Here is a 72,089-nt window from a genome sequence, read left to right on the forward strand (position 1 = left end):
CTGTGTAGGAGGCTGGCCTGGTTTGTAGTGGGTACGCATGGTACATATACCTTCTAACAGGTCCAGTTATCCCTTATTAGTGTAGTGAATGCAGTAAGTATCTAGAAACCAGGATCTCTAGAGGTAGCTGTGGATGAGCAGCCAGGTCTAGGAGGCATGCAAAGCTCATGCAATATCACTGTAGTCACACAGTACTCACACACATGAAAGAAAGTACTCAGTGTTACAAAAATAAAGGCACTTTATTTTGGTGACACACATGCCAGAAATACCATATAGACTATACTCCCTTAGGAGGTAAGTAGTACACGGAGGATATACACTAGTTTGCAAAACAGGTGTAAAAACAGTTAGAAAACAGTGCAAGTAGTGAAAATCACAATTGTTAGAAATGGGCCTGGGGAACACAAACCATATACTAAGAAAGTGGAATGCGAATATTGATTTACAACCTAGGCAAGTGTAGTCTGTAGAGGGGAGCTGGGAGTACTAGAAAACCCAAAAGGTAAGTACTAGAACCCGCTAAAGTGCCTAAGAAAGCAGGAATAAAACACTGTAACCTTCCCAGAACACACAGAAACAAGAAAGAAGATTATGCAAGAACCAGATGAGACTGCAAGACACCAACAGTGGATTTCTGGACCTGTGGAAGAAGGGAACCAAGTCCAAGAAGCATAGAAGAGTCCAAGGAGAACAGGAGCCCCTGCTAACCTGGATGAAGTTGCAAAAGAAGTACCATTGGTGAAGAAAAACAGTTGGGTTCCTGGTTGGCGTAAGTGATGTCCCACGCCTGATGGAGGATTGCAGTCTGGGTTGGGTCGCTGGAATCCGCCAACAAGCCTTGGTACATGCAAAGCTCGCACTTAGCATAAAATGGTGCTGCTAGGGAACAGGAAGGACCAGGTGGACTCTACCCCAAGGGGAGAGTCGAAGGGGGCTCTCAGCAACTCAGAGAGCCCACAGAAGACCAGACAGCAAGCACAGGAGTCCCACAGCACAAAGGAAAGTGCAAAAGAGGCCCACGTAACACTACAACAAAGGCTCCCACTCAGGAAGCTGTGCATCACAGGATGGAGTGCTGGGGACCTGAGCTGCAAGATGCACACAGAACTTCATGGAAGGATACCAACAAGCATTGGCAACCACAAAACATGCGGTGCATGGGGGTACTGTCTTGTGTGGGGAGGCAAAATCTTATCTCCATCAACTTTGGACGTCAGGACCATTGGGACTACTTCAGTCCACCACCTGTGATGCAGGATCCATGCAGCTCAGAAGGAGCAGTGCTCCACACAGCCAGTTGTTGTTGCAGTAGGTGCCTACTGAAGCAGGGGAGTGACTCCTTCACCCCAAGGGAGACTCCTTTACTCTTCTGGTGCAGGCTGAAGATGGACTGTCCTCAGACGATGCACAACCGGGAAACAGTTGCAGTTGCTGGCAGGAGCTGAAGATTCAATGTTGCAGAAGGCGTCTTCCTTCTTTGTGGCAGTATGTAGATCTCCTGGAGGGTCTAGATGCAGTCTCTTCGGTGAGAAGTTGAAGTGGAGGATGCAGAGGATTCCTGATGGGATCTTGCAATCTAAATCTGAAGAACCACCCAAAGGAGAGACCCTAAATAGCCCTGAAAGGGAGATTGGTCAGCTAACCAGGTAAGCACCTATTGGGGGAGGGCTCTGACATCACTTGCTAGCACTGGCCACTCAGATGCCCCCTGAGTTCCCTGCCAACTTAGAACCTAAGATGGCAAAACCCAGGGATGCACTGGAGGAGCTCTGGGCACCCCCCCAGGGGTGGTGATGGACAGGGGAGTGGTCACTCCCCTTTCCTTTGCCCAGTTTCATGCCAGAGCAGGGACTGGGGGTCCCTGAACCGGTGTAGATTGGATTATGCATGGAGGGCACCAAATGTGCCCTTCAAAGCATTTCCAGTTACTGTAACACCTGTTTCCAAAGGGAGAATATGTAACACCCCATTCCCAAAGGAAATCCTTTGTTCTGCCTTCCTGGGCTTGAGCTTTTCAAGCAAAAGGAGGGCAGAAACCTGGCTGTGAGATGGCAGCAGCTAGGGCTGCCTGGAAAACATCAGATGGCAGTACTGGGGGTCCTCTAAAGAGCCCCCAGAGTGCATGGGGTTATACAACCAATGCTTGCAAAAGCATGGAGGTATGATTCCTACATGTTTGATACCAAACATGCCTATGTTTGAAGTTACCATTATGTAGCTGGAAAGGGTAATGGTGTCTCCGCACTCACAAAGTCTGGGAAAATAGTCCTGCACCCTGCCCTCAGGGCTGGAGGGCCTGCTATAGGGGTGACTTATAAGTGACCTAGTGCAGTGTAAATGGCAGTGAAACAGTGCATGCACCTTTTCACACAGGCTGCAATGGCAGTCCTACAGAAGCCTTTGCATGGGCTCCCTATGGGTGGCAGAATATATGCTTCAGCCCATAGGGATCCCCTGGAACCCCAATGCCCTGGGTACCTAGGTACCGTATGCTAGGGACTTACAAGGGGCACCACTATGCCAATTGTGGGTAAAATACTGTGTTAACAGTATCCTATAACCAATTTCAGAAGGAGAGAGCACAACTACTGGGGTCCTGATTAGCAGGACCCCAGTAGACACAGTCAAGCACACTGACATCAGGCAGAAAATTGGGGTAGCCATGGCAAGAAAGAAGGTACTTTCCTACAGCATGTGCTCGGTCTGAACCTGGAAATGAGTTCTAAACAAGTAGGGTCTTAGCTTCTTCAGCACCCAGACCACAGCAATACCTTCAGGCTCTATTGCACTCCACCTGCATTCCCTGGGTAGTAACCTTCTGCTACTGAAGGCTAAAGGCCCTCTTCATTATGCTGTGAGAGTACTGTTCCTGTACCATGCTCTGAGGCATCTTTTTGCACAACAAACTCATTGGAGTAGTCAGGTGCCTTCAGCACAGGTGCTGTGCACATGGCAGCCTTCAGGGCATTAAAAGCAGTCTGGCAAGCCTCTGTCCATATCACCTTCTTTGGTTGCTTCTTGGAAGTCAACTCATTCAAGGGGGCAACAATGGTGCCATATCCCTTGACAAACCTCCTGTAATAGCCTGTGAGGCCTAAAAAGGCCCTCACATCAGCCTGGGTCTTGGGAGGCTCCCAAGCCAGAATGGTGTCAATTATTGGCTGTAGGGGTGCCACCTGGCCACTCCCTTCCTGGTGTTAAAAATACACCACTGAACCCTGCACTATTTCACACTGTCACGCCTTAATTGTAAGGCCTGCCTTTTGCAGGGCCTCCAACACTCTGCAGAGGTGCTGCACGTGCTCCTCCCAAGTGGAACTAAACACTGCAATGTCATGTAGTTATGGTGTGCTGAAGTCATCCAGCCCAGTCAACAACTGTTTGACCAACCTCTAGAATATGGCAGGAGCATGTTTCATCCCAAATGGCATCACTTAAACTGGAAGTGTCCATCTGGGGTAGAAAATGCTGACCTCTCCTTGGCCCCCTCAGTTAGGGCGATCTGCCAATACCCAGACGTCAAATCAAATGTGCTGAGGTATTGGGCAGCTGACAACCGATCGATGAACTCATCAGCTCGGGGGATGGGATGCACGTCAGTTTTAGTGACTGCATTGAGACCCATGGTAGTCCACTGAGAACTGGAGTTCTGGGGTGGTACCAGGAGCAGCAACCGTTGGGACCAAGACCACAGGGCTGTCCCAAGGACTGCTAGAAAACTCAATCACCCCTTGGGCTAACAACTTAGACACCTCATCTTTGATGCTAGCCCTGACCTTATCAGTCACCCTGTAAACCTTCTGTTTAATGGGGGGACTGTCCCCAGTGTCCACATCATGGTACACAATTGTGTGACCCCTGGGATCAGGGAGAACAGGGAGGCAAACTGACCCAATACCTAGCAATAGTCAGTCTGTTGTTCTGAGGTTGGGGAGGGGGAGAAGTTCACTCCCTCCACAAACCCATCTTTCTCTATAGCAGACAGGAGGTCAGGAAGAGGCTCACTCTCTTCCTCCACCTGATCATCTGTTGCTAGGAGCATGAATAATTCAGTCCGCTCAAAGTGTGGTTTGAGACGGTTCACATGAAGGACCCGTAAGGGGTTCCTGGGAGTCCCCAAGTCAACCAGGCAGGTGACTTCGCTCTTGCGCTCCATAACCTCAAATAGCCCAGTCCACTTTTCCTGGAGCACCTGGACTCCACTGGTGCCATTACCCACACTTTTTGCCCAGGCTGAAACTCAACCAGAGTGCAATTCTGGTCATACCACCATTTCATGTCTGCCTGGCTTGCTTCCAGGTTCTCTTGTGCGAGAGCTGTGAAGTGACCAGTCTGGTTTCTGAAGGCCAGCTTGTAGGTAAATACATCCTGGGGAGGTTTACTGGGGGCTTTCTCTAACCCTCCTTCACCAGATTCAAAGTTCCCCTAACAGGTGTGGTCATATAGTAACTCAAAATGACTAAATCCAAGCCCTTTTTGAGGCACCCCACTGTAGGCAAAGAGCCCTGACAGGCCCATGATCATGCCTTTTAAGGTGAGGTTGGATCTTTCAACCAGACCATTGCTTTGGGGGTGGGGAGGAGTGGTAAATGTAAATGTAAATGGGGAACTTATATGTTACCCCACACTCCTGTCACAGATACTTTATATACGTAGATATGAAGTTGGTACCCCTATCAAATACCACTTCCTTGGGAAACCCCATGCAGGTAAAAACCCCATCAATTCACGACTCACCACAGGGGAAGTGATTGCCCTCAGATGGATGGCTTCTGGGTACCGGGTGGCATGGTCCCCCATTACCAGGATGAACCTGTTGCCAATGGCTGCCTTGAGATCCAGAGGCCCCACAATGTCAAAACCAACCCTTTCAAAGGGGGTACTATCCACTGGAAAAGGTTGGAAGGGAGCCTTACATTTCCCCCCACTCTTGCCACTTGCCTGACAAGTCTGGCAAGACCTGCAATGAGCATCTGAGTGCCTGCATATTAGGGGCCAGTAAAAGTGGGTGACAAGACATTCAAAGGTCTTGTCCTGCCCCAAATGTCCAGCTAAAGGCCCATCATGAGCCAGACCCAGTAGGAAGGCTCTAAAGCAATGGGGTACCACAAGCACATGGGCTGACCCAGGCTCAGCAACTTTAGGCTCACTATACAAGAGGCCATCCTCCCAATTAATCAGGTGACATCATGGCTACTTGTCAGCTACCTGGTCTGCAGCCTGCTGCTACAAACCCACTAGAGTAAGGCATGTTTTCTGTGCCTCACAGAATGCCTCCCTGGTGAGTCCCCCCCGTTGCCACTGTGACAGCTCAGGCACCTCCCCCAGCTCAGCTACCTGTTCCCCTGTAGGCTCCGGGGTGTCACCCTCACGCTCTGCCTCCTCCTGGACCATGGGAACTTCTGGGGCTAGTTTCCCACACCCCCTGTTCTTCCTCTTTTTGGCAGTCCGCTGGACCACTGTTTCAAGCTCCAGGGTCTCCTGACCCCCCTGACGGGCTGCCATTGACCTGGTGGATACGCATGCCCACCCAGGCAGACCCAACATCTCCAAGTGTGACCTGTGTTCCATCTCCTTTCGAGGGGAATCCTCCAGGTCATTGTCTAGCAAACAATCCACAGGCATGGTTGGACTCACAGCTACCTTAAAGGAACCTGAGACCTCCCCCATTCAAAGGGAACCTGTGCCACTCTGCACAGGTGCTCTGAGTTGTACACTGCAACTACTTGGTGAAGTACACGGGTATCTATCTGCTCTTCAGACACCAGGTGACTCCTCACTGTCGTCAGACTGGCTCCTGTGTCTGTCAGAGCCTCTACCCTCTGTCTATTAATGGTCACCTACTGCCTGTACTTTTTAGTGTTCTCAGGCACTAGGGTTCTCTGGCCCATCTTACTGTCCTCTAGTGAGAAAAGGGTCATCTCAGCTTGCTCCCACCCACATGGAACCAACTCCTCCCCTAGTGCCACACAAGCCAAAACCTGGGACTGAGCACCAGTGGGTGCTGGTGTACTCCTGTGGCATTCAGGGTCCCCCATCACATAACCCGGCTGGTCACATGCATAACACTTATGTGGGGGACCCCCTTCCACAGGTTTCCCTTTGGAGAACCATGACTTCTTTTCAGTGGGAGCTATGAATCCTTATCCTGGGAACTAGGTTGGGGCCATATAGAGAACTCCCCCTGTTTACACTTACCCCCCATTTCTTCTGAGAGGAACCCTGCCCACCCTTGGCGTGGTCTCCCCCATACCTCTTCTGGACCCTGGTGCTCTCCCAGTGGTACGGTTCCTGCGCAAGCTTCCTGGGGTCAGTCAGCTTGCTGTCGATTAGGTGCTTGTATAAACTTTACTCCCAAGCAATTAAATTGCAAAACCCTCCTATGTTGTCACCTTACTGCCCTTCACCCAACCATCAACACATTCCAACCATGTTTGGGATTCCTTCCTCTTATAGGACCTCATTTTGTCCTTATACTGCTCTGGGGTGAGACCATACATTGTAGTAGGGTATCCTTCATGATAGAGTAGGTGAGCCCCTGTGGATCCCCTAAGGATGTCAGAGTATCCCACTCCTCTACCTCAAAATCCTTCCACAGACCCACCCCCCAATGAGCTTCAAGGGACCAGCTTCATATGAAGAGCAGACTCCTATCCCTTGAACCACAAGAATATGTCATCCTCCCTTTTGTAATCCTTTACAAGGTCTATAGGAATGTGCACCCTCATCTCAGGCTGCACTGTGATACTGCTGACACCATGCCTACTGGACTGACTCCTGTGATCCAGCTCCCTCAAGCTGAGCTCATGAGCCAGCAGTATGTTCTTCTCCTCTATGGCCATTCTCCTTTCTTCCATCTCCCTTTACCTCCTAAACATTACCCACTACAGCTGGTGAGCCCTCTCTAACTGTATGTCCTGCAACTCTTCAGGAGTCAGACCTTTGGATGACACACCTGCCCTGGAGCCTCTCTTCCTGGACATAGCAGGCCCGCCCACTATACCATTGTGTATGGATTGCACCTCCTCCCCATCATCCTCCACTCCCCCTCTGTGTGCCCCTCAGTGGGCCTGGCTGTCACCCAGGCCCTTAGTGCCTTCTGCAGCTCCTCCTTCCTGGTGGAGCCCTTAATGGGACAGGCAAGATTTTAGCAGAACTGCCTCAACTGAGCAACTGTGTAGCTCTCCAGTTTCCCTAAGTAAAAAGCAGCTCCAGCTGATGCATCTCCAGATTGAGACATGATGAAGAATCAACAAAGTGCAAGTTCCAAGGCAGAAAAAAAGAGCTCCCAATGCAGCTCAAAAAGTCAACCAAGGATCAGCAAAAATATGGAAGTAGGAAAAACAATCCAAAAGAGAAAAAGCAAAAACAAGCTGTATGTGGTCACGTACTAGTCTGCACTGAAAACAGTAGTGTACACTTAGGGGGTCATTCTGACCCTGGCGGTCATGGACCGCTAGGGCCAACGACCGCGGAAGCACTGCCAACAGGCTGGCGGTGCTTCCGGGGGCATTCTGACCGCGGCGGTAAAGCCGCGGTCAGAAAAGGGAAGCCGGCGGTTTCCCGCCGGCTTCCCGCTGCCCCAGGGAATCCTCCACGGCGGCGCTGCTTGCCATGGGGATTCCGACCCCCATCCCGCCAGCCTGGTTCTGGCGGTTTTCACCGCCAGAACCTGGCTGGCGGGAACGGGTGTCGTGGGGCCCCTGGGGGCCCCTGCAGTGCCCATGCCATTGGCATGGGCAGTGCAGGGGCCCCCTAACAGGGCCCCACATAGATTTTCAGTGTCTGCATGGCAGACACTGAAAATCGCGACGGGTGCAACTGCACCCGTCGTACCCCTTCCACTCCGCCGGCTCCATTCGGAGCCGGCATCCTCGTGGAAGGGGGTCTTAAAGACCCCCTTAATCTCTGTATGTGAAGTACAAATACAAGTCCAATCCTCAACGCTAATCACCAATAATAGAAATAGGGTCTTTTGTTGGAAATCAGGTTACCCCCTGTTCAAGCAAGGACCCTCACTCTAGTCAGGGTAAAGGAGGATCACCCTTAGTTAACCCCTGCTCACCCCCTTGGTAGCTTGGCACGAGCAGGCAGGCTTAACTTGAGAGGCAATTTGTATTTGTATTTGTACCAACACACACAGTAATTCAGAGAAAACACTACAAAATGACACAACACAGGTTTAGAAAAATAGGTAATATTTATCTAAACAAAACAAGACCAAAACCAAAAAAATCCAACATACACAATTCAAGTTATGAAATTTCTTAATCTTTGGAAAGCAATGAGAATGCTGTTGTTCCACAAAGTACCTGGTTAGCATAAAAAATAATGCCACACAGGCGAGCGTGCATCAGAAAATTCAGCGATGTGTTGATCCCTTACTCACAAGTGAGGCCTTCTCAGGTTGTGTCGGTGATGCATAATTTTTCTCCCACAAGAGAGCAACGCTTCGATTTCCGGACGGGGCACCTCGGATCCATGCAGAGTCGGGTTGACTGTGATGCCCAGAGATGTTGCGTGGAAAATCCGGTCGCATGGTATCAGGGAACCGCGCTGCGTGAGGTTTGCTTCATTCTCAGCCTGCTTTAGCAAGTGTTGCACGTCATTTTTCCAGCCATGTTGCATTGATCTTCCAGCCGCGATGCAGGTGGAGCGTTTACTTCAGCCGCAAAGCCGGTGGTCTGTCGTTTATCAGCCGCATCACGGAAGGTGCGTTGGAAACTTCCCCGTGTCATGGTCTGTCAGTGAATTTTCAGTTCTTGTCTGCCAACTTCACCTTTCAAGTGCCCAGGAACTGGATAGGGCACCACTTGGCGGGGCAGGAGTCTTAGCAGAAAGTCCAGGTGATGGCAGGGGAAGCCTTTGGTGGCCCTGAGACTTCAACATCAGGAGGCAAGCTCTGTTCAAGCCCTTGGAGATTCTTCTCAAGCAGGAATGCACAACAAAGTCAAGTCTTTGTCCCCTTTCACAGGCAGAAGCAGCCACTGCAGGATAGCCCAACAAAGAACACTCACGGGCAGGGGCAGCGTTTCTCCTCAGCTCGTCAGCTCCTCTCCGTGGCAGAGGTTCCTCTTGATTCCATAAGTGATCCCGTTTTCAGGGGTTTTGGGTGCTCTTTCATACCCCTTTCTGCCTTTAAAGTAGAAGTCTCTGTTGTTTTCAAGATCCTTCCTTGCCCAGGCCAGGTCCCAGACACACACAAGGGGGTTGGAGATTGCATTGTGTGAGGATAGCCCTTTCAGGTGTAAGTGACTACTCGTCCCCCCCTCCCAGCACAAATGGCTCATCAGGATATGCAGGCTACACCCCAACTCCCTTTAGTGTCACTGTCTAGAGAAAGGTGCAAACAGCCCAACTGTCAAACTGACCCATACAGGGAATCCACAAACAGGCAAAGTCACAGAATGGTTTAAGCAAGAAAATACCTACTTTCTAAAAGTGGCATTTTCAAACACACAATCTAAAAACCAACTTCACTAAAAGATGCATTTTTAAATTGTGAGCTCAGAGACCCTTAAGTTCATATTTCTATCTGCTCCTAAAGGGAATCTACACGTTTAAAGGCAGCCCCCATGTTAACCTATGAGAGAGACAGGCCTTGCAACAGTAAAAACCGAATTTGGCAGTATTTTACTGTTAGGACATGTAAAACACATAAGTACATGTCCCACCTTTTATATACACTGCACCCTGCCCATGGGGCTACCTAGGGCCTACTTTAGGGGTGCCTTCCATGCATACAACGGGAAGGTTTAGACTTGGCAAGTGGGTACACTTACCAAGTCAAACTGGCATTTTAAAACTGCACACACAGACACTGCAGTGGCAGGTCTGAGCCATGTTTTCAGGGATACTAATGTGGGTGGCACAACCAGTGCTGCAGACCCACTAGTAGTATTTGATTTACAGGCCCTGGGCACCTCTGGTGCTCTGTACTAGGGACTTATTAGTAAATCAAATATGCCAATCATGGAAGGTCAACTACACATTCATTTTACATAGGAGCACTTGCATTTTAGCACTGGATAGCAGTGGTAAAGTGCCCAGAGTAACAGAAACAGCGAAAACAGCCTAGCATACATCAACAACCTGGGAAACAGAGGCAAAAAGTTAGGGGAGACCAGGCCAAGGATGCCAAGTCTAACGCGCATGTTGCATGCTTAAGGCGATACCCGATGCCTCACTGGTCAGTAAGTCCACTGGATTCGTCTACAGCTGGATCCAGATTTGTTTAAAGGCAATACATGTAACTGTCCGATTAATGAAAAGAGAGAGACTTTGCAGAAGTTACACCTCTACTGCTATAATGAAGTGTTTAGTGTTATAATGAAGTGCTTGGTGCTCGTAGTGTTCATACAGTGATCAATAAAATAATACTGTGTGTTAAAACACTGCGGCATCAGACCAGATGAATAATCAATGTCAGTGCACAAAGGTCAGTGAGTTACTAAATCTAAATGGGTTGGACTCCAGATGCTGTGTGCGTAAGCAGATTTTGGATCCTAACAGAATAATGCTGAACCAATGAATATACTGCACGTGTAGCATTTGAGAACCACGTTCATAAGGAATAGCGTATTTAAGGAGAAGTGATCTAGAAGATGAATAGCCAAAGTTATTACCACCCGTATTGTATTTCTCAAGTATTTAATGACATTCAAATTCCAATGTTTATTACTGATCAATTCAGCATTAGGTATTCATGTTCTAGGCATCCTTTATTTGCCATTTTATATAGCGAAACACTGCCAACACTGGTACCCGAACTAAAATTGGCATCTCTGGCATTTAGGCCACATCTCCTTTCATTGTATTACTCTGCACCTTTTAGTATCGAATCTTCCAAGAAGGTATTGGGCTTTTTTCTGTGATGCACCACAAATTTATTTGGTTTAGGCGGGTTTTAGGAGAGATATGAGTGGAAGCTCTGGGATCGCTCTCCCTCCTGTCTTGTAGAAAGGCAACCACAAAATTCGGCGGGGGGGGGAGGGGAGTGGCGAAAGTGGGATTTAAAGGATGGTTATTTCTATTCGCCTGTGCTTTTAAACATACTCTCTCGGTAATCAATAAGAAACGTTAACCAGGATATTTACAACCATTGGGTACAAAACAAGAGCAGACATTACATGGAACTTTAAAGTATTTGAAGTGACATCGTGACAGCCTCATTGAGGCAAGTCAATGAATTGCGGTCGCTTTGTTCTCTTGAGAAGGGGACAGGTAACCTATATTTCTATGCTTCTTTTTATGTCTGGATATAGAATAAGATGTTTCTTCAATAAACCATAGTCCTATTCTTTTGGCCTTCCCCCACATTTTCATTGTGAAAGTTAGCTCGACACTTTTGCGAGAGCCTGACATTTAGAAAACTAAGCAAAATATTTGCAGCAACGCTTAGTTTTCAAATCATACTTTATACTTATGGCATCAGCTGTTCTTTGAAAGACGTTAAGTACCTGAATGATACTTCTTGTAATGCAATCTATTATTGCTATTTTGAACACTGAAGCGACATTATATTTGAGTAGAAAAGGTAATCTTTTAGTGAACAGAAGGAAAAAGCAGACATTTGTTTTATCTTTCAATTCTTTTCTTTTGGTTCCCTTTTAATAAAAACATTTCCACAGTTAAAGGAAAAAATGCAGCTTCTACTATATTTTTAGAATAAGATGTGAGTTTCAGAACAGACAATTCTATAGGGACGGCTGGGAATTTTAAGTACTCCAGTAAAGCAAGAGCAAATTAATTGGCAAGTCTGACAAACCCCAAATGTAACGTGATCTGTCAAGGCACATAGGACATTTTGGAGGGGTAAATTGGTGGAAGTCTATCATGGAAAGTTTGAGGTTGTGCTGTTTCCTGAACGTGTTCAATGAGGTATAATTTTTCTAATTGTGTGTATGTTAGAAAAGGGGTATCTAGTTGGCAGAGGTATGTGGCCTTGTCCAAGTATGGACCACAGTCCTAGCCAGGGAACATCACACAATCCAAATTATCCTGTGCCCACCCTCTGGTTGCTTGGCACTGAGCAGTCAGGTTTAACTTAGAAAGCAATGTGTAAAGTATTTGTGCAATAAATCACACCGTGAAAACACCACAAAAATACACCAAATAGGTGTATAAAACTGTAGGATATTTATCTGGTTAAAATAAAGTCAAAGCTACAAAGATTCAATGAGTACAAGTTGAGATATCACTTTTGTAAAAATAAAAAGTGTCTTAAATCTTAGAAATCAACAGTTGTCTTTTGATTACACAAAGTACCTGGTTTGCGTAAAAAATAACATGCAAGGAGTCCACAGAGGGAGAGATATGTGGAAAAATAGGGTGTGCATTGGATTTTTTGATGCGGCACAGACGATGCATCATTTCTTCCCATGTTGCAAGGGGCTTTGAGTCATTTTTCGGCACTCAATCTTGGTTCCTCACTGTGAGGCGGGGATCTTTTTGATGCTCATGGGTGATCCAGGGAAAACTGGGGCATACTGGAAGGAGTCACAGGCATTGTGTCGATCCAGTATGGCGATGCGTAAAATTTTCTGTTGCACAGCAGGTGCTGGAATGATTTTCAGTTGGGTGATTGGCTGTGTCGTTCCAGTTCGGCTGTGCATCAATCCAGTAGGGCTCTGCGTCTAATTTTCTGTCAAAAAGCATGCACTGCGTCGAGTCTTCACTCGAGAAGTCGGGCTGCGTCGTTCCAGTTTGGCTGTGCAGCAATTTCTCAGTTGCAAGATTGCTGTACATCGTGTCTGGCAGGCTGTGCATCGATTTTTGTCGCACAAGGAGTTTCCTAAGGAGAGGAAGTCTTTTTGGCCCTGAGGCTTCCGAAAACGGGAGAGAAGCTCAAGATAAAGCCCTTGGAGAGCACTTCACAGCAATGTCAGAGGGCAGCAGGGCAGTAGTCCTTCTCAGCAAAGCAGTCCATATGAGTCCTTTGGGCAGCCAGGCAGTTCCAGAAGTGTCTGAGCTGGTGGGGCCAGGGACCCAGTTTATATATCCAAAAATGCCTTTGCAGTGGGGGAGACGTCAAAGAGTGGGTTTGAATTGCACAAGTTTCCTTTTCAGTACAGGTCTCTCTGCCAGGCTCCCAGAAGGGGGTTTGGCAGTCCATTGTGTGAGGGCACCCACTACCCTTTGAAATGTAAGTGTCAGGCCCTCCACCCTTCCAGACCAGGGATCACCCATTCGCTATGCAGATGATTACAGGTTCTAAAGTGGCATTTCTAGAATAGTAATATAAAATCCAACCTCACCAATAAGCAGATTTTCTACTACCATTCTGTCCATACTAAATATGACCTGGCAACCTCTTTCTGATCAGAATCTACCACTCAAACAGTATATGAGGGGAGTCCTAATGCTATCCTATGAAAGGATCAGGCCTCACAGTAGTGGAAAATGAATTTAGGAGTTTTCCACTTTCAGGACATATAGAACATACATGTACATGGCCTGCTTTTTTACCTACATAGTACCCTGCCCTCTGGGTTACCTAGGGCCTACCTTAGGTGTGACTTAGGTGTAGAAAAAGGGGAGTTTAAGGCTCGACAAGAAACTTTAAATGCCAAGTCAAAGTGACAGTGAAGCTGCACACACAGGCCTTGCAATGACAGGTCTGAGACATGGTCAAGGGGCTACTTACAAGTAAAATATGCCAAGTGGGAATTAACCTATGTTACCATGTTTAAGGGAGAGTGGATATGCACGTTAACACTGGTTAGCAGTGGTAAAGTGCACAGAGCCCTAAAACCATCAAAAGCAATGTCAGAAAAGTGGAGAGAGGCAGGCAAAAAGTTGGGGGATGACCACCCTAAGGATTTCAGACCTAACAATGTGTGTGAGAGAGAGAGGGAGAGAGATATTAGGGTTGTGCCTAGGAGTTTGCAAGTGTAGTACGATTTGGGTAAGTGTCAGCCTTTGGATGTCAGTGTGGTGTATAACGCTGCCTTTACATGGCATGAGTGTTTGACAATGTTGTGGGGCCTGAGGTGTGGGTATGAGTGATAGGATGTGTCTGAACTGTGTTTAACTCTGTGTTTGGGTTTCCTAGTGTGCATCATGATTGTTTGAGCACCATGGGAATGTGTGGGTCTTCTTTTATATTTAAGTGTCTGAGGACATCCAAGATTGTCATGATGTCTGGACATTATCTCAGTGTATCATGCTAACATTTAGTTTCTGTAGGTTTGCTGGATGATGCAGACAACATTCACATTCAGCAGCTTGATGCGTGTGGTATTTTTGGTCTCAAAAGATTCTCCGAGGTCCACTAAGCCAATGTCGTGATGGTAGGTTTAATCTCTCTGTGTCAACAATAGCATGATACAATATTCTCATGACCATCATGTGGAGGAGGAGGGTGGCACTCCCGTATGGGCACAGAAGTCTTACCCCAGGATCCATGGATGTATGTAGTGCTGTGTAGTCTGACCACAGAGAGTTGAGTAAAAATGGGTGCAGTCAAAATGAAGTTTGAATCCCACTGCAGATCAATATTTTTACTGTGAAAGGTTTATATGACCGAAGACTAGTGATATTTACTCTTGCTTCTAACGTGTTGTTTTTCTCTTGCTTTTGCAGCTGTGCAGTAGAAAGTTTAATATTGCATTGTTGTGCTAATTATTGTTATCTGCTACTTTAATTTAGGATAGTGTACCCTTACTTCATTTATGCACAATATATCAAGGGTGTAATGTGTTTGTACTTATACAGTTTTGCCAAATACATTAGGCTACAAGCTCATCATGTGAGTATATTCTCACTGTTCATTATCAGAATATGATTCTAAATAGATGTTGCATCTTGGAGGACACCTTCTAATTTTTGATTATGTGGTATATATTGGACCAGGCCCTTTTTAGAGGGTCATCTCCAAACATGTTGCCTCCTTACTCCTATTTCTTCTGACCTGTTTTGATGGCTTTAGGACTGTGGACACTTTACCACTGCTAACTAGTGCTAACTAGTGCTAAAGTGCATCTGCTTTCTGTTTAAATTATATTGGTGATTGATTTATCCATGACTGGCATATTTGATTTACCACTAAGTCCCTACTAAAGTGCACCAGAGATGCCCAGGGCCTGTAAATCATATGATACTAGTAGGCCTGCAGCACTGATTGTGCCCCACATATGAGTAGCCCTGTATGCATGTCTAAGACCTGCTACTGAAGTGTCTGTGTGTGCAGTTTTAAACATCCAGTTCGACCTGGCAAGTATACCCACTTGCCAGGCTCAAACCTTCCCTTTCTCTACATGTAAGTTTCCTCTAAGGTGGGCCCAAAGCAGCCCCTTGGGCGGGGTGCAGTGTACTTAAAAGGTAGGACATGTACTGATGTGTTTTACATGTCCTGATAGTGAGAACTGCTAAATTCGTTTTTCACTATTGCAAGGCCTATCTTTCCCGTAGGATTCCACGGGTATTGCCTTGATACACCTTTTAAGTGTGGTTTTCCTTTGGGAGCAGATAGAGACATAGGGGCATAGTTAAGAGCCCCTAGCGACATTTCAATGCCACATTAGCATCATTGTTGTATGCTAATGTGGCGTTAGAAGGACAAAAATGCTGCACCATATTTACAAAGTGGTGCAATGCATGCATTGCACCACTGTGTAACCCTTTGCACTACATTTTGCCTGCACCAGTCATAATGTATGCAAAGGGGGCGTTCCCTTGTTAGGGGGCCAAAAAATGGCAAAAGGAAATCTAAGAACTTTCCTTTCAACATGTTTTCACCACTTTTAATGCCTGCTCAGAGCAGGCGTTAAAAGGAGGCTTCCATTGTCTACAATGGGCCTCTGGGTGCTTTGCAGGATTAGTGTCAGAATTTTTTATACTAATCCTGCAAAGCGCCGTACTAACATCAGAAACATCACACGTTAGTCCCCTAACTACCGCCATGGTGTGCCATATTTTAAATATGGCGCACACATGGTGGTGTTAGGGGGGCACTAAGGGGAAGAATAAAAGTGCTGCTACAATATGCGCGGATTCACTTTTCCTTAGTATGACCCACAGAGTTTACGGTCATAATTTAAAAATACATCTTTTTGTGAAGTTGGTTTTAGATTGTCAGATTGAAAAAGCCTCTTTTAGAAAGTAGGCATTTCCTTGCTTAACCGTTCTGTGCCTCGTCCAGCCCATACCCAGTCACGCCTGGGTATGACTGACAGTTGGGCTGTTTGTAAATTCCTTTCAGACAGTGACACAACGGGAGATGAGGTGTGTCCTACATGTCCTGCTGAGTCTTCCTAGGCTAGAGTGGGGGGGGGAGAACTGACACCTGGACTTGAAAAGGCTGTGTCTGTCCTCTTACAATACAGTCTCCAACCCCCTAGAGTGTGTCTGGGGCATGGCAAAGAAGAGGCAAGTTTTTGTGCATTACAAAGACTTTCCTTTGAAGTTTGCCTACTTCAAAGGCAGAAAGGAGTATTGGACTGCTGCCCCCACAACCTTAGAACACTTCTGGGTCAAGAGGAACATTCACCGAGAAGAAGGGCTAGATGTTTGAGGAGGACCAGCCATTCTGCCTGTTGCTTTGATGTGCTGGCCTGCTGCTTCTGCTGCTTCTGCCTTGTGACTGAAAAGACTGGACTTTGCTATTTGAAATCATGCCTGTGACATTTCTCCAAGGGATTGGACTGAGCTTGCTCCCTGTTCTGAAGTCTCAGGGCTATCGAAGACTTCATCTTCTAGCACCTGAGCTCTCCTTCTGAGGCCCCCTACCCTGCCAATTGGTGCCACATCTAGGGCCAGATGTAGCAAAGGGTTTTTTACATTCTGTGTCAATGGGAAAATGTGTTCCTACAAATGACCCCTAGTCCCTGGGGCTTGAAAGGAGACTCTGGTGAACCCTAGGAGGAAATCCACACACCATAGCCAAGCGGCAGAAAAATTGATGCAGCACCTGCACCACAGCTGAAAAATCGATGCAGCCCCAGCGAAATCAATGCATCACCAGCTCAGAGCAGATTCATCACTGTTGAGCATCTGGATTTTCCATGCACCGTCCCTGAGCGTCAAAATCTTCAACATTGCTGCACGGACCCGAGGCTGCTGGTCCTGAAATAGATTCTTCCCTTCCCTGTGAAGAAAGAATCATTGCATCGCTTACCTGGAGGATAAAGAATTGAAGTACAGCCTCATTTGCAAGTAAGGAATTAATGCATTGCTTGCTTTTCCGGTGCATGCTCGCCCATGCAGCTTTATTTTTGACGCATACCTGGTACTGTGTGCAGATTAAGACTCTTTTTACTTTAAAATTTGACATCTATACTTGTGTATGTTGCATTTTCTTCGTTTTGGTCTTGTTTGATTTACAAAAATACTGGTTATTTTTCTAAACTTGCGTTGAGTCCTTTGTTGATTTTCACTGTGTCCCTGTGTGTGTTTATACACATATTTTACACATTGACTATGAGATAAGCCTGACTGCTTATGCCAACCTACAAAGGGGCTGAGCAGGTTTTATCTGAGCTCTGTATCTACCTTACCCTGACTAGAGTGAGGGCCCATATTTGGACAGGGTGTAAACTGACTGCCAACTAGAGACCCCATTTCTAACACTGATAATCAGCAGTGAGGATAGGATTTTTATTTGTACTTAACACACAGAGATTTGTATATACTACTTCCAGTGCAGACCATTACATGACCACATACAATTTTCTTCCTCTTATGTTCTCTGGTGTCCTCCTGGATGTATTGTTGATATTTGGGACTCTGGTTTGTGGTTGCACCTGCAAAGCCTTGAAAGAATGAAAATCAACTTCTGACACCTGGAAATCTATTCAATGAGGGGGCTAAATGTTTTCTGAAAGGAAAGGGGACTGGCTGTAAAGAGAAGGTCCCAAAGGTGGATGCTTGAGACAGCCCTGTTTCAGTATGAGATGAAATGTTGGGAAGCAAACATGCCAAATGATTCTGAGGAGGAGGACTACTCTGATGAGCAGGGCAGTGGTTTTGAGAGGGAAACAGACCAAGAGGAATTGTGTCTAGCTTGCGAGCGGAGGCAGAGAGCGCTAGATGAAGAGTTCGAAAGAGCTGAGCGAGCTTTAGCCAAGGAAAAAGAAATGTAGGTAGCTCATGAACTGAGCTGTGGAGAGCTGAAGATGGAAGCCATGAATGCTGAGTCCAGTTCAGATGGGGGCAGCAAAAGTGTTATGTCCAATACTGAAGAAGTGCACATGCCCAGAGATTTGGTGCCCACCTTGATGGATAGGGATGGCATACACCAGAAGGTTCAGTTTTATGAGGTAGCTCCAGTGGTGTGCAGGGTCCCTGAGGAGGATTGGGAAACTGGCACAGAAAGTCATATCCCTAGTGGTGGGAGGGATGCTCTACTGGCTCTAGGTGAGAGTGAAAGGCAGAGGGGTTTCCCCCGGTAGAAGTCCTGGTAGTAATGTATGGAAACATCCCAGAAGAGTGTGGGTTGAGTGTCAGGGACAGTCATATACTGTCTCAACAGTCTCAGGAGAGTGATGTGGGGTACTTTTCCCAGACACTGGATAGTAAAGTGGAGGGTAGTTTGGTTAACACATGTCAGGGGCTGTGTGATTTGATTGCTAGAGAGAATATGTTCAGTCTTTGTTTTCCAAAGCTACTCCAATACCAGGTTGAGTGTGAGTTCTCTGACCCCAGGGAACTTGCATTGGAGTGAGTACCAGAGGATCTGAGGAGGCATATGGGGGTGCTCCTGAAGGGAGTGGCTTAGGTTTTCCCCAAGCAAGGAAGGTGGGAGAGGTTTCCAGTGACCTGGGTAAGTCCCAGTGTAATGGAATGGGTGAGGGGTCCCATATCCAGTCTCAGTGGAGAGGCAATGGGGGTAGGCGGAGGCCCAGGTTTCCTGAGTCCCAGTCCCAGAGCCTGAAGAGTTCCATGACAGAACATCTGGGGGGAGCCTAGCCTGTACCGGTAGGCCATCTGCTGAAGGGGACCCCAGGGTGTCAGGAGGATTTGGAGGGACTGTTGTCACCAGCGTTCCACCATGAGTGGTGTCTGGCAGTACCACTCCAGGGTGGAGGGTGAGGGAGGTCAGACAGGGGGGTGAGAGGGGGAGGGAGTCCCCAGTCAAGAACCTAGAGGATCAGGGGTCAGCTCTGAGGTCAGAGCTCCCCCAGAATGTATCTGGTGATACCACTTCTCTTCGGGGAGGGCTTTATGCTCTACCACATTGGCAGGGGTCAGGAGACCAGCACCAGACAGACTCTGGCACAACACCTGAAGAGGGTGTTTCCCTTGGGGGAGTTGGAATACTCCCCAGGAACACCTGGCTTGTTAGGCACAGAACTAGCCTCAGGGTACAGACCCTAGGTTAGAGATCAATGTTCAGGGTGTCCCCCTGACCTGGAGGGAGGGGTAACTGCTAACAGTGTCCCTACTGTGTTATCTTCTGAGGGTACTCTCCTTGATGGGGGGTGCAGAACTCTGGAAGGGGGCAGGGGAAAGAGGGACTCACCTCTGACCCTGGTACAATCCAAGGCTACAGCCCCTTGGTTGGATTGCTAGTTACAGGGTAGTAGCCCTGCACTGGTGGGAGAATTGTGCAGGTCTGCCGGTGCCAGTGCCCGGACAGTTCTGGAGTCTCGGGGTACTGCTCCCAAAAGGACGGTACAGATCCCAGAGGAGGAGGGCAGGTGGAGGAAGGACTCACCCCTGGCCTCTGCTAGCCTAAGGGTATAGTCCCTGGGCTAGAGTGCCTGTCTCAGGACACCACCCATGAACTGATGGGAGGGAGAGTGGACAAAGGGTTCTAGACACCTAGGGCTATCACCCCCACTCTGAGAAACCACAGAGGCTAGAGATCCCTGCAAGGGACGAGGACTGGCTCTCATCACTGATCGCTGACAGTGGCCACTGTGGGTTGCTGCCTTGTGGAAAGGGTTGCCTTTGGGTTGGGGAAAGAAGTCACACCCTGTGCTTGGAATAGGCCATACCACTACATTGTCCCTGGTGGTACTGTCTGTTCACTGGGATGCATATGTGAGTAAAGTAAGGTTAGGTGCTGCACAGATGCACAGATGGGGTCCACAGGTGAAGAGAAGGATTCCCCATTGGTTAGCTTAGTGGGCACTGAGATTGTATACAGATGAGTCTAACTGGGCTCAGGAAGGCATAGAAATGGAACACACCCCAGCTGTTGTGGGCCAGACTCCATGTTCTATCATCCCAAGCAGGGAAGCTAATCAAGGTATTGATTGGTCTCCCCTGTCTTTAGACTGATGTGGGGTATGTTTGAATTAGCCATTTTTGCAGGGTGATCTTCAAACATTTTGCCTGTTATTGTTAGCCTTAGGACTGTGTGCACTTTACCACTGCTAACCAGTGCTAAAGTGCATATGCGTTCTGTCTTAATTGTATTGGTGATTGATTTATCTATGATTGGCATGTTTGATTTACCACAAAGTACCTACTAAAGTGCACCAGAGATATCCATGGCCTATAGATCAAATGATACTAATGGGCCTGCAGCACTGATGGTGCACCTCACATGAGTAGCACTGTAAACATGTCTAAGACCTGCCACTGTAGTGTCTGTGTGTGCAGTTTCTTAACTGCCAGATCGACCTGGCAAGTATACCTACTTGCCAAGTCCAAACCATCCCTTTTTCTACATGTAAGTCACCCCTAAGGTAGGCCCAAGGCAGCACCCTGGGCAGGGTGCAGTGTATTTAAAAGGTAGGATATGCACTGATGTGTTTTACATGTCCTGATAGAGAAGTACTGCTAAATTTGTTTTTCACTATTGGAAGGCCTATTTGTCCCATAGGATAACATGGGAATTGCCTTGAAATATTTGTTAAGTGCACCTTCCTTTTGGGAGCAACTAGAGGTATGGAGTTTGGGAGTCTCTGAACACCCAATTGAAAAATACACTTTTTTTGTGAAGTTGGTTTTTAGATTGTCAGTTTGAAAATGCTTCTTTTAGAAAGTGGGCATTTTCTTGCTTAACCATTCTGTGCCTCTGACAGGTTGCTGAATACATGTCTGGATCAGACTGACAGTTGGACTGTTTGTGAATTCATTCTAAACAGTGAAACAAAGGGAGCTGAGGTGTGTCCTGCATATCCTGATGAGTCTGGGCTAGAGTGGGAGGGAGGAGCTGATAACTGCACTTGAAAGAGCTGTGCCTGCTCTCACACAGAGGTAGGATTGTGGGCACTACAAAGACTTTCCTTTGAAGATTGCCAACTTCAAATGCAGAAATGAGTATAAGTTTAGGACTGCTGCCCCCACAACTTTAGAACACTTCTGGATCAAGAGGAACATCGGCCTAGGAGAAGAGCTAGGTGCTTGAGGAGGACCTGACACTCAGCCTGTTTGCTTTGCTGTGCTGGCCTTGGAACTGAAAGGACTGGAGATTGCTATTTGAAATCCTGCCTGTGAAGTTTCTCCAAGGGACTGGACTGAGCCTGCCCCCTGTTCTAAAGTCTGAGGGCTATCAAAGACTTTGGCCCTCATTATGACATTGGCAGTAAATCCCGCTTGCCGCCACGCTCATGGTCACCAACTTACTGCCGCGCTGGTAAATATCCGTTCACCATATTATGAAACACACACACCAATCCGACAGAATACAACCACATACACAAATCCGCAAGACCAAAGGTCAGTGATAAAGTGGAAGTCCCAAAACCCATACCGTTACGCCAACAAAACAACACCCATCACAGTATGATCCATGAATCACCACAGCGGACATTCAACGGCAGTAAACCATTGGCGGTACACACCGCCACGTGCAGAATGGACTCCCACATACAAAACAACACTACATTGGACAAATACACACACTTGACATTCATACACACACCACACCCACACACACCACTATAAAACACACACCCACATTACCCACAGCCCTGTACGAACAACAATTGCCACCAGGAGACTGAGAAGAAGACCACATAGAAAACTAGACACACACACACCACATACACCCATACACCCATCATGCATTCCACATCACACACCCCACCACATTTCCCAACACACCCTCACCAACACATATCACACAACACCCATGGCACCACAAAGGCACCCCGTTTCACTGAGGAGGAGTTGAGGGTGGAGGAAATCGTCAGTGTAGAGCCACAGCTCTTTGGAGCACAGGTACAGCAAATATCTATAGCAAGGAAGATGGAGCTATGGCGGAGAATCGTGGACAGGGTCAACGCCGTGGGACAGCACCCAATAACAGGGGACGACAACAGGAAGGGGTGGAATGACCTACGGGGGTAGGTACGTTCCATAGCAGCAAGACACAAGCTTGCCATACAGATGACTGGTGGGGGACGCCCATCTCCTCCCCCACAGCTCACAGCATGGGAGAAACAGGTACTGGCAATATTGCATCCTGAGGGACTCATTGGAGTTGCCGGAGGACTGGACTCTGGTAAGTCAACATTTAACAATTATCACCCTGCAAGCCATCACACACCCTCACCCTCACTCCTATCACTCCACCACATCCCACACACTCCGCAAACACATCTCACTAATCACAATGCCAGGCCCTGCATGCTGTATGAAAGCATGTACACCCCTCCAAGGCCTGCATGGACACCCATCACTAAAGCATGCACAGCATAGGGAAACTAACAATCCCACAATACACCAACATACACAAGCAAAAGCTGGCAGGGCAACACGAACCATAGAGGGGAAGCTACGGAAGTACAAATGTCATACACTTGAAGCATAATACATCATTTTCATCCCCACAGGTACCCCAGTCAATGTGAGTGGAGAGGAGGTGCCACCACAATCCAGTCCCCCAACAGAAGAGGCCCCTAGTGATGATAGTAACTCTGGACTTCCGGATCTGGAGGACCTACCTGGCCCATCAGGGACCAGTGGACATCCGTTCACCCAAGCCTACTCACAGACCACCACAGAGCCTTCCCCATCAGGAACTAAGACCACAGCACCCACCCAGTGTACCCAGGCCTCTGTCCCCAGGACACATCAATCAGCAGTATGTCCACCTGTGCACGGACCACAGGCCACACTTCGCCCACAAGACAATCAGGGACCTGGGGTCAGTGGCAGTGGGCAACAGAGTTCAGAGAACAGAGGCACAGGCCAACAGGGACACTGGGAGGGCTGCTGTGCACCAGGGGGAGGACAGGCCCAGGGAACGGACTCTCCTGGAGGCACTCAACGAGATCCTGGGAGCCTACCAACATTCCCGGGACACGGTGGGCCAGATCCTAGACAACGTGCAGGAGAACAGGCGGCTGCAGGAGAGACAATATCAGGGGATCAGGGAGGACTTGCAGGCCATCAACATAACCCTGATCTCTATAGCAGGGGCACTGGCAGATATAGCCAACATCATGAGGGAGGCAGCAGCACACCAACGGGCCCCTACCACTAGCCAGTCATCTGAACAGCCCTCCACTTCCACTGCCCCTAGTGGCCAGAAGGCCCGCCACAGGACCCATGGGCCACCAGCATCCCTCTCCCTGCAGAAGGTAAACCACCCCACAAACGTTCCCTGCGAACCAGACAGAAGCCAGAGACACTTGCTCTGACCACAGCCAGGAAATGAAACTCTCCTGATTGTTCCCCTTGTGTCCTACTCAGTCTCTTTGTCCACCTTGAACTGTCATTGCTCCCCTTCCTATGTCCCCATGGACACTGCACCTGTGCTACAAACAGACTGGAACAATACCCTGGACTTTCCTCCATCATCACCCCATTCCATTGAACTTTCCCCTCTATATTTTAGCACAACAATAAACACCCTTGGATAAAACTCGACTACTAGTATTTTTCATGTATTGCTAATTTGTATTGATTGAAACAGCTACAACCATTGCAAATCAACTGTACATAGTGTGAACATCGAATGAACGACCAGTTGCTGGCTGTTGTGATCACATCGGGATAGTGTTGTCATATCACCAACATCTGTAAAATGACAATCCATAGGTAACAGTAAGTATGAGAAAGAAGTGGGTAATGCCAGCATGCCAATACCACACTGAATACACCAATAGTGATAGAAATGTGAAGTTGCACTGTCTCACCTGTGAGTCATTGGAAGTACTGATGGATCACTAATGTTCTGTTGTCCACATCCTCATCCTCTGCCTCCTCATCTTCACTGTCCTCAGGGTCCACTGCTGCCACAGGGGCATTTCCAGTCTCCTCCTCCTACAGAAAAGGTACATGGAGTCTGAAGGCCAGGTTGTGCAACATGCAGCATGCCACTACTATCTGGCAGACCTTCTTGGGTGAGTAGCACAGGGATCCACCTGTCAGAGGGAGGCACCTGACCCTGGCCTTCAAGAGGCCGAAGGTTCTCTCAATTATCCTTCTGGTTCATCCCTCATTATAACGTTCTTCTGCCCTTGTCCTGGGATTCCTCACAAGGGTCAGTAGCCACAATAGGTTTGGGTAACCAGAGTCACCTGAAAATATTGAGGGACAATATTTAGCCAAATACTATCCTATTTGGCCAACAGCATCGGCAGACGCAAACACACACTTGGTGGGGACCAAGGCTCACCTATTAGCCACACCCTGTGCCTCTGTAGTTGGGACATCACATTTGGGATGCTGCTATTCCTTAGGACAAAGGCATCATGCACCGACCCAGGATAGTTAGCATTGATGCGGGAGATGTACTGGTCCACCAGGTACATCATCTGCACATTAGTGGAGTGGAAGCTCTTACGATTCCTGTACACCTGTTCATTTTGCCGAGGTGGACAAATGCAATATATGTTCCGTCAATCGCCCCAATTATATTGGGGATATGTCCCGTTGCATAAAAACCAGCCTTCACAGTGGCCAAATCCTCCACTTGGGGGAAAGCAATGTAGCTGCACATGTGTTTTATCAGGGCAGACAAGATTCTTGCCAGCACTATTGGGAACATTGGCTGTGACATTCCTGCTGCCAAGTCCACAGTCACTTGGAAAGAACCAGTTGCCAGGAAATGGAGCACTGATAGAACCTGCACAAGAGGGGGGATCCCAGTCGGATGAAGAATAGCTGAGATCAGGTGAGGTTCCAATTGGGCACACAGCTCTGTGATTGTGGCCCTGTCCAGTGTATAGGCGAGTATAATGTCCCTGTACTCCAGTATAGCCAAGTTCATCAGGGGTCTGTACACGGGGGTATGTCTCCATCTCCTATTCATCTGCAGCGGTGGGTATCTAAGGGACGTAAGAATGAGTAGGCTGTCACAATTTGAACAACTATACCACAACAGCAGTCCACATTGTGCAATCATGTTTTGGGACAGTGTAATTTCAAAGTATATGCCTATATCCTGTGACGCAGAAATTATCGTTAGGCCTGCTCACCTCCTCTGAAATGGAAACCCCCTGTCCGGTGTGGAGGGACAGGTGGAAGTGAGGTAATGCCGCCGACACAGTGCGCCATGGCGGTAGGCAGTCGTGAACCTCTGTGCAATTCCTCATTGGTGTATATTTGACCCTAAGGGGTACAGTGGCCAATGGGGATCTATGCCAGCGGTGACGGTATGCACTGCCGCTGACGTGACCGCCATTTTATTTCACATTCCTCACTTGTTCCCTGACCTTCCAGAGGAGAGGACCTACACTGCATGTGCTGCTGTGACCTGTGTCTGGCACCTACCATGGCCCGTGTGACCAGGGAAAGGGCGCCAGCCTTCACTTTGGAGGAGTTGGAACGACTCATGGATGGGGTCCTACCGAGTATGGACAGCTGTATGGGCCTCCAGATCAACAGGTGAGCACACTGTGGGCACAATGCATGTGGCATGAATGCATGGAGTTGTGTGTGAAGGCATCGTGTAAGGGGGTTGGATTTCATCTTGGAGGTGTACATGGTTGCGCTGGGCTATGTGTGTGCCAATGGTGATGGAAACGGGTATGGTGGGCCATTTGTGTGACAGGCTGGACTGTTTGTCTAATTGTGTTCTACTGTCTCTATTGCCTCTGCAGGTCAGCGCCCATCAAAAGAAGGGAATATGGCATGCCATCACCAAGGATGTGCGGACCCTGGGGGTCTATGGCAGGCGGATCACCCACTGTTTGAAACGGTGGGAGGACCTGAGACGCTGGGCACCGAAGACCGCAGAGGCCCAGCTGGGTGATGGCCTTCCAACGAGGAAGGGGTGCCCGTAGGACCCTGACCCCTGTTATGGCCCCTATACTGGTGGTGGCCTACCCTGAGCTGGATGGGCGCTTGAAGGCATCACAGCAGCCACAAGGGGGTGAGTACAGTGGCTATCATTACAACTTATGGCTGGTGGGGTGGTATCCGGGTGGTGGTTGTGTGTTAGTGGGTGTCCCTAAGGCCAGGCCAGACATAGCAGCGTAGGTCCTCTGGAGGCTAAAGGTTGAATGGAAAATACTGGTTACCTAGCTTGTAAGTATTCACTTCTAGGCAGGTCTGCGTGGGTCCCAGGTGTGCTGCAGTTGGTGTTGTGTGCCCCTCCTTATGCCATGGTGACTAGCCATTTCACTGGTAGTGCACTGCATGGTGCGTAGGCCTGTTCCCTTTGTGTGATGGTGCTATGTACCCCAACGGTGGTGTTGGTGCAGTCATTGACAAAGTTAATAATTTGTCTCTCTCCCACCCTTTCTTGTTTTGTCATCCTGTCCTTATGTGCATTAGCATCATATGGCAGAGGAGCAGAGGCACCGGCAACATCCCACAGGACGGAGGGCGAGGGGAGCACCACGGCGGAGACTGGAGGGGACAACACAGACTCTGATTCCTCTTCCGATGGGAGCTATCTGGTGGTGGCAGACACCTCTGTGACCACCCAGCTGCAGGTATAGCTGCTACTACCGTACCAGCACCACCCTCCCAGTAGCACCTCAGCGAGTTGCCCGTGCTCGCTCACCCAGGAGGGTGGGCATCTCCTTCGCCCAAGGCACTTCAGGCCCTGCCCCAGTAAGTCCTGCTGCCCTGAGAGAGGAAGCTATTGACCTCCTGCAATCCATCTCTGTGGGGCACTCAGTCATTGTGAAAGGCCATCCAGGGGTTGGCATCCTAGATGCAGCAATGCAATGCATTCCTGGTCAGGCATTCATGGTGGATTGGCGGCCCAACAGAGATCGAGTCAGGCTCTGGCCTCCTTTCTGATGGCAGCTATTGTCCCTGTTTCAACTGTCGCCCCTCCAACTTCCACTTCCCAGTCCCATTCTCCTCAACCCCCACCCATCCCAAGCACACAGGCAGACGAGCATGCACACAAGACAACACACAAGAGTGGCACAGGCAAACACAAGTACAACACTTCATCCCACAGGCACTCACACAAACAATATACCGTTGTAGACACGACAACATCCACTGCCTCCACTGTCTCCCCCTCCTCCTCCTCCTCATCCCACCCAGTTACGTCCACACTCACACCTGCATGCATTACATCAATATCCACTACCAGTATCATCACCACACCAAGCAGAGCACCCACCTCACTAGCAGACACCTCCACAACATCCATGCACTCGTCCCCTGTGTTATCTCCCACCATGTCTGTCCTCCCCCCTCCTAAAGGACACAAACACAAGCACTCAGACACCCAACAGCCATCCACCTCACAATAGCATACAGCCCATGCACCTGCACCCAAATCCAGCAGACATACTTCTCCAACAACCACACCCTCATCCTCCACTCCCATTACTCCTCCCTCCTCCAGCTCCAATGTCCCTAAAAAGCTTTTCCTTTCCCAGATTGACCTCTTCCCTTCCCCTCCCCCCGCCCTGCCCCGTCCTGCACGTATGGGCAGGGTACCAAGGACACAGACCAGCACCTCAGCCAAACAGTCCATGGGGACAGTGGTCGCACCACCTACTCGTAGTGGTAGGGATACCAGACCAACAACACTGAAGGGGAAGGAGCCAGCATCACCTGGAATGAAAGGGAAGAGTCCGGCACCAGCTGTGAGGAAGGGAAAGGAGCCTGCACCAGCTGTGAAGAAGGGGAAGAAGCCTGCATGAGTTGTGAGGGAGGGGAAGGAGCCTGCACCACCAGGCAGAGAGGGGAAGAGCCCATCCATCCCTGCCAGGAAGGGTAATGGATCCCCAACCCATGACCAGGTGGACAAGAGAAACTCTACGCCAGTGCAAGGTGTCAGGCAAATGCATTGGCAGCCCAGGAGCCTCCCCCAACCACCACCAGCATGCAGCCATTAGTAAGTACAGGGTCTGCACAGGAGCCTCCCCCAACCACCGCCAGCATGCAGCCATCAGTGAGTGCAGGGGCTGCCAGGAGCCTCCCAAACCACCACCAGCATGCATCCATCACCACCGGCGAAAGCTATGTAGTCCACCCTCCATGGGCCACTGTGCGGGCTGCCACCTCCAGAACCAGTGGGCAAGTCACCCACTCGAGAGACTGTGGCCTTGCACTCCCAAGGATATAGACCAATGGGCATGTTGCCTCCCCCAGAACCAGTGGGCAAGACACCCACTCAAGAAACTGTGGCCTTGCACTCCCCAGGACAAAGCAATGGGCATGTTGCCCCCTCTAATACCAGTGAGCAAGACACCCACTCGAGAGACTGTGGCCTTGCACTCCCCAGGACAAAGCAACGGGCATGTTGCCCCCTCCAGAACCAGTGGGTAAGACACCTACTGGAGAAACTGTGGCCTTGCACTCCCCAGGACAAAGAGCAATGGGCATGTTGCCCCCTCCAGAACCAGTGGGCAAGACACTCACTCGAGAGACTGTGGCCTTGCACTATCCAGGACAAAGAGCAGTGGGCATGTTGCCCCTTCCAGAACCAGTGGGCTTGTTCTTGCATCCGGCTGAGGTACCCCCTCCCTCCCGCTGAGGTGTCTGCCTATTTGCAAACTGATGCCCCTGCAGTGTTCTATCCGGATGTGGTCAGGATGCGAGTTGAGCCTTGAACTGTGCCCTGTGGGCCCTTTGAACTTTGGACTGGGCAGTGTCCCTCTTTTATACATGTGTGCATATCTGTTTCATTGCCAGATCGGATTATTAATTTTGATGTTGAACTGATTACAATCACTTTCGTCAATTCCTGTTGTCCTTGCATTATTCTGTCGATTTTTGGGGTCAAACTCTGTTTGTAGTGCAGCTAGTTGTGTGTATGATGTGTGTGTGTGAATGGTGTGTGTGGTGCGTGTGTGTGTGTCACTCTCGTTTTCCTCCCACCCTCCCTTGTTTGCTAGGCAGCTGTACTCACAGTCATCGTCTTCTTCGGCGTTGGTGTTCGTGGTGGAGCATTACGTAGAAGATCATCAGGAAAACTTGCTCTTCAGGTTCCATGGCAGCGTGGTTCTACCCTGTGTCTCCAATAGTGAGTCCTTTCACTTCTGTGCTCTGTTTCCGCCAGGCTTTTGTTGACATTGGTACCGCCCCGGAAAAGATGACGGTTTGCAGGGTCAAAACATGGTGGGAGGAACTTCGACTTCCGCCTGCCTGCTGGTGGCTACTGCCGTGGTGGCTGTTGTTTCTGCCCTAGCAGTTGGGGTGGTACTTTGGCTGCCTATGGGAGATATCACCGCCATGGTCATAATTTGGCCGTACTTACTGCAGGTCTGTTGGTGGTATTACCGCCACTTTATCACCAACTGCCAGGGTCGTAATGAGGGCCTTTATATTCTAGCACCTGGGCTCTCCTGCTGAGACCCCCTACCCTCCTGAGTGGTGCCACATCTAGTCCCTGGGGCTTGAAAGGAGAAGCTGGTGAACCTAGGTGAAAATCCACGCACCAGAGCCAAGCAGCAGAAAAATAAATGCAGCGCCTGCACTGCAGCTGAAAAATCGATGTTGTACCAGCGAAATCAATGCATTGCCAGCTCATCACTGTTGTGCATCCGGATTTTCCAAGCATCATCCCTGAGCATCAAAATCTTCAACATCACTGCAAGGACCCGAGGCTGCTTGTCCTGAAATCGATGCATCCCTTCCCTGTGAAGAAAGAATTGATGCATCGCTTACATGGAGAAAGAATTGATGCACAGCCTCACTTGAAAGTAAGGAATCAATGCATTTCTTGCTTTTTGGTGCATGCTCGCCCATGCAGCTTTATTTTTGATGCATACCTGGTACTTTGTGCAGATTAAGACTCTTTTTACTTTAAAATTTGATTTTTCTACTTGTGTATGTTAAATTCTTTTCATTTTGGTCTTGTTTGATTTAGATAAATACTGGTTATGTTTCTAAACTGGCATGGAGTCCTTTTGTTGTGCTTTCACTGTCTCACTGTGAGTGTTTGTACAAATATTTTACACATTGCCTCTGATATAAGCCTGACTGCTTGTGCCAACCTACAAAGGGGGTATCCATATTTGGACAGGGTTTAAACTGACTGCCAGCTAGAGACGCCATTTCTAACAGTCCAAAAAAAAAGGAGATTAATGTGCAAGGAAATCTGGCATCCACCCCAAGAAATAGCCCAATTCTGTCAATGGGTTGTGAAGGTCAAGGTCTGTAGGCATCTGGGACGGGTTTGCAGGTCTCTATTTCACTTCTCATACTGCCAGTACTTACCTAATAGCAGTTATGGCTAGACTATGTAGGAAAAATATATCAACGAATAATATATATGTATGCATATATCATGCTTGAGTTATTCATTCTGTATGCTTTCATTATATTCAGTACTACCTATTGCCAATATAATCATGATTAGGGCTCCCAGTTTTCAGTTTTACTGATTCTTGCGGATAAATGCAGAGAGAAAACAATGTGCTTCCTGTCTTTATTTATTCTTAGAAGCTGAACATACTGAAAATTGTGGTTTTGTGAAAGTATCTACATGTAGTCTTTCATGATTTCCAAGCAAAAGCTCAGCAGGTAGACAAATAGGGAGTAGCAAACCATGATTAGATTTCCTTAAATACAGGCACAAGTTAACATACATTTTAGTATATAGTTAATATGCACCCAGGGGTGTAGTATTTTGTTATATGGGGTTGTGTGGAAATATACCATTGTATAAATCCATTTATTCTCAAAATACAAAATAAATATATACAAATACCAATAAGATGGCCAAAGAATAAACATGGATAAATACAGACGGAAATGTTAAAGAAAAAAAAAGTACCCTAAAACTAGAAGCCGTAATCATGATCTACCATTTTGCTGCATACATTCTGAAATATATAAGTGTAGAAGATATATAATTAACGTATACAAACTAGATGTCTCATTAAAGTCTGTGGATGTGTGGCAAGTGGGCCTAAGTAAACACAGAATTTTGTGGGTCTCTGGGATAATATGTTACAGAATGGACCCTTCCTTTGGTATGATGAAGGGAAGGAGTTCATGGAAACACATCTCCATTTTCTTTGATCCTCATGGCCATTGAGTATACCTTCATGATCTGGGAGCCAAGGAAATTTTACCAGATGTGACCTGATTTTCTTCTTGACACACATTACCAAATGTTCTTTCTGATATGAAGCATTAACATTCTGATATTGTACAATTTATGGACCCTTTGACTCTGTGGGTTGGTACTGAAATAGGTTTCAAAAGGTCAAAGTCTCATTCAAGGATCAGATGTGCTAGAAAAGTTCAGTCTAGTGCATGCTTAATATCTCACCCAGGTCGTTGTAAAATGGCATTAAAATATTGCTGCCTCATTGGTCCCTACACAAGAACTCAATTGAAGCATAATTCATTTGTCCTCCAATCAGGCAATTCCTTGATGGTGGTTTAATGACATTAGTGACTGGCAGTATGACATTCATAAAGAGATATCATTATACTTCTTTGTTGCTTCTACACCTGTGACAGGCATCCAGTAAAACACAAGAACTGTTCAACCTTGATCTATGCCCTCTCCTCACATGAGGAACAACTTGTACATAATATATACTGGCAGAATATTGACTCTTAAATATTTTGCTATTGAAAGTTTGAAGCAAAAATATTGAACATTGTGAAGGTACATTGATAAAGGGAAGTGTAGTTTTGCTGTACTTACCACTACATAGAGATAACTTGCTGATATATTTATCTACATGTTACATAGGTGTGACGTTCAGTCTGTACGTACCGCATCATGATATTTTCGTGGCCTATATTTCGGCAATTATATTTTTGTAACAGTATGGCCCTCATTAGAACCGTGGTGGTCAGTGATAAAGCAGCTGTAATACCGTCAACAGACCATAGGTAACAAAAAGGGAATTATGACCACGGCGAACACCGCTCACACATACAGCCACTTTAGCACATCGACCTCCACGGCGGTAGCAACAAGCACCACAGCGGTAACCGCCAACAGCCAGGCGGAAGATAATGGGCCTGATTACAACTTTGGAGGAGGTGTTACTCCATCCCAAAAGTGACGGTAAAGTGACGGATATACCACCAGCCGTATTACGAGTCCATTATATCCTATGGAACTCGTAATACGGCTAGTGGTATATCCGTCACTTTACCGTCACTTTTGGGATGGATTAACACTTCCTCCAAAGTTGTAATCAGGCCCAATGTACCCCCCACTGCATTACGACCAGCATATCCGCCACCTTTTCTGGGGCAGTACTAACGGCATGAAAAGCACAGCGGAAACAGAACACAGAATTCAAAGGACTCACCTCTGGAGACTCAGGGAACAACCACCATGCCATGGAGCCCGAGTTGCACATATTTCTCATGCTCGTCTACCTTTTCCTGCATTACGAACACCAACGCCGGCGAAGACAACCACAGTGAGTACTGCCGCCTAGCACACAAGGGAGGGGGAGGAAAAAGAGAGTGACACACACGCAACACCCCCACCCCCAACACCACACACACAACCAGATACACAAACGTTACATATTCACCCCGTACACCTCAGGAACAATGCAAGGAAAAAATGATTTGAAGAAAGTGAGTGTAATACGATTAAAGAACCTGACTAAGTGCATTAAATTGCAAACATATATACATATTTATAAATGGAGGGACACTGCCCAGTCCTCAATGTCCGTGGGCCACAGGGCCACAACATATAGGCCAAGGCCCCACCTCACTCCTGCAACAACACAGAGAGAATACTGCAGGGGCATCAGGTTGAAAATACATAGGCACCTCAGGTGGATGGGGAACTGGGGTGGGTGCACCTCAGCCGGGCGATAGTGTAACACCGCTGGTCCTGGAGGGGGCTACATGCCCTGTGCGATGTGCTGGGGAGTGGAAAGCCACAGTCTCTCAAGTGGGTGGTTTGCCCCCTGCTTGATCCTGGGGAGTGCAAAGCCACAGTCTCTCAAGTGGGTGGTTTGCCCACTGCATGGTCCTGGGGAGTGCAAAGCCACAGTCTCTCAAGTGGGTGGTTTGCCCACTGCTTGGTCCTGGAGAGTGCAAGGCCACAGTCTCTCAAGTGGTCAAGTGGGTGGTCTCCCCACTGCTTGGTCCTTGGGAGTGCAAAGCCACAGTCTCTCTAGTGGAGGGATCTTCCACTGGTTCTGGAGGGGCCTTACACCCAGCGAGCTTCATCCTGGGAACGATGGGGTGAGTGGATGGCTTCTTCCACTGGTTCTGGAGGAGGCCTTGCGCCCAGTGTGTTTCATCCTGGGAAGGATGGGGTGAGTGGATGGCTTCTCCACTGGTTCTGGAGGGGGCATAGTGCCCAGTGTGCTTCATCCTGGGAAGGATGGGGTGAGTGGATGGCTTCTTCCACAGGTTCTAGAGGGGGGCTTGTACCCAGTATGCTTCATCCTTGGAAGGATGGGGTGAGTGGATGGCTTTTCCACTGGTTCTGGAGGGGGCATAGTGCCCAGTGTGCTTCATCCTGGGAAGGATGAGGTGAGGTGAGGGCTTCTTCCACTTGTTCCGTAGGGGGCCTTGTGCCCAGTGTGCTTCATCCTGGGAAGTATGGGGTGAGAGGATGGTTTCTCCACTGGTTCTGGAGGGGGCATAGTGCCCAGTGTGCTTCATCCTGGGAAGGATGGGGTGAGCGGATGGCTTCTCCACTGGTTCTGGAGGGGCATTGTGCCCTGTGATGCAGATCTTGGGGAGTACAAGGTCACAGTCTCTCACCTGGGTGTCAGACCCACTGAAATTGCAGGGGCCAGGATGCACAACAGCCCATGAAGGCAGGACTACACACTGTCAGCCGGTGGTGACGGCTGCTCAGTGGTAGCAGTGGCGCGGCTGGTGGCGGTGCTGGCAGTGGTGGAGTGAGGCTCTAGCCCATCCCCTGCAGCCTAGGATGGCTACCCACTGGGGCTGCTGCTGCTGGCAGTGGTGCTGGTGGCGGTGCTGGCAGTGGTGGGGGGAGGCTCCAGCCCATCCCCTGCAGCCTCGGACGGCTGCCCACTGGGGCTGCTGCTGCTGGCAGTAGTGCTGGTGGCGGTGCTGGCAGTGGTGGGGGGAGGCTCCAGCCCATCCCCTGCAGCCTCGGATGGCTGCGCACTGGGGCTGCTGCTGCTGGCGGTGGTGATGGTGACGGCGTTGGTAGTGGTGGGGGGAGGATTCAGCCCATCCCCTGCAGCCTCGGACGGCTGTCCACTGGGGCTGCTGCTGCTGGCAGTGGTGTTAGTGTTCATGCTGTCAGTGGTGGGGGGAAGCTTCAGCCCAACCCCTGCAGCCTCGGACGGCTCCCCACTGAGGCTGCTGCTGCTGGCAGTTGAGCTGGTGGTGGTGCTGGTGGCGGTGCTAGCAGTGGTGGGGGGAGGCTCCAACCCATCCCCTGCAGCCTCAGATAGCTGAACCACCATGGTTGGTGGTGGGGGCTCAGAATGAGTCCCAACACCAGGCCTCCTGTCCTTCCTACCTGCTGGTGCAAACCCCTTGTCCTTCCTGTCAGCAGCCGGGGATTGCCCCTTGCCCTTCAAACCTGCAGCTGATGGTGCCTCCTTGCCATTCCTTGATCCACCTGGTGCAGGCACCCTGTCAGTGTTGCTGCCTGGTGCCCAGGATCCTCTCCCACCTGCAGTAGCTGTCAACACTACTGTGCCCCTGGACTGGGTGGCTGAGGTGCTTGCCTGGGTTTTCTTCACTCTGGCCTGATGTGAAGGACCGGGGGAGAAGGGGGAGGGAAGAGGTCAATGGTGGAGAGGAAAAGCTTCTTAGGGACATTGGGGCAGGAAGTGGTTGTAGGAGGTGTCTGCTGTGTTTGGGTGCAGGTGCATGGGCTGGATGCTGTTGTGAGGTGGATGACTGCCGGGTGTCTGTTGCGTTTGTTTACTTTGGGGGGGCACAGACACCATGGGAGAGGACACCGGGGACGTGTGCATGGATGTGGGGGTGGTGACTGCCAGTGAGGGGCGTGTAGTGATAGGCGTGATGGTGGTAGTGGATGAGGACGGAGTGTATGCAGGTGTGAGTGTAGACACTACTGGGAGAGAAGTGGACAACGAAGAGGAGGAGGAGGACACAGTGGAGGCAGTGGATGTTGGTATGTCTGCATCTGGATGGTGTTTGTGTGAGTGCCTGTGGGATGATGTGTGGTGCTTGTGTTTGCCTGAACCACTCCTGTGTTTTGTCTTGGGTGCATGCTGGTCTGCCTGTGTGCTTGGGTGGGTTGGGGTTGAGGGGAATGGGATTTTGCTGAGGAGGTTGGAGGGGAGAGGCTGGAAACGGGGACAATGGCTGCCATCTGGGAGGAGGCCAGATCCTGGGTTGATCTCTGTTGGGCCGCCATGCCAGAGTGAATGCCCTCCAGGAATGCATTTGTTTGTCACAAATGGGCTGCCAGCCCCTGGATGACATTCACAATGGTTGACTGCTCAACAGAGATGGATCACAGGAGATCAATTGCCTCCTCATTCAGGGCAGTAGGGCTAACTGGGGCAGGGCCTGAGGTGCCTGCGGTGAAGGAGATGCCCACCCTCCTGGGTGAGCGGGCACAGGAAACACGCTGAGGGACTGCTGGGAGGGCGGTGCTGGTATGGGAGGTGGCGGCTGTACCTGTAGTTGGGGTGGGCACAGAGGTCTCCGCCACCACCGGGGAACTTCCATCGGAAGAGGTATCACTCTCAGAACTATCCCCTCCAGTCTCCGCTGTGGTGCTCCCCTCGCCCTCCGTCCCACTGGTGCCCTCACTGTCAGTGGATTTGGTCTCCTGGGCCCTGTGGGATGCAGCTCTCCCTTCGCCGGTGCCTCTGCTCCTCCGACAGATGATGCAAATGCACATAAGGACAGGGTGACAAAACAAAATGGGGGGGACGAGACAAAGGATTCCCTTGGTCAATGGCGGAAACAACACCACCGTCGGCATACATAACACAGACACACATAGGGAACAGCCGTACGCACTAGGCAATGCACTACCAGTCACAATGCTAGTCACCAGCCCATGGACAGGGATACCTAACGCCAATTGCAGCATACCTGTGACCCGCAGACCCCTGCCCAGTAGTGGAGGCCTACTAGCTTGTTTGGAGGAGGTTGACATCAGACCCTGGCCAACATGGGCCCTACTCTCCACTGGCTGGCCTGGCCTAGGGGCACCTGCAGGCCCACATACCCCACCCGGATGCCACCCCACCATACGCAAGTAGTAAATTGGGGCACTGTACTCACCCCCTTGTGGCTGCTGTGATGCCCCCAAGAGCCCATCCATCTCCGGATAGGCCACTGCCATTATGCAGGCCATCAGGGGGGTCAGGGTTTGATGGCACCCCTTCCTCGGTGGGAGGCCATCCCCAACTGGGCCTCCGCCATCTTCCGTGACCAGCGTCTCAGGTCCTCCCACCATTTGTGACAGTGGTAGCTTTGCCTGCCATAGACCCCCAGGGTCTGCAAGTCCTTGGAGATGGCACGCCATATACCCTTTTTTGGATGGGCGCTGACCTGCAGAGAAATACACGTAGGAAAAGGTATCAGTCAGATCGTCCTGCCTGTTACACTCATGGCCCACAATAACACTCACATCCCCTTATGCACATACATTGCCCACCATACATGCAGCACGTTCCCCAGGGCACTTACCCCAACCCCCCATACACGAGGCCCTCACACACAGCACTCCATGCATTCATGCACCATTCATCGTGCTCACAGTGTACTCACCTGTTGGTCTGTAGGCCCATACAGCATTCGGTACTGGGGTAGGACCCCCATCCACCAGTCTCTCCAACTCCGCAGCGGTGAAGGCAGTGGCCCTTTCCCCAGTGACACGAGCCATGGTCGGTTCCAGACACAGGTCACAGCAGCACTTGCAGTGTCTGTCCTATCCTGTTGAAGGCCAGGTAGCAAGTGGGTGAACCGATAGAAAATGGCAGTCACGTCCGCGGCGGTGCGTACCGTCACTGCCGGCGTACATCACCATTGGCCACTGTACTCCATAGGGCCCAATGGTATCCAATGAGGAGTTGCACTGAGGTTTTGGACCGCCTCCCGCATTGGCACACAACATCAGTGGAATCACTTAATTTCCCACTGTCCCTCCATACAGGACAGGTGGACGCCATTTCAGGGGGTGGGGCAGGCCATGGCACCTAACTGTGTCACAGTACACATAGGTACCATTTGGGACTATGGTGGTCATTACAACCCTGGCGGACGGTGTTAAAGCGGCGGTAAGACCGCCAACAGGCCGGCGGTAAAAGAATGTGAATTACGACCGTGGCGGAAACCGCCAACAAAGACAGCCACTTTAACACTCCGACTGCCACAGCGGTACAGACAAACAGCTTGGCGGTCACCGCCAACAGACAGGCGGAAGACAAAGTACCGCCCACAGTATCACAACCTACCAATTGGCCAACTTTTCTGGGGCGGATTCATCGCGGCAAAAACACGGCGGAAACAGGACTTCAAAGGGAAAACGCTCACGTCTACACACCCCACGAGGAATCTGGACGGCATGGAACCCGAGCTGCACATCCTGCCAGCCCTCATTTTCTTGCTTCTCTACCAGGAGCGCGAACGCCGGCGGCGAAGACAACGGTGAGTACTGCACCTACGACACAGGGGAGGTGGGAGGGGAAAAACAGGGACACACACACGCAACAATCCCACCCCCACCCCCACCCTCACCCACTACAACACACACACTAATACATATTTATACATTATAGTTACACCCCCAAACCCCCTGAAAGAATGCAAAGACAAAAGGAAATGAGTGTAACCATTGTAATATATTAAAATCAAGTACGCAAAAATATATATATATATACACCATAACCAAAATATACACCAAGCTTAGTAGTCCAGGTAGTGCTCCAATGAAGTCTGTGGAAAACTGGGCCCACACAGTATGGGCGAGGCCCACACAGGATCCCCGACCATGATAGAGGGGGGGCACCTCAGCCGGTTGAGTGCACGCCAAATCCACGAGAGGGCCACATGCCCACTGTTCAATCCTGGGAGTGCAAAGCCACAGTCTCTCAAGTCTATACAGTAGGTGGGTTGCCCACTGTTCCATCCTGGGGAGTGCAAAGCCACAGTCTCTCAAGTCTATACAGTGGGTGGTTTGCCCCCTGTATGAACTTTTCTGTTCATTCTTGTTCTGACCCATTCGTCTGCCTTCTTTCCCAATTCTTGGGGAGAGGTCAGATCTGAGTCCACTGGATATTGGTGTAACAAGTCAGACACACAGTTATTCAGAATATGCGCTCTCAGAATAAGATTATACAGGCTTTCATAGTCAGAAACTTTACTGCCATGTAACCACCCCTCCAAGGCCTTCACTGAACAGTCAACAAAGGCTATCCAGTCTTGTGAGGACTCTTTTCTGATGTCTCTGAACTTAATCCTGTATTGTTCAGTGGTTAAGCTAAATCCATCCAAGAGTGCATCCTTCAAAACTGCAAAATTGTTAGAATCACTTTCTCTAACAGTAAGGAGCCTATCCCTACCCTTTCCATTGAAAGGTAGCCACAATATAGCAGCCCACTGTCTTTGAGGGAACCCCTGTACCATACAGGCCCTCTCAAGTGCAGCAAACCACTTGTTGATGTCATCCCCCTCTTTGTAAGGGGGAACTATCTTGTTCAGATTCCTGGAATCATGCTCTCTAACAGGATTACTACCAGGAATACTGCTATTGCTGCCACCATAGGGTCCAAGCCCCAATCTCTGTCTCTCCTTATCCAGGTCTAGGGATTCCCTGTCTAGAGCCAGCTGTTGCTGTTTAAGCTTCAGTCTGGTCTCTTCCACTCTCAACTTTTTGAGTTCCCTTTCTAACATGTTGTCTTCAGGGTGGGTGGGTTGGGAATGTTTGGACACAGAAGATAAATTGGAAACAACAGAGGGAGATCTGTCCCTAACTGACTGGACTCTAACAACCTGGCCTCCAGGAATAAAAACATCCCTACTTTGATTGGAGCTCCTATTGCTACCAGCATTGCTGGGTGGTCTGCTAAGGGGCAGATTTGGAACAGAACCCTCCCCACCTCCCTCAAGGTGATCCCCTGAGTCAGAATGGGAGCCATCTATTAACATCTCATTTGAAGTGCCTGCTTGGGACTCATCATTCACAATCAGCATGTTATATAGAAACTCTTTTGTGGGGTTCTTTCCTAGCACTAAACCTCTATCTAAGCAGAGACACCTAAGGCTCTTGTAATTCAAATTGTCACAGGTAGTATTGACCATTTTAAGAGCAGACTCAACGTCAGACATGATAGAAGAAGGTTTAGAGACAGTGAGAAGAAAGAAGAAGTTTCAGAACTTTTTAAAGAACAGAGAAAAAAACTTTTTCTAACTTTTTGGAAACTTTTAAAAGTTTTAGAGTACTTTTCAGCACTTAGTAGAAAGTATAAGAGGAGAAAAGCAAAACTTTTTGGTTAGGTGTACATACACTGAACTTGTTTTGTATATTATTATCTTATGAAAAGTACACAATGACAAAGTGGTAAGTAGTTACAAGTACTTATCCCACCGCTGCACAACCAATGTAGGAGGCTGGCCTGGCTTGTAGTGGGTACCAGAGGTACTTACACCTTGTGCCAGGTCCAGTTATCCCTTATTAGTGTAGAAGAGGTGTTTCTAGCAGCTTAGGTTGATAGAAGGTAGCTATGGCAAAGCAGCTTAGGATGAACTAGGAGACATGTAAAACGCCTACTATACCACTGGTGTCATATGCACAATATCATAAGAAAACACAATACACAGAAGTACTAAAAATAAAGGTACTTTATTTTTATGACAATATGCCAAAAGTATCTCAGTGAGTACCATCAGTATGAGGATGAGTTATATACACAAGATATATGTACACAAACCAAAATTATGCAGATAATAGCAAAAGGAAGTAATGCAAGCAATGTAAAATTACAGTAGATTGCAATAGGAGCACATAGGTATAGGGGCAACACAAACCATATACTCCAAAAGTGGAATTCGAGCCACGAATGGACCCCAAACCTATGTGAGCTTGTAGAGGGTCACTGGGACTGTAAGAAAACAGTGAGGGTTATAAAAACAGCCCACCCCAAGACCCTGAAAGGTAGGTGTAAAGTGCACCTACTACCCCCAGAGAGCACAGAAGTTGTGATGGGGGATTCTGCAGGAAGAACAAACACCAGCAATGCAACAACAGTGGATTTCTGGACCTGAGTAGCTGTAAGACAAGGGGACCAAGTCCAAGAGCCACGACAGTGTCGAGAGTGGGCAGGAGCCCAAAAAATGCCAGCTGAGGGTGCAAGGAAGTGTGGTACTGAAAATTCTGGACCCGTGTTATAAACATCGTCGTATCACAACGATTTTGGTATCAGCAGACCGAGAATGATTACAATAGTATGCACAAGCATCGTATTCATATTCGGGTAATGAAATCACCCGAATATCAGAGTTTCCGTCCTGAACCCTCGTGTTCCATTTAAACGACAGCCATTTTGTGATTGCCCTCACATAGGCCAATGTCTAATGCTGAAAACGAGTCTGAAGGACACGTACATCTTTGCTGACTCCTCTGTGACCTGGGCAAGCTGACTCCACTGCCTGAAGCCAAACCTGTTCAGCCAGTTTCTTTCCCAGTGGCCGAATGAGATTAGTATCAAGGCACAACACATCATAAAACCTTTCATCACACACAAACCATGCCTAATCTTACACACACCTGTCCCTGTTTCTTTCTTTATGACTTGCTTTACAAGGAGGAGGTGCCCGTTTATATTGGGGGTCCGTCGATATCTGATGAAAGTACTAAGCCTTGCCGGGTAATTGATTGAGGGCTGGACAAACTGGAATATGGGCTTGTCATCATAAACCTGCTATTTCTTTGTAGTGAAAATATGTGAATGATCAACTGTAAAATAAGGAATGTTTGCCTAAAGCATAATATTTTGTATAAAAGAGAAGGTTAGCTTTGCAAAGGGAGCAGTCTCCTGAGAATATACACTGTGTTGTACTTCTAGGATACCTGTTGCTGGCTGCAGCCAATAAACAAGATCTTTGACTTCACCAAGAAGACTCTGTGTTTCTGTAGTCTGAAACAGGAAGGACTCGAAGTCTTAGGGTGTGTTCCCTGGCACCGCTGGGTTCTGAAAAACCCAGTACTTCAGTTGGCGCCCAACGTGGGGCGATTTCAGCGGTACCGGTCCAAGCCAGAGGTTCGTGAGGAGCTTCGTGTGAAAATTCTGGAGGAAGGCCGCCGCTTCATCGACCCCTGTATGTCGACGTGGTACGAAAGTCTTTACTGCGAGGTTCCCCGCTTCCCGACGGCTACGAAGGACTGCTGCCCTGACTATCGCCCTGTTTTGGACCCTTGATGATTTGGTAGAGCGAAACGATAAACGAGTCTTCTGGTGACGTCATCGATACCTCAGTTAAGTAGAAGTGGAGCGTCTCCAAGTTCTTAGTTTGGTTCTTAGTTTGGTATCCCCTTGGGATCTTTGATTTGGAACTTGCAAGTACCAAAGCCGAGGGATTCGTGTATTCACGAGACTATCGTATTCGATAATCCTTTGAAGTTTGAAGCTAGACTAGAGAGCGAAGATGCCTGGTCTTAGCAGATATGGAAATTTGTCTTGGTTATAATAGGGATTCCCGATTGGAGGACTCGTGTCCGGTTCCTCCGATTGGAACTCCAACCTATGAACTATATGTGAAACATGGCATAGGCCCCCTCACATATAATGAAGTATGGATCCGATACACCAGGAAAGATGGTGTTTTAAAATGGCCCCAATATGGTAGTTTTGACACAGAGATTCTGAATAATCTGGAGGTTAAACTTTTCAAGAAGAAAGCCCGGCCGGCGATGTTTGACTCTTTCCGCCTATGGCGTAAGGAAGCCAAACAGAAGGAAATTAAATTAGCAAAGAGAAATAAGAGGGAAGAGGGTATCTCGATAATGCAAGCTGCCATGCAGTTTAAAGATGATGAAGAAGAACAGATGAATGAGCAGTTGCACAGGCAACGTAAATTGGTGACCGATAAATGTTATCCAGTTCTTCCGCTTCTGCAGCAAGATGCAGCAAAAGATCTTGAGAAAGATCCTTTAATGTCACACTTGTTGAGTTCGCCACCCCCTTATGCGCAGAATGCTACAGCACCTCCGCAACCTTTAGCTGTGCAACCTCCGGTTATTGTGCCTCAGGTTCTTCCACAGCTGCCAGCTCCTTTTCAGTTGGCTCCTACTACTATGGCGCAGCCCCTTCAAGGGCCGCCGACTTCGCTACCTGCACCATCTGTACCTCCTACGACTTTATGTACTACATCGACTGCCTCTTCTGGTGTTCTTCCTGATACTGCCTCTGCGTCTGCTTCTGCGTCTGCCTTGCCTCTCTCTGTTTTTTCTCCTGTTCTTTCATCAACTTCTCCTTCTGTCCGACAGAGAATGACAGATACTGTTGCCAGCCTTATATTTCCTCTCTTTGGGTCGTCTGGTGTGACCCCAGATTCGGAGCGTAAACAGTCGCGTAGTCAACTGCCTAATTCTCAAGAGAGAGAAATGTTGGACCGTATGGCGCGTAAATGGGTTGTTTACCCTTTAAGATACGATGTAGAGTCTGTTATGGATGTCTTCCGTCAATGGGGAGCACCAAAACAAAGATACGTTTTTGAGAAAATGTGTGCTTTCCTTTGTGAGGAATTGGAAGATAATGATTTGGAAACAAATCCGCCTGATTTGTGCCGTGTACGATTTGAGTTTGCAAAGGGCACGATTGTGGGTCCCGATGTTGAGACAGCAGTTGCGACGTTGTTGTCCTTTAGGAATAAGGATCCTTCTCAGTCATTGTTCCAACATGACTCTTCTGTTAAAAAAAAGGTGCGACAGTACCCAATGAGAGAAGTCCCTCCGGTATGGAAGGACGCTGTTGAGGCTGATGATGCTAATCACATTGATGCTGTCCCAGCTCATTTTCAGCGTGTTTGGGTACATGTTCCGTGGAAGCGAGCTGAAGTTTTAGCCCTTAAGCAGACTTTGCCTGATACCTGTAAAAACCCTGCAGGGTATTATAAGGAATTATCACAGACTGCAGACTCACGCATTATGAATTTAGCCGACATAGACATGTTATTTGGGAATGTTGTTCCACAGCCTTTGTGGGGATTGATTCGCCATGCAGATCATGCACAAGAGTTAGGTGACTCATGGGCTAATATTAGTGCTGCAAATGATAGACAAGTTGGTGGTGCCAAGCCAGAGCCTTTGGTAGCAGAACTGCCTGCTAGGATCATTACTTACATGAAGACTTTAATGCCTGCAATGCGTGTGAATTGGGATAAATTGTATGCGTGTAAGCAGAAGAAAGATGAAACAGTGTCTGATTTCTTCACCAGGTTTGAGGAAACGTTTATCGACCACAGTGGTCAAGATATGAGTACAGAAGGTGGTCAACGGTTGTTCGTCGACAAGTTTGTGCACAATTTGCTTGCAGAGCTGTGTAAGAAATTGAAGGATTCAGAGAGTTCTTGGGCCGTTTCCTCTTCAGCACAAATATTGGCTACTGCACAGTACTACAAAGATAGGGATAAAGATGAGAAGGATAGAGCAGACAAGAAAACGAAAGAATTAAAGACGAAGGTTCTTTTACAACAGGCGTATCCGCCACGTGGTGGTCAGAGTAACTATAGGCAACCTCAACAGTTCCAGAGAAACTCGCAAAGGTTCGGGTTTTCTCAACCACGTGTTCCTGTAGGTCCCAATCAGTGTTCATATTGTAAAGAAGAGGGTTATTTCAAGTATAGTTGTCCTATTTTGTTGCAGCGTACGAATGGTGCTTCTGGCACAAGAGGTCGAGGTGTTCAACAAGCTCCTAGAGGTAGAGGACGTGGAAGTTTTCCCCAGAACACGCGTTCCTTTCCGTCTCAAAACTCAATGAATAGTTTTGATCAGCAACATAACGCGTCTGGTAGGACGACTCAGTACTATGCTGACGACTACTATGCAGAAGATGAGAATCTGGAAGGTAATAATTGCTAGGACAGCCATGGACGAAGAGAGGGAGTTTTTTTAGTTCCAGTGGATCAGAATGGACCTTATGTTGAGGTGGTTACATCAGGTGTGTCGGAGCCTTTTCTGTTGGATACTGGTGCTACAAAGAGTTCTATTATGCACTCAAAACTCCCTGGCGCACCTTTGTCTGGCGAGATGAATGTTTCAGTAGGTTTTTCTGGCGCCCCGGTTGGGAACCCGATTTCTAGTCCTATGTCCCTTTCTGTTGGACCTTGTTAATTGGAAGCACCCCTTATTCTGACGACAGGTTGTGGTGAAAACTTGTTAGGATTGGATTTGTTGAAAAGATTGTATGCGACATTATATTGTTCTCCTTCGGGAGTACAACTTACACTGGGTAGGAAAGTGGCCTCTCCAATGTATTTGTCGAAGGACAAACTTCCGACCGAATTGTCGTTTCTTCCTGATGCCATTTGGGCTACTGGTCCTAATGACGTGGGTCTGTTGGAAATACCGCCTTATGTTGTGACATTGAAAGCCAATGTTAAATTACCACGCATTCAACAATACAAGATCTCTAGTGAAGGTGAAAAGGCGTTGCTAGCGATCATTTATGATTTAATTGAAAAAGATGTAATTGAAGAGACATGAGGCAACGTTTGTAATAGTCCTGTTTTGCCTGTTTTGAAATGTACTGACCCCTCTAAGCCACCTGTTTACAGGCTCGTGATTGATCTTAGAGAGGTAAATAAAATAGTTGTGCCACAGTTTCCAGTTGTTCCTGATATCACTGCCATATTGACTATGATTCCAGCTTCCGCCACCTGGTTCTCGGTGATTGACTTAAAGAATGCTTTCTTCAGCATCCCGATTGCAGAGGAGAGCAGGGATATTTTTGGATTCAGTTTAGGAGGCCGAAGTTTCCGCTTTAAACGCGCTCCACAATGCTACTGTGAAAGTCCATCAATATATAGTCAGGCTTTAAAAACACAGCTTGATGCAATTGTTTTACCTGACGGCGCTACCCTCATTCAGTACATTGATGATTTGCTAGTCGCTACAGATACTGAAGAGATTTGTAAAGAAGCCACCTTGTTGTTGTTACGTCATTTGTCTGATTTACATCACAAAGTGTCCCTTTCAAAACTGCAATATTGTCGACAAGAAGTGACCTACTTAGGTCATCTCTTATCGAAGGAGGGAAGGAAACTGACCTCAGAAAGAATTCAGGCAATTGCAAAATTGAGTATGCCAAAGACACAGACAGAAGTACGTGCTTTCTTGGGCATTACATCATACTGCAGACAATGGATACCAAATTTTTCTTTGCTGGCCAAACCTTTGGTAGCATTGACCTATAAAGATACACCAAACCCCGTTCTGTGGTCTGAAGATTGTCAGAAAAGTTTTTCCGAATCGCGTAATGCATTGTGTTCGGCTCCTGTGTTGGGTACCCCCGACTACAGTAAGCCCTTTACACTGTATGTCCATGAGAAAGTGGGTTGTGCATTGTTAGTGCTGACACAGTCTTTTGGAGACAAGCAGCGCCCATGCGCATATTTTTCGTCGACTTTGGATCCGGTAGCTAAAGCATTGCCGAGTTGCTTGAGAGCCACAGCGGCAGCAGCTGTTTCTATTCGACAGTCTGCTGGGTTAGTGATGAATAATATGTTGATTGTGATGGTTCCACATGCAGTGGGCACGCTGTTAAACAGGACCAAGACACAGCATTTAACTAGTGCTCGATTGTCAGGTTACGAGTTGACACTGTTAGCGAGTCATGTGCATATAAAGAGGTGCAATACGTTGAATCCAGCCACGTTATTGCCGATTTCAGTAGAAACAGATGATGTCGAACAACATGATTGTTTTCTTAGGACAGAAGAAGAAACGAAAGGGAGAGTAGATCTTAAAGATACTCCTCTTGTAGAGTGTGATGGTACCTTATGGGTGGATGGTTCATGCTTCAAGCTTCCGAATGGTGATACGACTGCAGCATATGCTGTCACAACTTTGCATACGATTGTTGAAGCTGCACGTATACCACATAATTCAGCTCAAGCAGCAGAGCTGATTGCACTTACGAGAGCGTGTGTGTTATCGAAAGGAATGAAAGTGACCATATATACCGACAGCCAGTATGCGTTTGGTGTGGCCCATAGTTTTTGACGATTGTGGAAAGAACGTGGGTTCCTGACTTCTCATGGAGCTAAAATTCAGCATGGTCAGTTGGTGAATGAGCTTCTTGAGTCACTGACCTTGCCATTACAAGTTGCTATTGTGAAATGCAGTGCACACAAGAAGGTTACTGATGATGTCGGTCGTGGCAATGCATTTGCTGACGAAATCGCAAAAGAAACAGCAAAAGATGTGATGAATCGAATGTATGTTGCAGGCCCCGCAAGATGGGTTGGTGACGTTGGAATATGTGAAGATACGATAGAGGGTGTGAAGTCTATTCAAGCTGAAGCTTCAGAGAAAGAGTTGAGTGTGTGGAAAGAAAGAACGGGTAAATTGGATGAAAATGGTTGTTGGGTTGACTTGTCAGAACATCAGCGATGGTTGTTACCCGATGCGTATGTGCTTGCAGTGGTGACAATGGCTCATGGAATGGCCCATATCAGTGTGAAAGGGATTTGTAAGTTGTTGGCTCCAGTATGGCAAAATGCTGGAATTCCTAAATGTGCAGAGAATGTGGTCAAGAATTGCATGGTGTGTCTGAAATACAATCCTGGTAGGGGAACCCCAACTCCAGCTGGTCATTTTGCGCCTCCAACGTATCCGTTTGAGGTTTTGCAGCTAGATTTCATCCACATGGAAAGGTGCAACAATCTGAAATACGTACTCGTTGTTGTTTGTGCTTTTTCAAGATGGGAAGAAGCATATCCCTTAAAAGACAACACTGCCTTATCCACAGCTAAAGCCCTTGTCAAAGAATTCTTCCCTAGGTTTGGAATGCCGAGAATGGTCTGGAGTGATAATGGGAGTGAATTTGTGGGTCGAGTGATGAAAAAAGTATGTGAAGGGCTAGGTATCCAGCAAAAATTCCACGCTGCAAATCACCCCCAATCAGCTGGACTAGTAGAGTGCTATAATGGCACGCTAAAACTGAAGTTGGCAAAGATACAAGCAAGCTCTGGTCTCAAATGGACTGACGCTCTGCCTCTAGCACTCCTATCAACAAGAATGACTGTGCATTCGCGAGTGGGACTTAGTCCCTATTTAATCGTGTTTGGCCGCCCGGCCAACATATGGGGAGTGCCAAGACCAACAAAATTCAGTGAGATCGAACACCCTGTACTGCTTGATTATTTGTATGAATTGACGGCTAAATTGCGTGTTCTACACCAACAGGTTCACGATACTCTGCCTCAGGTCTCTGAAGCTCCAGGACATCTTATCGATCCTGGATCATGGGTACTGGTCAAGAACTTCCAGCGGACAAAGAATGACCAGCCCCGTTGGACCGGCCCTTACCTCGTCCTTCTCTCAACAAGATCAGCTGTTCGAGTGGAAGGGAAAAAGAACTGGATCCACGGCGTACACTGCAAGAGGGTACCTTTTCCTCTACCGCACGACCGGTGGGTCCAGGAGGGGATCGCTGACTCTGAGACTGAGACTGTGCCTCGTTTTTTGCCATTTAGCGATGCATGTGTAAAAGGAACAATTTCTGAACGAGAAAGTGACAATAATTTGCAAGAAGCTGTGCCACCGTCAATTCGATTGAACACTACAGAGCCTGAACTCTTGTTCCAGAACCAGACAGTACCTGGAAAAAGCCGTTATAATTTGAGACCAAGAACTAAGGACAAATAATTTTTTTCCCGTTCCTTTGGTTTTTTTGAAAGTGCGGCTCTCTCATCTGAGAAACTTTCTTATTTTTGTTTTTTTTTCTTTTCGAACCGCCATCCGGGTTCAGCTGTAGGGTCGTGGTTGCCCAAGTCTTTGGAGTGCAGCTGAAGACGTTAGGTCGACAGTTCTGGTCGGTCTAAGGGAGTTGCCCTGGACTGACAGAAGCATTCCCTAGCATAGAACACCCTACCACCACGAGCAGCAATTAGAGAGGATGGAGTTTTTCAAGAATGAGAGACCTGCCAGACAGATGGACTTTAAAGCCAGAATGGGTATAATAATGACAAAGAAACGATTTTTGATATTATGTATTTTCATGTTGCTTAGTGTAATGACGTTTTTAATAGGATATGTTTTATTCTCTTTTCAAGTGACATTTGCACCCATTGCTCAGCCCATACCTCCTTCTACTGTTTCCTCGCATTCTTTTCACCCCCTGCCTGAACACGAGTCTGCCAGAAGATTAGAGTTTGCCAACAATTCATTCATTCAGCTTCTACACCAACACCAATTAGTAGTGAACACAACTAACTGTTGGGTGTGTGGTCTTATGCCCCATACTACTGATAAAGGTATCCCTTATCTGGTCCTGCCTTTCAGCCATAATGGTTCTGTGTGGGCATATAGAACGGTGTTCATATACGCGTATGAAGCCAACCCCCTACGTTCTGTGAAAGATAATCCTAAGAATAGTGCTCTAGCTAAGGGTATAGTAGATATGATTAGGGAAAATATTTCCTATGAGACTATCCCAAGAGATGAGACACTAGCATATATTGGATGGAACATAACAGGATATGGAGTTACTCTGAGTGGGAACCAGCGAGCAAAGAGATCCTCCCCGATTTGGATTGTACCCCATCAGGGTCACCTATGTCTGCAAGGTAATGGCAAGAATCCCAGAGCTCAGTTAGGGAAAAGTATCTGCACTGAAACATATGTTTTTGCATCTCAGACTTCTCCTTCGTTCTTAGCAGCTAAGGGTACCTATTTCATCTGCCATAACAGAGCCTATACATGGTTGCCCCCTGACTTCTCAGGCACATGTTTTGTTTCGTTCCTATTACCTCCCACCTACACGGCCGCGGCAGATTACCATAAAACAAGGATAGTTCGAGGTGTCATAAGTAAAGAAGACACTACAGGACAAGAATTTGGAGATTTCGCAAAGGGTTTTCTGCCATTTTGGGGCCCTATGGTTAACAGCAGGAACATAAGGCAATTGACAAAGGTGGTTGAATCCACGGTAGTTGAAACCGCCGGTGCCCTTGGTAATTTGACTGCTGAGCTCCAGTCGGATCGCCTTATGACTCTTCAGAACAGGGTCGCATTACATATCATACTTGCAGACCGAGCTGGGGTATGTAAAGTGATCCAATCAAGTTGCTGTGTTTTCATCCCAGATAACGCTCCGACAGTCTACCAGGCCATTTCCAAACTGCATAAGATCTCTGAATCTATCCACGTGGATAAAGGAGATTGGTCATTGATGGGGTGGTTCTGGGAGCTGATATCCGCCTGGGGATGGAAGACTCTGATAGTCATTGGGATGATCTTAGCCATTCTTTTCCTGTCCTGCCTGTGTGTATAGTGTGCTCCTGCAATATGTGGCCTCTGTGCTACATCGTGTGTAAGAAAACCTGTATCAAGGGACGAGCTAAGTAATAGGATGATGCTACCGCAACATCTCAACGACTTTATGAATATAGACCTGGACTCAGATTAGCGTGAGTATAGGTTATTGCCTATGTAAGGGCAAAAGGAGGGTCTGTGGTACTGAAAATTCTGGACCCGTGTTATTAACATCGTCGTATCACAACGATTTTGGTATCAACAGACCGAGAATGATTACAATAGTATGCACAAGCATCGTATTCATATTCGGGTAACGAAATCACCCGAATATCAGAGTTTCCGTCCTGAACCCTCGTGTTCCATTTAAACGACAGCCATTTTGTGATTGCCCTCACATAGGCCAATGTCTAATGCTGAAAACGAGTCTGAAGGACACGTACATCTTTGCTGACTCCTCTGTGACCTGGGCAAGCTGACTCCACTGCCTGAAGCCATACCTGTTCGGCCAGTTTCTTTCCCAGTGGCCGAATGAGATTAGTATCAAGGCACAACACATCATAAAACCTTTCATCACACACAAACCATGCCTAATCTTACACACACCTGTCCCTGTTTCTTTCTTTATGACTTGCTTTACAAGGAGGAGGTGCCCATTTATATTGGGGGTCCGTCGATATCTGATGAAAGTACTAAGCCTTGCCGGGTAATTGATTGAGGGCTGGACAAACTGGAATATGGGCTTGTCATCATAAACCTGCTATTTCTTTGTAGTGAAAATATGTGAATGATCAACTGTAAAATAAGGAATGTTTGCCTAAAGCATAATATTTTGTATAAAAGAGAAGGTTAGCTTTGCAAAGGGAGCAGTCTCCTGAGAATATACACCGTGTTGTACTTCTAGGATACCTGTTGCTGGCTGCAGCCAATAAACAAGATCTTTGACTTCACCAAGAAGACTCTGGCCCTCATTCTGACCTTGGCGGGCGGCGGAGGCCGCCCGCCAAAGTCCCGCCGTCAGGTTACCGTTCCGCGGTCGAAAGACCGCGGCGGTAATTCTGACATTCCCGCTGGGCTGGCGGGCGGCCGCCTTCAGGCCGCCCGCCAGCCCAGCGGGAAAGAGGCTTCCACGATGAAGCCGGCTCGGAATCGAGCCGGCGGAGTGAAAGCTGTGCGACGGGTGCAGTTGCACCCGTCGCGTATTTCACTGTCTGCGCAGCAGACAGTGAAATACATTTAGGGGCCCTCTTACGGGGGCCCCTGCAGTGCCCATGCCAGTGGCATGGGCACTGCAGGGGCCCCCAGGGGCCCTGCGACCCCCCCTACCGCCATCCGGTTCCCGGCAGGCGGACCGCCGGGAACTGGATGGCGGTAGGGGGGGTCGGAATCCCCTCGGCGGCGCAGCTAGCTGCGCCGCCTTGGAGGATTCCAATGGGCGGCGGTACACTGGCGGGTGACCGCCAGTGTTGCCGGTCCGACCGCGGCTTTACCGCCGCAGTCGGAATGCCCATTGGAGCACCGCCGGCCTGTCGGCGGTGCTCCCGCGGTCCTCCAACCCGGCGGTCATGGACCGCCAGGGTTGGAATGACCACCTCTGTGTTTCTGTAGTCTGAAACAGGAAGGACTCGAAGTCTTAGGGTGTGTTCCCTGGCACCGCTGGGTTCTGAAAAACCCAGTACTTCAGAAGCTGCCACCTGCTGGAAGAAGCTTGGTGTTCTGAAGGAATGAAGAGGATTAGGAACTTCCCCTTTGGAGGATGGATGTCCCACATCATGAAGAAGCTTGCAGAGATGTTCCCACGGAGAGAGACCGCAAACAAGCCTTGCTAGCTGCAAGGGTCATGGTTAGGGTTTTTGGATGCTGCTGTGGCCCAGGAGGGACCAGAATGTCGCCACTTGGATGAGGAGACAGAGGGGGTGCCCAGCAAGTCAGGGAGCCCTCACAGGAGCAGGCAGCACCCGCAGAAGAACCTGAACAGGCACTTAGAAGAAAAGTGAACTGGAGTCCACCCGAAGTCACAAAAGGGAGTCCCACAACGCCGGAGGACAACTCAGAAGGTTGTGCACTGCAGGTTAGAGTGTCAGGGACTCAGGCTTGGCTGTGCATGAAGGAAATCCTGGAGCCGGAGCCGGAGCAGCTGCAAATCACATGGTACCCAGTAATGCAGTCTAGCGTGGGGAGGCAAGGACTTACGTCCACCAAACTTGGACTGAAGAGTCACTGGACTGTGGGAGTCACTTGGACAGAGTTGCTGAGTTCCAGGGACCACGCTCGTCGTGCTGAGAGGGGACCCAGAGGACCGGTGATGCAGTCTTTTGTTGCCTGCGGTTGCAGGGGGAATATTCTGTGTACCCACGGGAGATTTCTTCAGAGCTCCTGGTGCAGAGAGGAGACAGTCTACCCCCAGAGCATGCACCACCTGGAAACAGTTGAGAAAGCCGTCAGGATGAAGCGATACAAGGTTGCTAGTTGTCGTCTTGCTACTTTGTTGCGGTTTTGCAGGCGTCCTGAGCAGTCAGCGGTCGATCCTTTGGCAGAAGGTGAAAAGGGAGATGCAGAGGAATTCTGATGAGCTCTTGCATTCGTTATCTGGTGAGATCCCCAAAGCAGAGACCCTAAATAGCCAGACAAGGAGGTTTGGCTACCTAGGAAGGAGGATTGGATACCAAGAGAGGTAAGAGCCTATCAGAAGGAGCCTCTGACGTCACCTGCTGGCACTGGCAACTCAGAGCAGTCCAGTGTGCCACAAACACCTCTGTTTCCAAGATGGCAGAGGTCTGGGACACACTGGAGGAGCTCTGGGCACCTCCCCTGGGAGGTGCAGGTCAGGGGAGTGGTCACTCCCCTTTCCTTTGTCCAGTTTCACGCCAGAGCAGGGCTGGGGGATCCCTGAACCGGTGTAGAATGGCTTATGCAGAGATGGGCACCATCTGTGCCCATAAAAACATTTCCAGAGGCTGGGGAAGGCTACTCCTCCCCAGCCTTCACACCTATTTCCAAAGGGAGAGGGTGTTACACCCTCTCTCAGAGGAAGTCCTTTGTTCTGCCTTCCTGGGCCAGGACTGCCTGGACTCCAGGAGGGCGGAAACCTGTCTGAGGGGTTGGCAGCAGCAGCAGCTGCAGTGGAGACCCGGGAAAGGCAGTTTGACAGTACCTGGGTTCTGTGCTAGAGACCCGGGGGATCATGGAATTGTCCCCCCAATGCCAGAATGCCATTGGGGCGACAATTCCCTGATCTTAGACATGTTACATGGCCATGTTCGCAGTTACCATTGTGACGCTGTACATAGTTAGCGACCTATGTACAGTGCACGCGTGTAATGGTGTCCCCACACTCACAAAGTCCAGGGAATTAGCCCTGAACGATGTGGGGGCACCTTGGCTAGTGCCAGGGTGCCCACACTCTAAGTAACTTTGCACCCAACCTTCACCAGGTGAAGGTTAGACATATAGGTGACTTATAAGTTACTTAAGTGCAGTGGTGAATGGCTGTGAAATAACGTGGACGTTATTTCACTCAGGCTGCACTGGCAGGCTTGTGTAAGAATTGTCAGAGCTCCCTATGGGTGGCAAAAGAAATGCTGCAGCCCATAGGGATCTCCTGGAACCCCAATACCCTGGGTACCTCAGTACCACATACTAGGGAATTATATGGGTGTACCAGTATGCAAATGTAAATTGGTAAATTTAGTCACTAGCCTGTTAGTGACATATTTGGAAAGCAGAGAGAGCATAACCACTGAGGTTCTGGTTAGCAGAGCCTCAGTGAGACAGTTAGGCATCACACAAGGAACACATACAGGGCACATACTTATGAGCACTGGGACCCTGTCTGGCAGGGTCCCAGTGACACATAGGCTAAAATAACATATATACAGTGAAATATGGGGGTAACATGCCAGGCAAGATGGTACTTTCCAACAGGGGTTTGTTGGTGATGTGGGTGTGTGTTATATATTGTATTGGGTGCGTGGGAGTGGTGTGTGTATGTGTATCAGGTGTGTGTATTTTGAATTGTCCAATGTGGCTGTGTTTTGTAAAAGTGTGTGTATTTTGAGCGCGGCTGTTTGTACTGCCAATGGAATACCGCGGTTGAAAGACCGCCGCGTGGATTCGTGTGTCGTCATAGTGTGGGCGTATTTCTGTTAGTGTGACGGCAGAGGTTTTGTTTTTGCCAGTTTATCACTGACCTTTGGTGTGGCGGACTTGTGTGGGTGTCTGAATTTTGGCGGATTCCGTGGTGTGGGTCACAATCACTGTGGCAGTTTTCCGCTGCCACAGCGGTGAGTCTTCTGCACGACGGTAAGTGGCTTTTACCACCAATGTTGTAATGAGGGCCTATATAACAATATTGTGTTACAGTCACAACATGCAATGCAGTGTAGTGTTTGGAAATATGGAATACTGACCAGCTACTTACTGTTTGCCCCTAGATTGCAACCGCTGCGGATAAATAGGAGATGGAGACATCCCATCCCCCGTGTACAGGCCCCTGGTGGACTTGGCAACAATGGAGGACAGGTACATTATCCTCTCCTATAGATTGGACAGGGCCACAATCATAGAGCTGTGTGCCCAGTTGGAACCTGACCTTATATATGCTCTCCGTCAGCCCACTGGGATCCCCTCTCTTGTGCAAGTCCTATCTGTGCTCCATTTCCTGGCAAGTTCCTCCTTCCAAATGATAGTTGTCTTGGCATCAGGAATGTCTCAGTCAATGTTCTCAATAGTGCTGACCCTAGTATTGTCTGCCCTGATTAAACACATGTGCAGCTACATCGTTTTCCACCAGGTGGAGGATTTGGCCACAGTGAAAGCTGATTTCTACGCAATGGGACATATCCCAAACATTATTGGGGCTATTGATAGTACACATTTTGCATTTGTCCCCCCTGGAGAAATGAACAGGTTTTCAGAAATCGAAAGAGCTTTCACTCCATGAATGTGCAGGCAGTGTACCTGGCGGACCCTTACATCTCCCATGTCAATGCAAAATATCCTAGATCTGTGCATGATGCCTTTATCCTGAGGAATAGCAGCATCCCTTATGTAATGGCTCAACTCCAGAGGCACTGGGTGTGGCTTATAGGTGAGCCCTGGTTCCCACCCAGGGGATGTTGGTGTATGGGTATGGTGTGGGCCCTAAGGGTTAGTGTGTGTCTAACAGTTGTCCCTCGATATTTGTAGGTGACTCTGGTTACCCCAACCTCTCATGGCTACTTACCCCTGTGAGGAATCCCAGGACAAGGGCAGAGGAATATTACAATGAGGCAAATGGGTGAACAAGAAGAATAATAGAAAGGACATTCGGCCGCCTAAAGGCCAGGTTTTGTTGCCTCCATCTAACAGGTGGATCCCTGTACTACTCACCCAAGAAGGTGTGCCAGATCATCGTGGCATGCTTCTGTTGCACAACCTCGCCTTATGTCACCAGGTGCCTTTTCTGAAGGAGGATGAGACTGGAGATGGGCGTGTGGCAGCAGTGGACCTTGTGGACAGTGAAGATGAGGAGGAGAGGATGAGGACAACAGTGCAATAATACGACAATACTTCCAATGACACAGAGGTAACACACTGTAATTACACTTTACATTGACAGTTTTGTGTTTCACATTGTCACTGGCAGGCTGATTTTCCCACTTATATGGCCACTTACTGTACCCTTTGGATCTCTATTTTCAGATATTTGTGCCCCACTATTGCTGCTCCTAATGTGTTGACTGCAGCCAACTGCAGGTCATTCCTATATATACATTACTGTACAGTTATATTGCAGTGTTTAAAGCTTGTTAAATGATTACATGGTTAAATGATTTGACAGACTCAGACTCCATACTTGTATTTATTCAAATGGTGTTTATTTAAGTGCTAATGATTAGAGTGGAATGTGCAATGGGCTGGGGTGATGATAGAGAAATGTCCAGGATAGAGTCCAGTCTATTTGTATCCCAGGTGCACTGTCCACGGGGGCATAGGAAGTGGAGCAATGGCAGTTCAAGGTGGACAGGGTGATAGAGTGGGACACAAGGGTGACATTCAGGAGAGTCTTATTTCCTGGCGGGAGTCTTGGCAATGTTCTCTGGCTTCTGCCTGGATTGCAGGGATCGTTTGCGGGGTGGTTTTCCTTCTGCAGAGGGTGGGGTGCTGGTGGCCTGTTGTTCCTGTGGAGGGGCCTCCTGTCCACTAACGGCAGCAGAGGTGGAAGGCTGTTCATCGGTTTGGCTAGTGTCAGCGACCCAGTGGTGTGCCACTGCCTCCCTCATGGTGTTGGCCATGTCTGCCAGCACACCTGCAAAGGAGATGAGGATGTTGTTGATGTCCTTCAAGTCCTCCCTGATCCCCAGGTACTGTCCCTCCTGCAGCCGCTGGGTCTCCTGCAACTTGTCCTGTATCTGGCCCATCATCTCCTGGGAATAATGGTATGCTCCCAGGATGTTGGTGATTGCCTCCTGGAGAGTTGGTTCCCTGGGCCTGTCCTCCCCGTCACACAGCAGTCCTCCCAGCATCCCTGTCGTCCTGTGCCTCTGTGCCCTGAACTGTGTGCCCACTGCCACTGGCCCCAGGTCCCTGATCGTCCTGTGTTTGTGGGGTGACCTGGGGTCCCTATAGTGGTGGACACACTGTTGATTGACGTGTCCTGGGGACAGAGGTATGGGCCCATTGGGTGGGTGCTGTGCTGGTGTTTCCTCAGGGTAGAGGCTCTGTATTGGTATGGGACTGTGCCTGGGTTACTGACTGTCCAGAGATCCCTGATGGGCCAGGTTGGTCATCCAGATCTAGGCACCCAGAGCTGCTGTCATCACTGTGGGCCTCTTCTCAGGGTGGACTGGAAGTTGCTGGCACCTCCTCTCCGGTGACGTTGGGTGGGGGACCTGTGGGGGTGTAAATGCAGTGTTATTGTTTCCTTGTGTGCCATCTTGTGCATGGGTGTGTTGCCCTGTATGGTTGTTATTGCCCTGGCAACTTTGCCTTGTGTGAGTAGTGATTTTGAGCGCTAGGTGCTTCTCACTAATGTGCATGCTTTGGTGATGGGTGTCCATGCATGTCTGTAATGGGGGTCTGTGCATTGGTGTTACATGCAGGGCTTGGTATTGGGATGAGTGGGTTGTGATGGTGAGGTATGTGGGAGGTCCATCTCGTCTTCAGTATGATTATTACATTTACACACTCACACTTCACCCTTCAGCCAACCCTTTTTCCAAATTCATGTTTGTAAGTAGGGTCAGAAATGTGTAAGCCTACTCCATTACTGTTGATATGCGTGCATGTTACAGTATGCAAAAGCAATGCATCATTGTGAATGATTCCATTTCTGATGCCACCTGGATGGATCTAGTCACCTTGCCCGCAGTCCCATTTCAAGAGTATGTGAAAAAAATAGAAGCTGAGTTTATGTCACAAAGTTGAGCACCATTGTTGCTTCCTACATCAACCCCTCCTGATGCAATTCATTCACCTCTAACCTTTCCTCTCCATCTTCTTCTTGTTTTCAACTACTTTCTCTTACAGATTGACACGTCTCACCAGCTTATTTATTAGCGTAAGATATACAGTATGCATCAAATAAAGATCGTCATGTACTGACTTGCAGATTTTACAGACATCACAGGCCACTGACGTTGTAAATGGCCCTCTCTACAGGGTCTTCACCCAAACCTTTTACCTGTCCATCTCAATATTGCTTCTGAATTTATTTTTGTTGGCTATAGGACTCTGGAAACTTTACCACTGCTAAGCAGTGTGAAAGTGCATGTGGTCATCCCCCCCCAAAAAACATGGTAACATTGGTGTACGTACAACTGGTACATTAAATTTACTTATACAAACCTAGTAGAGTGTGCTAGCCCAGGTGTTTTAATAAAAATTATTAATGAGTGTTCATGTGTTCTGAATAATAAGTTTGTGTAGAAATTATAATAACATAGAAAAATAATGCACACATTTGAAAATGTGATTACGATGAGTGGCCGTCAATGTTCACAAAGTGCACTTACTAATTAATTAATATTGTGAAATATTGAATATGTGTAATGTAGTAGTATGTCATATTTAGGGTTATGCATTATGCTTTAGCTTCATTAATTGTAGGCCTTAGCTTAGCGAATGTCTTGGCCTTCTTGCCAGGCCTCATGTCAAAGCTGTATTTCTTAACGTTTAATAAATGGCTGTCCTAGAGAGTTAAACTGTGATTTTGCATTATGTGCTCGTAGCTGAGAATTGTTTCCCATGAGAATCGACTGCTAGAGGATACTGTTCTTATAAATGTAACAATTTGTGTGTAATGCATGTGAGACTGACTTTCTCAGGAGGAGAACAATGGAGATACTGACTGGAGTAGAAGCTGCAACAGTACAACTTGACAAACCGGATGATGAGGACTTTGCAAGACATACCAATCAACGACATGTGAACGGAGTAATGGAAGAATTCATAGATTTGGAGTTTTAGTTTTATTGGACGAAGGGCGTGATTACAACTTTGGAGGAGGTGTTAATCCGTCCCAAATGTGACGGATATACCACCAGCCATATTGCGAGTTCCATAGGATATAATGGACTCGTAATACGGTTGGTGGTATATCCGTCACTTTTGGGACGGATTAACACCTTCGTCCAAAGTTGTAATCAGGCCTATAGTGTGAACATGCGATTAACTGACCAATAGGGATTTGTGAAGTAGTTTTACTAGTTTTAATTTAACACAGCACTGAGAAGAACCCAGCTTTCTGCATTTTTACATTGCCATCATTGCCCATTTTCTTGCTGGACGAAAGGTCAATATTCATCTTGACAAGAGACATGCTTAACTTTAATGCTTAGCGATTTTGCTTTTTCTGAATTTCATTGCTGAATCCTGATGCCTTGCTGATCGACTGATGTCCTGAGGACAAAGACAGACTCTGCTTCCTGATCCACATTGAGGATAGGTATTGTGAGATAGACTGTTAATTATTATGCATATTTGTTTTTCTTTCTAGGTACCAACTGCATTGTTTTGATAGAGCCATACTTAGATGTTTTTCCAAATTTGTGTTACTAAATTGTTTTGCATGAAGCCCAACATGCTGATGCTAATCCGGTGTTAGTTAACAATCCTCACAAATGAAATTGTGCCAACAGGGAATAATGCTTGATGAATTTCACTGCTAAACTTGTATGTGATTACTTTGATGCAGTTGTAGTTCAAGCTATGATTAGATTACGTTTCTTCCGCCGCTTTGGACACCCAGTATTGTTTCTGTATGTGTTTCATTTGATTTTGAGATTAATCTACATGACCTTAGCATTGTTAATATAGGAAAATAAATATTCAAACTTTTACTAAAAGGTGTGGTTATTCATTACTGAAAGGTCATGGTGCGTGACAATTACTGACTCCGTTGATTATTACTGTTATTGACTGTTGATGATTACTGATTATTGTGTATTGATTATTTGTTATGTACTGGAGCTATGGTAAGAACATCTTAATTGTGAGTCAAAAGGTTCATCAACCTATTTGCGTCCCCTTGTAAGTTTACTTATTAAGGTCAGTCGCTCTAACAAGTGCACAGTATGTGCCCAGGGCCTGTAAATTAAATGCTACTAGTTGGCCTGCAGCACTGATTGTGCCACCTACTTAAGTAGCCCTTTAAACATGTATCAGGCCTGCCACTGCAGAATGTGTATGTGCAGTTCTCCTGCAATGTCAACTTGGCATTAAAAACCTCTTGCCAAGCCTTACATTCCCATTTATTACACATAAGACATCCCTAAAGTAGGCCCTGGGTAGCTCATTGGGGAAGGTGTAATGTAAGGTAAAGACAGGGCATATACTTTTTTAGTTTTACACATCCTGGTACTAAACATCTCATCTCATAGGATAATTTTGGGGATTCTTCAATACATTAATTAAGTGTAATTACTAATTGAGAAGGAATAAGGCTGTCCTATTTGGCAACTATAGACTTCTAATGATAAATCATCCTTAATGGTAAAGTTGGAATTTAAAATTACACTTATTATGCCACTTTTCGAAAGTTGGTATTTTTCAGCTCTTAAGCCCTGTATGCTTGCAGCCTGCCTCCAGTATATGTCTAGTTTAGGTGATAGCTGGGATTTTGTTCAGTCCCTCTAAACAGTCACACACATAAGTCATTCTCATCCTAATGGGCCATCACCAGGCTGATGTGCCTTCCTGAGCTAAATTGGAGGGAGGAGCTGAACTAGATTAGGGCTGTGCCTGGCTCCACACAAAGAGCTGCATAACCCCCTGTAGTGTGTCTGGAGCCAAGACAGGAAAGGCAGGAACTGTGTGTACTTCAAAGCCCTTATTTGAAGTCACCCTACTTCAAAGGCACTGCTGGTATAAGAAATGGACTTCTGACCCTACCAAATTCTATTTACTACAAAATATTTTCATTACTGGCAAATAGTAATATTGACAGCTTCAGAGACCTGGACCAGATGAAGGGGCTTATTTACAAGCCCTAGCTCCACTGCAGCGTCATCGCTTGATGCAGTGGTGGCGCTAACCAGTTCTCCACAGTGTGCCACATTTACAAACTGGCGCAATGGTACTATTACACCAGTTTGTAAAGCCTTGGGCCACATTATATCTGTGCTAGGTATAATGAATGCAAGGTAGGATTCCCCCATTAAAAGCCACGCAGAACTGGTACAGTGCAATCTTCAAGATTTCACTGCTTAGTTCTGCACCTTCTCTGCATCAAAAATGTAATGCCTGCTCAACAAGCGTTAAACTGACTCAAGGAGTTTTTTCAATGAAACCCTTCCATGCACTGCTGGAGTAATGACATTTTTTGACAGTATTCCAGCAATGTGTGATTTTCAAACCACAGATGCTCCAGAATTTCTAGTGCATTGGTGGAAAATGTGTGCCATGGAGTTCTGTATAGTAAATATTGTACTACTATGGCGTTGTTAAAGGGGCATGGAAGTGCAAGAAATCTGACGCATTGGAGCTGATGTGTCAGATTTCTGTAAATGAGGCCCAATATTCAGTTTACTTGTCCTTATTGGTCCTGTTTTTCTTGAAATCATGTGTTGACGTCTATTGACCAGGTTAATTTGTGGGTCTCCTCAGTCAGTAAAAGGCATTCTCACTAAAGTCCTTTATATGTCCCTGCAATTTGCCCTTGTTTGCAGAACTTTCCCTTAATATGTTGTTATCGCAGATCTAGAGACAGGAGGAATTATGTCCAGTGTCTGTGCTTCCATCTTTTAGGACTTGGATCCTTCTCTCAGTCCTGACACTGGTGTGACCATCATGTGAGTCTGGGCTGTTCACTTTTTCTCCTTGTAATCTTTCTTTATGCTCTTCTGTATGTTCTTAGAGTCTCTTGTTTCCTTAGTGAGGCCTTTGCAATTAATCTGCAGTTTTAACAATGCCTTTTTATCCTCAATCCATGCAGGCTGACTAATCCAGTACCACGCTTTCCCACAATTTTACTTCTGAAGTTTCTTGGGAACATCTACAAATTACAGAAGCTGAAGTATGGGTAGTGATTTTTACCCAGATGCCACAGAAAGGCTTCCAACCTGGACAGATTGTCCTCTGATGTGTTTAGGCATAATTTATTAACATGGGTCATAGTATCAGTAACTGGCTTTAACGCTATCTGGTCACATCTGGATACTCCAGCATCATGGAAAAAGGCCAATATAATCCCAATCCATCAAACAGGTTCATATAAAAACACAGGACATTACAGGCAAATGTCCTTCATTATTGCTGCCAGCAAAATGTCTGTGAAATTATTGATAAATTACCTGTGGGACTGGGTGAAGTACAACGAGATCTTGTCCAGTTTCTAAGCTTTATTCTGTAAGGGCTTAGTAACACTGGACCAGGTGATGAGACTTTACCTCATGAGCATGACGTGCATTTTGATCAAAACGTCTTGTCTATTTATAAACTTTATCCACCTTAAATCAGCAATCAGTTCAGTTTACAGGTCTCTGTTATACGCCTCTTTAAGAGTACCGGAAGTACCAGAGAAACTAAAAGCAGACACACACAGCTTATATTTAAGGTTCATAGTGTGGATGCACTATGGCATGAGAGGCGAGAGCAACCCTTAGAAAACATCGATCTGGACACTGTGAGTAGGCTGCGTACTTATTGCCCCGCTGTTTAACATCTTCATCAATAATATGGGCAAAAGCCATATTGATTTGGATCTAAGGAGGGTCGAAGCTGCTCTTGTTACTATTCTATGATGATGTAGTTATTTTATCCCAACTGGACTAATTCACATGCAAAATTGGAGCTCAAGAGACCATGCCTCATTGTATGTTTTTATGCTCTCATTCACTGGAAACAAGATGGCAGATTTTTTGTCCTTTGTTTTTTACCTACAACACAAGGACGTGTAAGTGCAAAACTTTATATCTCTGTCTTCGAACTGATATAGAACATCTGCACAAGAGGGTGGCACTTTTGTTTACCAGGGGATGCAAATATGTTGATGAGCACTTTGACTCGCAATTAAGATGTTCCCACCAGAACTGCAGTACATGCAAATCAATATTCAATAATCAAGCAATAACATCAATAATCAATGATAATCAATAGCATTGGTAATCAATGGAGTTAGCAATTGTCACACACCATGACTTTTCAGGTATGAATAACCACTCCTTTTAGTAAAAGTTAGAATATTTATTTCCCTATATTAACAATGCTAATGTCAAGTAAAATAATCTCAAAATCAAGTGATACACATCAGAAACATCACTGGCTGTCCGAAGCGGCGACAGAAACGAAATCTAATCAAAGCTTGAACCACTACACATTCTAAAGTTACACTGCAAATCAATAACAAGAATAATTGTGCAAACTATATCACATAAATTTAGATTCAGCAAAGAAATACATCAAACGTTACTCCCTATAGCAAATTCTCATTAGTGAGGATCCTTATCTAACATCAGATTAGCATCAGCATGTTGGGCTTCATGCAACACAATTTAGTGAACACAAAATTTGGAAAACATCAAACTATGGCTCTATCAAAACAGTGCGTTTGGTACCTAGAAACAAAAAGCAAGTAGGCATAACAAACAGATGGGTAAAATAATACCTCTCCTCAAATGGATCTGCAAGCTAAGATAGTCTTCATCATCAGGACATCAGTTTGGTCAGCAAGGCATCAGGATTCAGCATCAAAGTTCAGGAAAACGCAACGTCTTTAAGCAACTCAAAAGAATAGAGGTAAACCCTCAAGAAGAATAGAGAAAATGGCTAATGGCAAGTGGCAAATGCTGGTTTCTTCTCAGCACAGTCCAGCTAAGTTAGATTTCCTAAAACTGCTTCCCAAATCCCTAATGGTCAAGGGATCGCATGTTCACACTTTGTCCTATAAAACTAAAACATCAAATCTGTAATTTCTACTAGTACACATTCAGATGTTCCTGATTGGCTTCTCCTGTACTGTCCTCATCGTTCGGCTCATCAGGTAACAATATTGTTGCAGCTTATACTCCAGTCAGTGTCTCTATTGTTCTCCTCTTGAGAAAGTCAGTCTTACACACATTACACTCATAATGTTACATTTAGCAAGAAAAGCATCTTCTAGCAAGCAGTTCTGATGAGAAAGACTTTTAGCTACGAGCACATTTGGACAGTACAGTGGAAAATCACAATTTAATTCTCTAGCCAAACGTTTCAATAATTGGTTTAGAAATGCAGCTTGACATGAGGCCATGCAACTGCTTCAAGACCTCCTCTAAGTTAAGGCTTTCAATTAATAAAGATAATACATAATGCATAACCCTTAATATGATGTACTACTACATTAATCAAACAAAAACTCCATAATTAACATTCATAAGCCAGCAATAAGTATACTTCATGAACATTGGTGGCCACTCATTGTGATCACATTTTCAAATGCGTGCATTATTTTCTCTATATTATTACTTTTTCTACGCAAATCCATTACTCATTAGCATTTTATATATCTCCCCAATTTCCCTTTTCATACTTAAGCAGATATCATAGCCCTGCAGAAATGTGATTAATTTCACCACATAGGTTAGTGTCTAAATATTGTTTTCAATATATTTGTACTCATCAACACCACATTTTATTCATGATTTTTTGTATTTTATATGGCACTACTGTTAAAACAATAAACATTATTGTCTTTGCCTTCCAGTGTGTTTGATTACAGGGGTTTTGAGGACTTCTTTCATGAGTGCAAAATCATTGAGTCCTGGCCTATGTAATTGGCTCCTTGTGTTTTTCTGTATTTGTCACTTCCTTGAGGACCCCCCAAGGTCTGTTCTTTTTCTTTCTTCTGTGGAACAGCTAGCCTCCTTGGTTTGTCCCTGCTACCCTGGCTCAGTGTTCCTGTAAATTCTACTTGTTCAGCTATCCTCTTCTGGTCCTGCAGAAGTTCTCAGCTGGGATTGTGTGGCTCTTCCATCTTGGTTCTGGCTACCAGTCTTGTGTTTTGCACTATGTGGATTCATATCCCAGGTGATGGCAGCAGTGGCAGCCCCTGAGGGGCTCTTTAGATGGACTATTACTTTTTTTTCTCATCTTTGACACCTGGCTCTTCAAGGCTGCATTTTGATTCTGTTTCTGCATTCAGTGCATGTGCAATATCTACACCGTTCAGCCTGATTTTCTTTTGCACTACTTACCTGTGTCTTGTAGGTTGTTTGTTTAGCATCAAGTTGCCAGAATACTACATCCTCATGTACGTGGGGACTGGGACAATGAGGGGGTGACGTTCTGATTACATGATACTAATAATCACTGCCTCAAGTCTTAGAGGTTTTCATCACAGTTCCCATTTCCATTTTTTCATGCATTCAGGGCCTTATTGATGACTCTTTCAAGGACTCAATTTTCTGTCATCGGGTGCATATTATTGACTATTATTGATCTCAAACATCATTTTATTAACCAACTTTCAACCGTTTTAGTCCATTTTTTTCATTGTTTTATCTTTATGTTTTTTCAATTTTACATCCAAACATCATGATTCCGATAGTGAAATGTATGTAAAGTGCCCATCCAGGTGTTTTTTACTGCATGTCTGTTGAAATTTGTTTTTTAAAATGATGCATGGTGATGAGAGTCACTCTTTGGTTTGGTTGTTGCATGCTGGGAACCAGATTCTCAATGGAGTATTCTTTAGTGCGAAAGGAATTGAGCACTTACCAGGATAGCATAGCTGAACATACTGACGTTGAACAATTGGAAATAACCTGGTAAAGCTTTTATTTACTGTGGATGCGCGGCCCTCTATTTATGCAAAATGTTTATTTTGGCAGGCCAAAATGGCAGTTTACAACTGCACACAGACTGCAATGGCAGGTCTGAGACATGTTTTTAAGGGGTTACTTAAGTGGGTGGCCCAATAAGTGCTGAAGGCCTACTATTAGCATTTAATTTACTAGTCCTGGCTATATGGTATATATGGTACATCACATGTCTATGGGCTTATAAATAAATTACATATGGCATTCATGTGCAAGCCAATTTTACTATGTTTAGAAGAATAAGCACAAGAACTTTAGCACTGGTTAGCAATGGAAAAGTGTGTAGAGTCCTAAGGCCAACACAAAGAAATTCAGCAAAACAGGAAGAGTGAAGGCAAAACGTTTGGGGGAAAGCCAAGCCAAAGATTTCATGTCTAACACTATTCCTGACCCTTGTAGCTGACTATAGGTAGAAGAACGATATGTGAGTTTTGGTTGCCAGGATTAGGAATCAAGAGAAGAAAGGCATTTACTCTCACATTTCTAACATCAAGGTGCACCATTCATGGTGGGGTGGAAAACCACTTCAAGAAGAGGAAGGGTGATCAAATTGCAACATAGACTGAAACATGTTTTTCTTTAATTTATATCCCATCTTTAAGTTGAAATTGGTCATCCCAGGAATGTAACCTGTTTATTTTTTTAGCATATTTATGGGCATTACCATGTGGCACATCAGGAAGTTATCAAGGGAAATGTGGGATCACTGTCTAGAGCTCAAAAGCAAATTAATAATACTCTATGCCTATTTTAGTCCCTTAATGTGTGTCTACGTATGAGGGTCATTTTAGCAGGAACTAACTGGATGTAAAAGAGTGTTTGGCACAGATCCTTGACCATGAACCACTCAGCACCGCTAGGTATTTGAAAGAGTATCACAGCAGGATTTGGTATCACAGGACAACATGGGACAACAAAAGTTTAACCTTTTTAAGGTCCTGTATGATTCTCCATTCCTTGTTTGTTTTTCTGCAGCCTATTGTAAGACAATTGCAAGTACTCCTTAGTATCTCTTTTAATATGTCCTGTTCTAGCATGGACTCATTTATGGATGTAATTCCAACCTTCACCGCTGATGAGAGGTTGTAATGGGGCATTCAAGACTACTCTTCATTCTGGTTGATATTTATTTTCACATGTGTAACATTTTTGATCAGGCCAATGTTTTTCCAGTGTAATCGCAGACTTCCTCCTTCACAGAGGTCTTTAGTGCAAAAGGGATGGAGCACTTACCAGGATAGCACACTCAAATATTCTGATGTTGAGCAATTGGAAATAACTTGGTGAAGCTTTTGTTTACTGTGGCTAAGTTTTCTTTTGTCAAAACAGGGAACAACACAACGGCTGACTGCTGTGTGCTCAGTTGAAACTCTGCATCCTCATTGTGCTTCTGAAACTCAATACCATCCGTTGTGCAATGGAACACACAGTGCAATTTACAGGGAAGATTAGGGGTACTTGAATAACATATTGTAAATGCATTTTCCTCTTCAAGGGAACTGTCGTCACATGGACTCCAGCAGAACAGCAGAAACAGTATTTACAATCTGAGTGTTAGATATAACTCAAACTTGGACTTGTTTTCCTGAGATGAGTGTGTTTGGGACTTTTACAGTTCTTACTTTAGAGCGAGTAGCCCTATATTGATAAAAAACAACATGGTGTAGCTGTTCACCTCTCTGCCTCCCCTCTCAGGCATCGTCATTGTGACTGACCAGAACCTGGATTTTTAATGCTATTGAAGACCAGAAATTGTTGGATGCGGTCCAAACCTGTAAAAGGCACTTACTGAACTATGGGGTTCAGGTTCACAATAAACCCCCAACTAGTCAATTGGTGTGGCATTAACAGGGACTGGGATTTTTACATTTATGTATTCTGAGTTGACATCATCTTGAAATTAGACATTTGACCTTCAAACTGTTTCAAACTGCAAATGGTTAAAATTCAACCTACATTTCCCTTAACAGTTGCCCAGGTTATTATAATAATGACATGGAGTGGTCTTCTTTAACATTGCCATCCCTGAATTCAGATCAACAAGCACCCCTCACCCACTTTTTGTAGGACACAATTCTCATTCTGCATTATCGGACCACCACCTTGATAGCCAATGTCCTGGATCCCTGCATCACCACCAGAACCATAACATCCCACATATGGGCAATTCTGAAATACTTTCTATGCTAACTTAATTTGAACGTACATGAATTTCTCTTTAATCTTTTCTGTCTCAATTCCAAATCATCACGGCAATACTTTCATCGAATGGCTTTGCCTGACAAAAAATCATGTTCTGCTGAAAATGCAAGCCAATCTCCGGACGCAACCCAAGAACAAAGTGTAATGCATGATTTCCTCATTCAGGATGCTCAATACCAGTATGCTGATGGAAAGTCTGCATCAGATGGTCATAATAAACATGCACTGACACTTTAAACCAATCAATAATTTTCTGTGCAGCCTTCATTTTCAAATAGTTAACCATCTGATTATACTTGTGGTAGAGGAAGCCTTTGTTTGGGTATCTCACTCTGGTTCATCAGTGGGCCACCACCTTGCACTCATATATAATTCAGGACAGCAATGTCAAAGAAATCATTCAAATCATCCCAAAGCTCCTTCAAAACTTTTACAAACTAATCAACCTGAATGTACCAAAGATCTGGAATTTCTCTCAGTTTTTGAAAATTGTTTTGTAAATGTGAAAAGATTACCACTGCTCCAGTACATGCACATATCTGCACCCCAGTTCTTCTTTCAGTTGGTAAGAACTAACCTCTTCTTCAGATTTTGATCTTGGACACATCAGTCGCAAATTCTGCTGTTAGTCCTTTTAGATCTACATGAGCTTCAGACACATACATGTCTAGCAGCTTCTCGGCACAGGAAAAAAAGATCCTCCTTATTGTACAGATTCATACATTTTATATTCAAACTTCCTTTGGTAATTTTCTCAAGTTCTGTCATAGTTCTCAAAACATCAGATGCTCTTACTGATGCATCATCCTGTGCAGTATCTTACTCAGGGGATTTCTTCAAACTCTACAATAGGCCCACTCATGATGGGAGCTGGTACCATTTGGGGCCAAGCTCATGGGTCAACAGTAGTGCTGTTTATTGTGATCATAGGGGAAACTGGTTTTTGGAGTAACAACAATAGTACTTAGAACCCCTGCCAAGTGGGCTGGTACAACAAGGGGCAAATCTCCCAGAGGAGCACTATGATATACTGGGGCACTATAGGCTATTGATTTCAAATGGTCTGCTGCCCAGAATTATGTGGAGGTGGTGAAGAAGCCAACAGATCATCTAAAAACACATTATTGGAGTCAGTATCAGGAGCCCTATCTTTCTTCACATGACTTCCACTCTGTGTCGTGCTTGCTTATTCTCTGTTCGGTCTCTTGTCAATGCAGAATACATCCTAATACCCACAATAACATTCTCCCTTCATTCTTGTTGTTTGGCATTTAATCCCATTTACATCAAACTACAGACCTTATTCTTTGTTTTGGTCTGATATTTCTCTTTCTCTTTCCAATGTGTGGCACTATCCCATGCATTAAAAGCCTCAATTTGGGCTGACCTACGTGGGGGTACCAGCTCATAACACCTGCCTCAAATTTTCAATTATTCATAAAATAAAGGTACCATGTGGGGAAAACGGGAAGCACCCTTGGTTGTCATGTAATGTGCAGGTGTGCCTGCTGGAAAGGCCTCCTCACTCTCCCAGACAGGTGTTCTAGCATCATTGCTCAATAAAGTTTTCAATTTCTTGAAAAATTGCATCCTTACTCTGTATACGTCGCAACAAAAAATAAATACGCTTAAAATGAGATAACCAGCAGTTTGCAATTGCAGTAAATTTCAATGCAGTAGGCAACAGCATGGACACCCAATCTCTGCCTGACATCAGTGAACTAATTACTCACAGTGCAGCACTTTCTGATGTAAAGGCCAGTCCTACTGCAGCACCCATATCGACCGACCAATACCAGCAAGGCATACACACCGACAGAACAATACCAGGAAAGCAACCTATGACTTAACATGCAGCACGTCACAGCAACGCTCACTCAACAGCAATCAGCGTCACAATAGAAAATTATTAAAGCTCAAACAAACCAGTAACTCTTGTCTGTTTCATTAACAGAAAATCAAAGTTCACAATCACTCTAAGAGGAACAAGGAATAACATTCTCCAGGTGCTATCAGACTGATAAAGTGAATTCTTGACCAGCAGGAAATCACCCTGCCTAAAAGGATTAACCAAACATCAGTATTATTAACAGAAGGTTAAAAAAGTCCCTATCATTTTGTGGCCAGAAATGCTTCACAGCTCAGCACCACAAACCTTAACAGACAAGTTACAACATTAAGGCCCTGGTCTATACTTTTTGGTGCAAAACTGCACTAACGCAATTTTGCACCAAAATGTTTAGCACCGAATTGCACTATTTCTGAGCACCACGTGGGCACCATATTTATGGAATGGTGAAAGCTGGTGCAAAGGGTAGGCAAGCGTAAAAAAAAAATAACGTTAGCCGGGTGGGGCTGGCGGTATGGAAGAAGGGGGTTTTGCACCAACAAATGACGTTAGGCAGGTTAGAGTAAAAAAAAAGACTCTAACCAGCTAGCTTCATTTTCTGACACAAAACCATCCAGGAGTCATGCCCAACACCTCAAAGGCCAGCACAGAGGGCAGGGTTCCCTAGGCATGGCCATTTCACCCAGTGCAATATAGGGGCCCCCATTTCAGGGCCCCCAGTGGCACTTAAAAAAACAATACTTACCTGTACTTACCTATACTTACCTGGGATGGGGTCCCCATCCTCTGCTGTCCTTCTGGTGTGGGTGTTCCTGGGGGTGGGGGAGGGCACCTGTGGGTTTATTTCATGGTGTTCAACTATGCAAATAGGTCCAAGGGTCCCCTAAATAATGGTGCAAAGCAAGCTTACTGGCCCATGGAAACTTGGAGATGCAGACTGGGTTGGGGCAGACTGTAACTGTCTCTGGGACAAATTTTAACTTCCTAAGCCTCAATGAGAGCCATCCGTTGCTACCAGCTGAAGCAGTGAGGGGGGGGGGGGTTTGAACAGTGCAGATCCTTGGTGCAAATTCATGTACAAGCTGTATTTGAGTGGATGGACATCCATCTCTAATTGAGAATTAACATCACCAGTTCACCAATATATTAGTGACAGTGAAGCACATTCTACCCCACATTGATGACAAATAATAGTAGATTAAGATACCATAAAAGTGTGTTAACAGATCTGCAAAGTTACAAACGCATATCAATCAAATTAGCCATAAATCAATACTGTAGTTGCCTTTTTGAACAATGGCTTGATATAATCCAAAATGTGTCATAATAGCAAATACAAAGACAAGGTTTTTTTAACATAGTCTTATGCAAATCTACTAAGATTCAGCTCCCCTGGACAGAAATTTTCTACAGCTAAGCTAAAGATTCAAATGAGGTTGGATAGTTTAAGCAGGAGGTCGAGTAAACTAAAGCCTCTAAAGTAGGCTCTATCGGACAAAAGGAAATGGATTTGCTTGTGAGTTTACCTCTTTGAGCAGGGCAAAGTAAGCATAGGGTCTCAAGAGAGAAGAAAGGGGCATCTGCTCTCAAAGGATTAGAAAGGAACATCTGAATCCAGAAGTGAACAGGAGCAATCTGAATCTAACTAAGTGAAGTCCATAAGATAAGATGTCTTGGTTCTCCTTTCCCAGACCTGCCAAAAAAGAAGCTCACAGCTACATGTCCTTCAGAGGGTATCTCATACAGGCTGATGCATCACAGTCAGACCATGGAAGTGCATGGAACAAATTATCCAGTTACAGTGAAACTAACAATACTAAAATCTCTATTGAAACAAAACAAATCTAAAAAATATCTAACACAATTGGCATATTCAGATCACTTCAGTTAAGCTCCTGGAGTGAGAAAAATAATGTGATACCACACAAGAACCAAAAGTACAGTTTCAGTGTTAGCAAGAATATTTATACTTTACAAAGACTAATTTAATGTGAGCGCATTTTCACAATAGTTATATATACCAAAGATTCACTAACTATGAGCAAACTTTAACATAAGATCACATTGTATATTAATCTTTTAATATGCACTATTACATGTTCATGCAAAATGTAAAATAGTGACAGTGTGTCACCAATTATAATCATATGTATGTGCTTATCAATGTGGTTGAACAAGTTCTTATTATCTGTGATGTTTGTGTTTTCAATCATCTTGAATCTCATCACCATTAAACTTTATTTCGGAAACCAAAGGTTCTTCAAAAGCATACATAAATAATTCATAATCCAGTATCCACACAATAAATTAAAAGCACAATCATCCCCACCCTTACACCACACACAATAGGAGTAGCCTGTTAATAAATTATCAAAGATCAAGTTAAATACATGGGCAATAATTCAAATGGCAAATTCTCCATTCTTTGTCTAATTTTGATGGCCTCCTTCAGAAAACCAACAACAAAGTAAAAAACGAATTCATATTTTAAAAGCTGAAGTTATATCAAGGCTGTCAAAACTTACATACATCCTAGACCTTTCATAAGGGGTTTAATGGAGAGACTACTAACAAAATGTATCTTGTGATGAAGAAGAGTCACAACCACAGGTTTCTAGATTGCCTACAAGAAAACAACCTGATATACAGTGTAACATTTTTAACTGGAACCTGGTACCAGGTGCCTCTATTTACTATTGTTCACAAAGGATCGATAGGGCTCAGCAGCCAGCCCTGCCAAGTATCATGCATCAAGCATTAGACTAATGCATTTCAGTGTGGTGGTCTGCATCACCACACTGAAATGCAATGTCATGCATTATAGCTCTTCAGCTGTCAAGTACTGGAGGTTGCTACAACAATGCACCAAACAGCTGCAGTGACAGTGCAGAGTGCGTGCAACTCCCGGCAGGCTTGGGGGATCTGGCTCAGCTGACAGAGCAATGCCTGCACAGTGCTACAATTTAACACTATGCACCTTACACCAGTGCAGCATTAGAAATGCCAATCACTGATGTCAGGACAGTCTGAGTGACTGCGCCGAATGGCAACACAGAGAGTTGTTTGTGAGATGATGACTAGTAGACGGGTCCGTCCGCTCCTGCTGCTTCTT

The sequence above is a fragment of the Pleurodeles waltl genome, chromosome 11 (genome assembly GCF_031143425.1).
Source record: "Pleurodeles waltl isolate 20211129_DDA chromosome 11, aPleWal1.hap1.20221129, whole genome shotgun sequence".
In the NCBI taxonomy this organism is placed as follows: domain Eukaryota; kingdom Metazoa; phylum Chordata; class Amphibia; order Caudata; family Salamandridae; genus Pleurodeles; species Pleurodeles waltl.